At 42.6% G+C, this 70,954-nt stretch overlaps 1 protein-coding gene across 1 annotated transcript; it reads right to left on the reverse strand.

Moving 5' to 3' along the window:
• Positions 1-5,826: 5,826 nt before the first annotated feature.
• Positions 5,827-54,608, reverse strand: RTF1 (RTF1 homolog, Paf1/RNA polymerase II complex component). The gene is made up of 18 exons (XM_029238901.1): positions 54,411-54,608; positions 41,139-41,249; positions 30,892-31,039; positions 29,313-29,517; positions 21,820-21,934; positions 21,031-21,142; positions 15,406-15,541; positions 14,737-14,914; positions 13,122-13,204; positions 11,894-11,981; positions 11,679-11,786; positions 11,019-11,096; positions 10,369-10,490; positions 10,156-10,213; positions 9,621-9,698; positions 9,052-9,147; positions 8,208-8,319; positions 5,827-7,963 (listed from the first exon to the last, which is right to left on the reverse strand). Exons 1-18 carry the CDS (start codon positions 54,606-54,608, stop codon positions 7,857-7,859), a joined length of 2,133 nt encoding a protein of 710 aa, XP_029094734.1. The 3' UTR covers positions 5,827-7,856.
• Between the last annotated feature and the right edge of the window lie 16,346 nt (positions 54,609-70,954).

A 70,954-nucleotide genomic window follows, 5' to 3' on the forward strand; every position in this document is an offset into this window, starting at 1 on the left:
ATCCACAAGGTCAGCTGTGTGTCTGAGAAGAGAACTGATCTTTCTTCTTCTTGTGGCCTCTCAGTTCAGCGATCCTCCTGAACCCTAGAGGCCTGCATCCTGGGGTGTCTGAGTCTTCACCTCTCTCCATGTCCTTCAGGACTTATCAGGCATGAGGGTTACATCCCTCCTGGAGGTAACAACCCTGGGGCACAAAAGCTGGAGAAAGGGGCGCCTAAAGAATGGGGTGTGTGAGGTGAGGTGCTTCTGTTTTTTTTCCCTAGCCTGCCTCATTTAGGGCAGCACCAGTGGCCTCAGGGGCAGGAGCAAGGTCACCACTCACCATCTCTATGCCAGTTTCTGCTTCCCAAGACCCAGAGGCAGGGCCTCTCACCTGTGGGAGAGAGGATGAATGGGCCACCTGTTTTTTGTTGGGTTTTTTTTTTAAAAATATTTATTTATGTATTTATTTTGCCTGTGCCGGCTCTTAGTTGCGGCATGCAGTATCTAGTTCCCTGACCAGGGATTGAGCCCGGGGATTGAGCATTGGGAACGTGGAGTCTTACCCACTGGACCACCAGGGAAGTTCCCCACCTGCTGTTTTGAGGGGATTTGAAAGCCTCTCCAGAGAGAGCCTAGCTTCTATGTTGTGTGTGTGTGTGTGTGTGTGTGTGTGTGTATGTGTGTTGGGGAGGCAGAGGGGAGGCATATGCTCCTTTAGACCAGGTGGTACAGGGTCTCATTCTAGTCAACAACTCCCAGACATGCTCTGTGGTGCTTAGTTTAGTGTCCTCCAAGGGACTTTCTGACCCCAGGACTCCAATATTCTGTGACAATACCTATGACTCATTCATCATTTACAGAGCAAACAAACTTCCACTGAGCAGCTGCTATGAACCAGGCATTGTGCTAAGGTGAAAGGGATACAGGAATGAGTAGCTCCTTACCAGGAGTGGTGGTACATCATTTTACATTGTCTTCTGATGGAGGGAAGCGAGAAAGGACCCAACAGAAAACAGCTCCCAGGATGATAAATGGCTGTATTTACTGTTTCCAAGGGACTTTCAGTGAGACCTTGGTCTTTCAGCTGCTTCATGCAAACAATTCCCCAACCCTGGTCAGTCTGTTGCCCTTCTCTGCCCAGGGCACGGTAGAGAGAGTTCTGGAGGGCTTCCCAGAGCCAGGGCCCAATGAAAACTTGCAGACGGGGAAGAACTGGAGGTCTCTTTCCTCCTGGAAAGAAAAGTGAACAGGGCTTCCCTGGTGGCGCAGTGGTTGAGAGTGTGCCTGCCGATGCAGGGGACACAGGTTCGTGCCCCGGTCCGGGAAGATCCCACATGCCGTGGAGCAGCTGGGTCCGTGAGCCATGGCCTCTGAACCTGCGCGTCCGCAGCCTGTGCCTCACAACTGGAGAGGCCGCAGCAGTGAGAGGCCCGCGTACTGCAAAAAAAAAAAAAAAAAAAAAAAAGTGAACAGCTGTCTTCATTTGACAACCCAAGACCCTTTTCCTTGCCTCCGGGTTTCTGCTCCTCCCCACGCAGTCTCTGACCCCATAATTGATAGAATTTGTGGGGATATCTTCTGACAGTTTAGCAGGACTTGGGATCTAATAGTGTTCACTGACCTGCCACCATCTGAATCACTCTCCTCTAAAACGAACAAAATGTGTCACCACGCCTGTGTATGTTCAATAAGAACATTTTCTCTCCTGACACACTTCAGAAACAAGGTTTCCCATCCCTCCCAGGAGCCTGTGTTCCTGTGGTTCTCCCTCCTCCCTCTCTCCAAAACTCAGAACCCGCAGAATCTCTCCCAGTGGCCAAGCGGAGGCAGAGGGGATTGGTAGCGTCTGAGGTCAGGGACGCGAGACGCGGCCCCCAGTGTCGAGGCGATTGCTCTAAGAACGTTCAGGGTGCAGTCGTCCTCCGTCCCCCACGTCCCTACCAGGGCACCTCTGGAATCTTGTAACCGCGGGAGGTGGGCGCATCCCCTAATTCCATTTGTGATCTCCGCCTGCCAGAGTGACCTCCACCCCAGGTGCGCGGAGACCGAGCCCACAAAGCCTCCGGTGGCTGGGTGGAACCAGGAGGCACCGGGAAGCTACGCGCACGCCCCGGGTCCGTGGAGCAGATGCCCACTCCACCTCGGCGTTGGCTGCAGGGGCGCCCCACGCCACGCGCCAGGAGCGCGCCTGCGAGCTGAGGCCCCTACTCCCAACTGTGGGAAGCCGCTAGGACGCGCGCCCGGCAGGGGTCCCCACACCTAGAGCCGCGAGCGCGCGCACGTGCAGGCTGCGGGGTCGGCCCCGCGCGGCACTCGGACCCGGACTCCAAGGTCGCTGGGACTCCAGTGGGCGAACGGAGGCCGAGGCTGTTGGGTGGTCGGGGCCGTGACACACCGGCCCCGGGTGAGGGGATAGCTCCCATCTGCCACAGCTGCTTTTCTCGCGGTCTTGGGTCGAACCCATAGGACGGACAGTTTGGGCTTCTACTGCAAGCAGCGTCCGCACCGCCGGGTCTCCTTCCCGCTTGCGCTGCAGTCTGGGGACACGATGGAGGGGAGAGGTGGCATCGGAAGCCCCAGAAAGCAGGGGCTCGGGAAGGACGTCGGCTTGCCCCGCCCCCCTTCCCTCCACCACGTTTATTGGGCGTTAACTAAGTGCTAGGCGGAGGAGGACACTAGTAGCTTCCAGGATGGTGGGGGGCGGGGAGGCTCACAAATAACAACAGTACACCGTGGTGGGTGCCGCCCTAGGGGAAGCCTAGGTGCTCCCAAACCCGAGTGGGAAGGGGCAATCAGGGAAGGCTTCCTGGAAGAGGTGGCCTTTGAGCGCTGAAGGGTGAAGAGGAGTTCTCCAGGGAAAAATCGGTGGAGATAGACCAGTGCATTCCAGGAGAGGTGAATGTGTTTATGGCCGAGCAAGATGTGGTCTCCACATGAACTTAGTGAAGCAGGGTCATCAACAGCTAAAAGAGAGAGAGAGAGAGAAAAAAAGTGATATTCTGAAGACGGTTATCAAGGTAGTCATCATGAAACAGATCAGAACTTGGTTGGACTTCTTTACACTTATTTTCCGGTTTGGTACTGTTTTTAATGTTTTAATTACTCTCCGTGGTGGTGGGGAGATCAGGCCTCACAATCTGAGCCCGCTGGGGCAGTGGCGAGGTGGAGGCCTTCAGAGCCACTGAGGGCTGGGAGTGGGAGGATGCTTTCAGACTGACCATCAGTAAAGAGGGAGTGTGTTGGGGGCTGGAGAGAATAGCAGCAGCAAGTTTGGACCAAAAGGCAGCTGTCTTTCTCTGGACGGTTCTCCAGGCCAGCCCCAGCACCCACTGGAACCTCTATGTGGAGACTGAGTTTCTTGACCCCCAAGGTGGAGGCTGCCGGGAGTCTCTGGGCCAAGTCATGCCCTCTGTCAGCACTCGGGCTGTTCTCCTGTGACTTCCCACCCCTATTTCACCACACTGGCCCTTGCATCCCAACCCCTGCCACTCTGCCCCAACAGTCTCTCCTGCGAGGCCTAGTGGCCTCTACTCTCACTGACAACAGCATTTATCGAACCGTTATCGAGGAAAGGAACACTTTAACAGGCTCCTGACAGATCTTATAGTAAAGATGGGGAACTTGGGCTCAGAAGAGTTAACCAGCTCAGCCCTAGGTAGTTAAGTGGTGGAGCTGGGATATGAACCCTGCACTGAGCCCGCTTGCCTTGTGGCTTTTAGGTCCTCCCTCCGGTCCAGGGCACAGCCTGGAAGCCCTAGACGTGCCTGTGCTCCACTGGCTAAGCCCCTATTCAGGGCCAAGAAACTCTGGCACTGAGGCTGGCCTGGGGAAACTTATAGAGAAGGCAGGCTGCCCCTCTGCCCCCCACCCCACCGCCTTAGTGCTGCTGTTCCCTCCAAGCCTCTGACACTCTCCTCCCCAAGGCAGTTCAGCTGCCCCTTTGGTCAGGGAAGTCACGCAAAAAAAATCTGAGCTGGAGGTCCATGGCTTCCCCATTCCTGGACACCACTACCCAGGACACCCAAGGAAAGTCAGCTCCTTCGCTCCCTCAACTCCAGAAAAAGTCGATGGACCCTGCACCCCTCTCGCCTTTGCATCCCTCCACCTGAGGCCTTTGCATCCCTCCACCTGAGGCAGTCACAGCAAGTGGCTGCCTCACAGCAGGGAACCCTGGGAGATAACTGGACTAGGCTGTCCTCTGCTCAGAATCTCTGCTCTCTAGGCTCCCAGGGAGCCCACTGCTTCCAAAAATCAGGCAGCTGGGGACTTCCCTGGTGGTGCAGTGGTTAAGAATCTGCCTGCCAATGCAGGGGACATGGGTTCAACCCCTGGTCCGGGAAGATCCCACATGCTGCGGAGCAGCTAAGCCCATGGGCCACAACTACTGAGCCTGCACTCTAGAGCCCATGAGCCACAACCATTGAAGCCCTCACGCCTAAAGCCCGTGCTCTGCGACAAGAGAAGGCACCGCAATGAGAAGCCCACGCACAGCAATGAAGACCCAACGCAGCCAAAAATAAATAAATAAATAAGTAAAATAAATAAATAAACAAAAATCAGGCGGCTGGAGTGATAGGGAGCTTAAGAAAACCTCATGAGATGCAGTTGCTGGGTGAGCCCCAGGGACCCACCTCTCCCAACACCAAAGGCAGGCTTGGACTGGCCTTGTACCATTGTGATTGTCACCTCCACCTTCCCATCTCTAAAGGAGAGTTGATCCAGGATCTTGCTTCCTAGCTAACACATGGTCAGAAAGGTTTGAGACACAGCCTCATGCAGTGTTGGTGGTGAGCCTTACAGATCTCCCCAGCTTGGGCCGTGAGGGAAGGGTATCAGTATTTCCTCCATAGGCACACTCACAGCCCCTGGGCTCCCCCTTCACACTCGTGACAGGCTGAAAACAGGTTAACAAAGGAATTGTGGCTTAGCCAACTGAAAGCTGGAAGGACCAGACTCTCCCCAGTGTTAGGCAGTGTATCTGGGGCCCACCTAGTTCTGTTAAAGCTTGGTGATATATCTTCCAAAGTAGGAAGTAAACCAGGCCAGTTGGAGGTTGCCTTGGCTCTAGACAACTACTGTCTCAGAGAGGCTTCTGGGGAACCAGGTGGCTGAAGACTTGACAACAGCCACTTTCACTTTGGGGGTGCAGGGCTAAGAGCAGGGGAAGGAGAGAAACCAAGTGAAAGAGAGACTCTCTTGGACTTTTAAAGCATGACTTTGAGAGTTGCCACTCAGGATGCAGTCCTTGGACTAAATCTGATTCCCTTGTTAAAACAGGGCATAAAGTTTATTTACAAAGTATCTGTACAGTTTGAGTGACAGGTCAGGACTTCACAGAAACAGAAAACAAAAGCATTCTTTTTGAAGGGAAGTTGCAGGCAGTAGACTTTCCCTGCACCTGTCAGAAGCAAGACAAACAGACCTATACATCATGAGCCAGGCACATGGACATTGGCCTTTTTGCTTCTTGGAAGGAAGTGAAAAATGTAGAAAGCCACCTTAGGTGCCGCACCCTTCAATACTGAAACCACATGGTGGGGTCGGGGTGGAGCAGTGGGCTGCTGCTGTGATTCCCCAGCACAAGAAGCCTGAACCACCAAGAAGCCCAGCTGGTGGGATAAAGCCAATGCCTGGACCAGATCTCAGTTCAGAGGTCCTGCCTCAGCTGAGACTGCAGACAAGCCCTCGGTCTTGACTCCAATCACCATGTAGGCTACTCAGGTGACAAGTTAACATTCTGTCTTCTTTGGTTGGCTTTGCTCCCTGCTGTGTTTTGGTGTCTCAGAAGGAAAGTTTCATTAGCTGCATGTGGGGAGGTAGTGGCAAAATGGCTACAGTGTGATGTAGTTTTAATAAAAATTTTATTACACAGCCATAATGTAACCGACACTTCTCCAAATCCAAATGATACTAAATACAGATCTACATGGTGGATCAGAATGACTCCAGCAAATTATATGGATTCTATAATTTCATGTCTTTAAAACCAGAGAAAAAAAAAAGTCCAAGTTTGTCACTATAGAAGAGGTCCCAGCAGCTTCCAGGACTCTGCTGGAGTCCAGGCAATGTTTAACAGTCTGTGATTCCACATTTACACAATAGTCTATAAAGAGTTTCGGTCAATGGACTATTCAAGTATATATGATTTTAATGAGTCCATCACCACTCCTTTGCCCAACCAAACTGTGTCACAGCCACCACATAGCTGTGTTACAGTCATATTTATCAATTTTACAGACACAATTCTTTTTAAAAACCATCGATTGCTGCTTTTTTCTTTTTTTTTAAATAAAAAAAGTATAAACTAAGTTAAAGCAACACTGAGGCTCTACTAAACCCGGAAGAGTTACCAAGTTCATTTTTATGTTTAAAAACAACTTAACTCCATGATTTCCCATCATCCCACTTTCTTATAGAAAGTAGGGTGAAGAAATACAAAGCGGGGCTTTGAGATGCCTCTCCCTCTTGTGGGAATCAGCAGCTCTCAGCTGTTCCTTTATCTTAGTTCTTGTTTTATATAGTCAGCTGTACTTTGTTCTGAAAAGATCTGTTAAATGCCACTTTTATTTACACTTGGAGCTTTACACCTGAGAATGATTATCAAGCAGTCAGCTTATCTCTTTGCAAACATTTCATAAAGACATACATACTTCTTTGCTGGCTTCACCCTAGCTGCACAACAATGTATATGCTTACCATATATATATGTATACACACACACAGAACTGCACATGCTTGTAACATTTGCAACCTAAATCTTTGTGTTCGTTCTCTCCACATTCATGTTGAATACTTTCTCTTAAAAAACAGAACAAAATATTATTCTTGCTGAAATGGCAAAACAGAATCACTAAGAAGAGACAAGTACATGGGGTGGAGAACAGACACACTCTACATTCAGCCAGGAAGCTGTGGGCTATACACATGGGCTGAGCAAGACACCTGCACTGCCCTCCCTGGTACCTGGCTGTGGGCTTCCCTCCCACCTGCCAGGACACAGCCGACAGGGCAGGGGCCAAACTGGGGAGATTTCTCCAAGGTGGGGGAGGTGATGGGGAAGAGGAGGTGGGGGAGGGGAAGTTACACAGCTACAGCAGTCAGGCCTGTTTAGTAAGAAGAATCACATTTAATGAGTTTCTTTCTTGCAGTTTCAGATGCTCAAGTACAGCTGAAAAAAATCTGAAACAGCTATAGACCCATGACAGACTGATACAAAGAGTACTGCATTTTTAAAAAATGATAAAAAAACCCACACACTTACAGACACATACACACATACACACTCTCTCTCAAATAGACCCCCCACCCTCCCCACAAATGTACACTTTTTGGAAACTAAATGGTTTTGAAAATCCTTCTTCCACAGAGATGGGAAGAAGAGAAAGATGAGGAGAGAAGACGGAGGACTGCAGGTGCCCAGTCCCCACTCCCTCCAGAGGGTCAGGTGCCAAATGTTCAATGGTTGGGTCCAAGGCAGTCCATAGAGGAGGCTGCCCAGTGCTGCTGCTATCACCGCCAGGGGCTCCAGCAAGAATCCCAGCTCCACGGTAACACTGAATGCGTGCAGAGTGGCCAATGAATTGTGCTGGTTTTTTTTTTTTTTTTAAAAAAAAGGCAAACACAAATCTAAAGACATGGATAAAGCCCAAGAGAGCCCAGGTTCACACTGGGTGGGGCCTGGGGGGTTGGTGGGAGATGTTGCAGACAAGGGAAGTCTATACAGCAAATGGTTTATATTACAGATGACTGGCAGTTTAGAGTCTCTTCCCAGTTCTACTGCTGCTCCAGCCCAGTGAGGGCAAATCAAAGGAAAAGAGGAAAGGTGGGGCACCGTGATGGGGCATGCAGGGTCAGAAGCAGCAGGCTGGGTGTGCTCAAATAAGCCCTCGTCGTTTTTTGTAGTCTTCCAAGTTCAGAGATCTCCTTGGAGCTCCATCCTTGGCTGGCGGAGCCTTGGAGGTGATGGCCAAAGCCTTTGACTCTATGGGAAAGAAGAGGCAAATCAGCATCTGAGGTCCTTTGGTCTTGTGCTTCACCCCTTCAGGTAGCCTTCCTTACTGTCCCTGTTCCCTCTCAAAACAGACCTGCAGCCTGTCTTACTCTGGTCTCCATAAATACTGGTAAGCAGACACCCCCATTTCTTCCCTAAAATCAGGCCTCCTTGCTGGCTGAGAGCCATGGAGCCACGTGGTCCTTGCTCATCACCAATCTGCACCTTCACCTACCTGAGCTGGGAACTTGTAAATCAATCTTCACGTCGAAATCATGTACTTTGAACAAGTCTTCTGAGAGGTCACTGGCTGACTTAGAATTCAAATCTTTATCCTTTCCCTGACCCTGCAATGTGAAGAGAAAAAGTAATTACAAAGTATAAATGCAAGTGGACTTCAAGAAGCAGTGACCACTAACGGTAAAGGCTCCTGCTCGAGTTCATTAGATCTTCCTACTAAGGCCCTTTTCTGATTCCTTCTCTCAGAGGGAGGACAGGAGAGGCCACAAAGAAGTTTCTTTTCTGAGCCTAAAAGAGGAGAGGGAAGGGAAGGCTCACGTCTGTGGTGTGAGGGAGAAAGGGTGGGCTTAAGACAACAAGCCACCTCTGACCCAAGATTTTAGGAATTCCTGGAACAGTTTGGGCTCCTCAGGAAAAGGCAGAAAATGGCTTCTAAACGGGCAGTTTCTCTTGGTTTAATATTTTAGTTTTCAAAGAACTTTCACTTTTACAACTGCCTCATCCTTACACGTCAACTACTCCTTCTAATTGTCCTATGAGTTAAATAAGCAGGGTATATAATATTACCCCCACTTTACATATGAGAAAATGTGGATTAGAGGGCTAGAGGTCAGTTGCCTAAAGCCGTAGTCAAGGACTTCATTAAGTAGTGGTGTTGGGTTTAGAATTTAGGTCATCTGACCAGAATTCAGTAGTTGTTTATTACATTTGTAAATAATGAGGATGGAGAAAGGACTGCAAGTGGGACGCCATGTTCCTCCAGGTGGGGACAATCAAACCCGACCCAGGAAGTGCCTCTGGTGTCCGGACCAGCGGCCGAGCTCCAGTAGTATACTTGCCTTGCTCATTTCCTTTGGAGCATCTGGTAACACCCCAGAACCGTATTTTGCGTTCAGCTGGGCCAATATGGCAGCTTGAACAGCCGGGTCTCTGGACTGAGAGACAATGCAAGTTATTTTAGAGATTGTTCAACACTCACACAGTCCTACCACCAGCTTCTGTCCCACCTACCACCACTAACATCACAGGCACCACAGTGGGCCCATCAGCAGATCAGTGGGGTTTTCCTCCACGCTGCAAAAAGGGGCAATTAAAAGCTTTGAAGCCCAGCCCAGACGGGCCCTAGCTAGGCGCTTCAGCCTACACATTCCTCACCTCTGCTGCACTGGTAAACCTGCCCTGGCATAGGCGGTTAGTCCATAGGTTTCTACAAATCCATGCCAGGTTTTCACTACCTGTATGTCCTAGAGTAAGATAAAAAAAGGAAGTATCCAGACCCAAGAGTTTGAGGCAAGCAAATCCCACTAAGACAATATTATTTTTAACTTCTTTATTAATCTCCTAATGGAATTCATTTTATGTCCCAGAATCTAGGTCCTGACTAAAAACGTCCTCTCTAGGCACTCACGTTAGAAACGATGGTAGGTTTACACTGTCGCCTGGTAAAAGGATCCATCTGTTGGTTTTTCATGTTGTGACTTTCAGCCTGAAACAGAGAGCATGTATTACAGAACTGTATCTCCTGCCCCCCGCCTCTCATTCATCGTAAGCTTACATATAAATAACAGTCTGAAAGGTCCTAAAAAAAGTCAAAAGCTGTCTATCATCCTTTTCCCTTTAAGAACACCAGAGCAGATTATGGGGGCAACAACCAAAAGAAAAAGACTGGAAACTGATAAAAATGAATACGCATGGAGTAGAATCTAAAGATGGGGAGGGATAAGACAGGGTAGAAGGCTGCTGCTTTTTATTATAAATTAATAACTTATGTGCTTGTATGTGTGCCTACAGAGAAACTATGTGTGTGTTAAGTGTACACGTTACTTCAATAATTGAAAGATAAACTCAAGCAAGATACAGAAAAGATTACATATTGTTTTATTACATATTGTTTTATTAATTAAAATTATTTTCAGTGATCCAGATAAAGTTGTCTTACTCACCACAAGGGCCTTCTCAGACTCCACAATGTTCCACTCCCGGTTCCGCTGGTTGATGTAACTGTGGGGTGAGTAAGAGGCATGAGTCAGTGGGCTGTGAAAGGAGGGAGGGGACCACTGAGTCCTCACCCCGGAGATACGTGGAGCCACTGGGGCACAGTGCATACAAGGCCACAGGCTCGCCTGATAATTGTGGACCAAGGATCTGTAACACACCTGATCGCAGATATGTTCTTGGTCCGCTGGCGGTCCAGGGCCTCTGCTCGTTCCTCCAGCTCGTTCAGCTGGTCTTGGATTTGTTTGGCCTTGTCCTGATCCCCCAGGTCCTCGGCCATGGCCTGCACATAGAGAGACATGTGAGATTCTGGCTATGACTGGCTCTATATTAAGTGTCCCATTACTTCCAGCACAGGCAAGATACCTCACATGATGAACAAATGACAGGAGGTGTGAAAGAGTACTGAAAACAAACACCGTAGAACCCAGGCCCCACATGGCTAACTCAGCCTAACAAGGCTCACCCCACCCTGATGTGAAGAACGGAAAACCACCCACCGCAGCTGGGCTTGGCAATATCATTCGTCTGTTCAGACCCAGTGCTGATACTACCCTGGGGTCTATCTTATTACACACGAAACTGAAGTGACTAGAAAGTGAGGAAAATGGAACAAGCAAGATCAGTTTCAATTTATAGAAAGGAAAACAGCCAAAGGATGCTGCCCAGGTGCCAAGAAAGCACTGTTGCTTACCTTTGAGCCCAGCATTTTCTCCCAATCCTGACACTACTAACTTGAAAAACCGTGAACAAGTTTGATTTCCACATCGCCTTACAGGACAGGGAGAGAGGCTCAACCACAAGTCCTCACCTTTTCCTTTAGGAGCTGCGTTTTCTTCATAGCATAGTTGGGTGGAGCTTTCCTGAATCTTTCTTTCTCTTTTACAATCTGTACCAGAGAGGAGATACCAGCAGTGAGGTATTTCTAAATTAGTTTTGTAGGCAAGATAGTGAGCCCATTTTGGAGGTAAGCAGCTAGTTAAACAGGGGCTGCTCTTCCTACAGCAATGCCATGCCCCACAGAGAGAGCGAGTTCATTCCAAGGGATGCTATGCTGCTTCCGGGGTCACGGAGATTCTTCTGGGATAGTGGGAAGAAACATGCACCAATAAACAGCAGCAGCCCAAGGACCTTGTACTGTCAGGCTAGCCACTGTCCAAGCGAACAGAGATCAAGGAATTTTACCAAAATGTTTTGGAAAAAGAAAACTCTTAAAGGACCAAGCCTAGAAGAAGAATACAGATTCCTGAACCCTGAATACACTTCCTTAGTCTATGACTTCAAGTGAGAATGTATGGAGAAAATCTTGATGAACTATAAATAATAAGGTAGCGATAATAGTATTCCCTCTTTCTCATGCAACAGTAGCAGAGCCAAAAATGTCAAGATACAGGAAAGAAAAGAAAGGCATGATCTTCTCTAACACTGGTTCTTGATGAGCCTCCGGACTCTGGGGTACCAGGTTTCTTACCTCTTCAATGTCCTGGTCGTTGAATTTATAATTAAGAGCTTCTTTAATAGATAATTCCTTCTTATTGATTTCATCTAGAGTGGGCAACTGCATGCCAGCAGAGAACATCTGGACCAAAACATGATAAAAGGTTATTTATGATAAAGGGTTTTGGAAAGAGGCTCTCTCAGTGTTTTCATCAACAACTGCTAGGGAGGTGCTGTCTGTCCACTTACCGCTTCTTTCCACTTCATGAATTCGCTTTCAGTAAACTCCTGGTTTGAGACAAACTCTAGGCGGAACACTCGCTGGTCACTGCCGTGCCTACACAAAAAAGAGCAGCTTCAGGAATGGGTATGTTGACTGCAGCGCCAGAAGAGCAACCCCACCTAGCTTCCATCCTAGCTACCCTTTAGAATCATCTAGGAATATTTACAAAACTTCTAGTGCCAAAGCACCACTCTAGATCAACTGAATCAGAATCTCTGGGAGTAGGAACCAGGCACTGAAATTGTACACACAAAAAGCCCCTCCCAGGTTGTCCTAACGGGCAGCAGGGACTAAAAATCAAAGTGAGCCCCGGAAACAAGTGGATTTGGCCAGTGCTTCAAAAGTCCATTTACAATAAAATCCATCACAGTCAACTGGCATCAAGAATATGAAATATTACATAGATATCTGAATGACAAGGAAGCTCTATCCCTAGAAAGAACACTGCCGTTCTACTGACTCCTGTGCTGGCCACGTGAGTCAGTGTCATCCTCCCAGAGACAGTCACTTTCAGCACGTCATGGCTGCTGCCCACAGCAACTGGCTCTTTTCAAACAGTCCAGGAGAAATGATGGGAATGGGAGAAGGGAACAGAGAGACCAGAGAGGCCAAGTAAGGCCATGGCAGAGCCTTGTCTATGACCCACTATTTGCAGTCACCCGGCAAGTTACTTCTGTTCCTTCCCATATAGGGCCTTTAGAATTTTCAGGCTCCAAGAGGATAGGGATTTGTGTGTGTGTTTTGTTCTCGCTTCTATCCTGATGCCTAGAACTGTGGCATGTAGCCAGCATTCAGTCAATATCATGTTATTGAAGCAGAAACCAAGTCCAAAAAGGTAACCTGGCTTGTGAAAGATCAAGTTAGTTAGTGATGGAGCCAGGACCAGAAGCAAGCCTCCTGACCATGCTCACCGAGGAATGCCTGCAGGATTCTGGGAGGAGGGGGTCTCGCAATCTGACATTTTCCTTCTATGTGTCCCACTGCTCCATATCCCTGACTTCCCCTATGAGAGAGATATATCCTACTTTCCCTATAGGCAAAGGCAGAATACAAGTTTCCCTCCAAGTCCCCTGCGGGGATAACACAAACAGTATTACTGTAACAAGAAACATCACACTGGGAGTGAATAACAGCCGCAACAGGCAGTGCCTGTTTGCACGGGAGCAGAAGCTGCCACAGAAGCACCTCTCCTACCGTAGCTGTAGCCCTTTGTTTGTTCTGGTGCCACCAAGCTGGTAAACTTTGGCGGTTTCCACTACACCCGTGATTTCAGCAACCTAAGTGAGGACAGAGACACCAATCACAACAGACTCTTTCAGAGCTCTCCACCCCACCCTCTGGCTCCATCTGCATGAGTGCAGATGAGTGACCCCACGCTGAGAGAAGCCCACAGCTGCCAGGTGTTCTGGGCACCTTTCTCGGGCTTAGAACTCAGACGGCCAGGCACCTGTGCCCAGAATTAAGCAAGCGCCAGGCGAGGAGGCAGTTAGCCTGGTGGGGCGTTGGAAGCTTCCCCTCCAACTTAATTCTACCTTACTAAGGGGTGCACCTGGATTTCAGAGGTCAGTTTTATCAATCAAGTGTGAAGACCATGAGGTCTGTTTCTGTTGCCAAGGTTTCTGGGACATGACATGGCCCCTGGTCCTCACGGAAGGAGGCAAAACACGTTAAAACCAAACAACCCAGAACAAAACAAACAAAAACAAAAAGAAAAAAAAATCAAACAGCTATGTTCTAGTCATCTAGACCACAGAAGCAGAGCTGGAACTCACAAGATAATCTCTATTAGGTTGGAGGGTTTTTTTAAAAAATTAATTTATTTTTGGCTGCATCAGGTCTTTGTTGCTGCGTGTGGTCTTTTCCTAGTTGCAGCAAGTGGGGTCTACTCTTCGTTGAGGTGCGAGGGCTTCTCATTGCGATGGCTTCTCTTTGTGTGGAGCACAGGCTTCAGTAGTTGTGGTGGTGCACAGGCTTAGTTGCTCCACAGCATGTGGGATCTTCCCGGACTAGGGCTCAAACCCGTGTCCCCTCCATTGGCAGGCAGATTCTTTTTTTTAAAAAAAATAATTAATTTTTGGCTGCATTGGGTCTTCGTTGCTGCGCATGGGCTTTTCTCTAGTTGCGGAGAGCAGGGGCTACTCTTCGTTGTGGTGCGCAGGCTTCTCACTGCGGTGGCTTCTCTTGTAGTAGAGCACAGGCTCTAGGCGCACGGGCTCAGTAGTTGTGGCTCACAGGCTCAGTAGTTGTGGCTCGCAGGCTCTAGAGTGCAAGCTCAGTAGTTGCGGCGCACGGGCTTAGTTGCTCCATGGCATACGGAATCTTCCCGGACCAGGGCTCGAACCCGCGTCCCCCATGCTGGCAGGCGGATTCTTAACCACTGTGCCACCAGGGAAGTCCCTGTTCGTCATTTTTCAAACCTCAATATAACTCCCTGTTCCAGAAGTCACTTAGTATGTAACATGGAAATTTTTCATTTATTTATTTTTCAAATGAACAAATCTTCCAGATTACATAACTCTTGAAAAATACTTCATTAAGTGTCTGCCTTCTCACATCTACGTGAAAGGAGGATAGAGAAAATTGTTCTAAATCTAAACCCTTGGGCTCCAAGTACTCCTCCTGGCAGCAGGTCACAATAGATCTCTGGTTGGCTCAGACTGTCACTGCTCTAAGGGCATCTCAATTGGAGTCTATTTTCCCATCAAATGGGAAAAGTGACAGATTTGTTCAGTAGTTCCTACTCCTAGCTAAGAATCATTATATTTAAAACATAAAACATGGACAATTGTCCAAGGAAAGAAATACTAACCCGGTAAACTGGTTTGCTGTTGTGGTTTCCAATGCCAATCCGTACAAAACATCCTGTGACAGTTTTAGCAAAGAAGGGCATGTGACACCAACGTTCCAGCTTATGCCGTGATAATCGAACCCGATTCAGTTCCTCTGGTAAGGAGACTGGTTGTGATTTTGGAGGGATCTCTTCTTTCCTGTGAGGAACAAAGGACACTGGGAAAAATGTGCATCATAAAAACAGATCAAGGTAAATAAATAATACCAACTTCTTAAAACTTAACCGAAGTATGTGTGATTTCATACAGTAGGAGAAATAAATGAAGCAACAGGAAAGTGGGACTAGAATCCTATTCCTAACCAGTAGTGTGAACTGTCTCAAATGAGGCTGCCATCCCAGATAACCTATCAGACTAGGAAAACTAATGGAAGCTCCTGGCCAATCTGAGGGTGACATGAAGGCAGCTCCTACCCGCCTGGCCATGATAAAATGTGCAGGGGTACAGGCTAAGAGCCAACAGCAGAAGTATATGTTTGGGCTGGTGTGCTGGGGAGCCCAGCTTGGCAATTCGGGGTACGGAACCAGACCAAAGTTCGTCACCCGAACAGGGGAAATTTGGAACTACGCTAAGCCTCTCCACAAAGAACCACCTGTCTTGACTACCAGACCAAAGTGTACACAGCTTACTCCTCTTCTTCATCAGATGACGATGTTCGGGATGAGCGGTCTGACTTTTCACTGGACTTGTCATCTTCCTCCTCCTCCTCATCGTCAGAGTACACCTCACTGGTTTTTAATGGCTGTTTCTTGGCGAGGAGCTCAGCTTAAAAAAAGAGGAAATGTTTACCTAGATTCTCTCAATAAGAAGCTGAAACATCTTTCATCCCTGAAAAAGAACTGGAACATGGAAAAGGACCCAATAGACAGCTCCGTCCTCTCTGGCCTGGTTTGTGATTACTTGTGTTAACAAGTACGTTAACCAGAAAGTTTAAGTCACACCGAATGTCAAGCCGCGGTAGACAAAAAAAAAAGGGCTGGAAGACTGTCACTAAGTGGGCAAAAAGGGTCACCAACTCTACTGACAGCTGTCTTTTATATCTCTCAAGGCACTTGAAGATTGGCAGGAAAATTGGGGATAAACTTAAGATGTCTTCAGAGAGTCTTTCAGGAAAAACTTACTTTGAGTTTACAGTACTATTTGTAATAGCAGGAGACTGAAAACAACCCAAATGTCCACAAAGGGGAGTGGCTGAATCACCTCTAGCACATCCACCCAATGAACTACGCTGCAGCTGTAAAAAAAGGAAAGAGCCGAGCCTTACACTGCATCCTGAGTCAGAAAATGTTTTAAATGAACACATAAATATTTTTAGGATAGGCATTATATGGTCACTGTATCGACTACTCAACTTTGCTACTGTAGACAGAAAGTAGTCACAATTATGAAAAAATGGGCATAATTGTATTCCAATAAAATTATTTACAAAAACAGGTAATCTACTAACCATTGCTCAACATAAAAACTAAGGAGTTATCTTTAGAATATATGGTTAAGTGAGAAAAGCAAGGCAGAGAGAAGTGTGTATAATGCACTAACATTAATCTAAGATGGAGGGTGAATCTGTGTCCTTTTGTTTAAAAAATAAAAAGGAAGGATATAAAAAAAATTTTTTTAAGTGGTCATCTACTATGGGAGGGAGGCAAGGGGTGAAAGAGAAGGCTATAGATGCTAAATTTCTCTGAATATACCTTGCTTAGTAGATTTGACTTTGGAACCTTGCATCGTGTATAATCATAGAACAGAACAATAAGTCATCTCTACAGATCACAAGCAAAATAAAACAAAGTACTCATTTGATGGCACAACCACACAAAAAACAACTATAACAAGTGTTTTGTGTTGGTTTTTTTGACTGTGGGGCTTGTAAGATCTCATTCCCCTGGTCAGGGATTGAACCCAGGCCACGGCAGTTAAAGCGCTGAATCCTAACCACTAGACAACCAGGGAACTCCCAACAAGCGACTTTAAAACATAGTCATTCAAAAGACAGACATACAGACCAATGAAATAGAGAGCCCAGAAATAAACCCTTGCATATATGGTCAGATGATTCCCAACAAGGGTGTCAAGGCCAATCAATAGGGAAATGACAGTCATTTCAAAAACTTGTGCTGGGGTGGGGGGATTTCCCTTGTGGCGCAGTGGTTAAGAATCTGCCTGCCAATGCAGGGGACACGGATTCAATCCCTGGTCCGGGAAGATCCCACATACCATGGAGCAACTAAGCCCGTGCGCCACAACTACTGAGCCTGTGCTCTAGAGCCTGTGAGCCACAACTACTGAGCCTGCGTGCCACAACTACTAAAGCCCACGCACCTAGAGCCCGTGCTCCGCAACAAGAGAAGCCACCGCGATGAGAAGTCCACGCACTGCAATGAAGAGTAGCCCCCGCTCGCCACAACTAGAGAAAGCCCGCACACAGCAACAAAGACCCAGTGCAGCCAAAAATAAATAAATTTATAAAAAACAAAAGAAAAACAAAAAACAAACTTGTGCTGTGGTACTTCCCTGGTGGTCCAGTGCTATGACCCCGTGCTCCCAATGGAGGGGCCCCGGGTTTGATTCCTGGTCAGGGAACTATACCCCACATGCCTCAACTAAGAAGCCTGCATGCCGCAACTACAGATCTCTCATGCTGCAACGAAGATACTGCACATGGCAACGAAGATCCTGTGTGCCGCAACTAAGACCCAATGCAGCCAAATAAATAAATAAATATTAAAAAACAAAACAAAAAAACCGAAAACAAACTTGTGCTGGGAAAACTGGATATCCCACATGCCAAAAAAAAAAAAAAAAAAAAACGTGGACTCTAACCTTACACCGCATACAAAAATTAACTCAAATGGATCAAAGATCATTTTTTTTCTTTTCTTTTGGTTGCGCCGGGTCTTAGTTGTGGCACATGGGATCTTCGTTGCCACGTGCAGGATCTTCGTTGCGGCATACGGGATCTAGTTCCCTGACCAGGGATCAAATCCGGGTTCCCAACACTGGCAGCGTGTCTTAACTACTGAACCACCAGGGAAGTCCCTGGATCAAAGACCTAAATGTAAGAGCTAAAACTATCAAACTCTTCAAAGGAAACAGGGGAAAGCATTATGACACTGGATTTAGCAATGATTTATTGGATGTGACACCGAAAGTACAGGCAACAAAAGGAAAAAAAGTGAAGGCAAACAGTACTTCACCAAAATTAACTTATGCATCAAATGACACTATTAAAGAGTGAACGGACAACCTATGGGAGAATGGGAGAAAATATCTGTAAATCGTGTCTCTGATAAAGAATTAATATTCAAAATAATTTTAAAAGTCTTACAACTCAACAAGAACCAAAGAATGTGATTAAAACATGGGCAAAGGACTTGACTAGACATTTCATCAAAGAAGATATCCAAATGGCCAATAAGCATACAAAAAGATACTTAACATCACCAGTCATTAGGAAAACGCAAATCAAAACCACAACAAGATACCACTTCATGCTCACTGAAATGGTTATAATCATAAAGACAATGACAAGTGTTAGTGAGGATGTGGAAAGAGTGGAACCCTCATAAGTTGCTGCTGGGAATGCAAAATGGTTAAGCCTCTTGGAAAACAGCCTGGCAGTTTCTCAAAAGGTCAAACACAGGGCTTCCCTGGTGGCGCGGTGGTTGAGAGTCCGCCTGCTGATGCAGGGGACACAGGTTCGTGCCCCGGTCCTGGAAGATCCCACATGCCGCGGAGCGGCTAGGCTTGTGAGCCATGGCCGCTGAGCCTGCGCGTCCGGAGCCTGTGCTCCGCAACGGGAGAGGCCACAACAGTGAGAGGCCCACGTACCGCAAAAAAAAAAAAAGTCAAACACAGAGTTACCATATGCTTTAACAATTCCACTATAAATGCTCAGAGCAGCATTATTCATAATAGTCAAAAAGTGGAAACAACCCAGTGTCCCTCAAAAGGTGAACAGATAAATAAAATGTGTATATCCATACAATGGAATATTATTCAGACATAAAAGAAGTATTGTTACGTGCTACAACATGGATGAACCTAGAAAGCATGCTACGTGAAAGAAGCCAGACACAAGAGACCATATATTGTATGAGTCCATTTATATGAAATGCCCAGAATAGGCAAGTCTATAGTGACAGAAAGTAGACCAGCGGTTGCCTAGGGCTGGGAGATAACAGGTCCGTAGAGGGGGGTGACAGTTAAGGGATATAGGGTTTCTTTCTGGGGTAATGAAACATCTTAAAACTCATTGAGTTTTACCACACAGCTGTGAATATACTACAAGCCATTGCCTTATATACTTTAAATGAGTAAACAGTATGGTACCTTAATTATACCTTAAGAAAGTTGCTATAAATCAAAACAAAACAAAAAAACTTGGTATCCTGGTTTTGAAATGGACATACCAGTATGAGGCTCAAAATAAATTCTTAAAAAAAAAAAAAATCCTAGCTGTGGACACTGAAGACTTAGAAATAATAACCAACCCAGTCGCACTCCTGCGTCTAGACTATGGTGTCTAAATACAATTTCTCATGAGAAAAAAAACCCACCCAAAACAAAAAAAACCCAGGGCTCCTTAGAGAAATGTCTGATTCCAAATCCAGAAAGCAAGAAAGCTATTAAAGACTACTGGGGTTTCACATCAAAAGGACTCAGGCTACAAAAAAAAAAAAAAAGGACACAGGCTACAACTGCTTGAAGATAAGACAATTTGAGTCTCAACAATAATAATAATAATTGCAATGGAGTAAAAACATAAAGTATGGGGTCTTCCCTGGTGGCGCAGTGGTTAAGAATCCGCCTGCCAATGCAGAGGACACGGGTTCAAGCCCTGGCCTGGGAAGATCCCACATGCTGAGGAGCAACTAAGCCCGTGCACCACAACTACTGAGCCTGCAAGCCACAACTACTGAGCCCGTGCACCTAGAGCCCATGCTCCGCAACAGGAGAAGCCACCGCAATGAGAAGCCCGTGCACTGCAACGAAGAGTAGCTCCTGCTCACAACTAGAGAAAGCCCGCATGCAGCAAAGAAGACCCAATGCAGCCAAAAATAAAAATAAATAAATTTATAAAAATAAATAAATTTATATTAAAAAAACCCATAAAGTATGTTAAAATCCATGAGTTCACAGGGATATTCAAAATAAACAAATTTCACTGGTTATCTTTGGAGTTTGCCAAGGAACTATCTCATTCTTTTGAAAACTAGTAAATAAAAGGGGGAAAAAAAGGCAAGAATTTACTCTGCCTTTCCTATACAAAATGTCCCTGGTGGTAACGGAATAGCTGATGAGAAATTTCTCTTTCTATAAGCATACCAGATAATAAATGAAGAAAGAACGATACATTAGAATATCACTATTTTGTGGCTTAAAGACTTAAATATAAGACATGACACCATAAAACTCCTAGAAGAGAACACAGACAAAACATTCTCTGACATAAATCGTACCAATGTTTTCTTAGGTCAGTATCCCAAGGCAATAGAAATAAAAGCAGGGACTTCCCTGGTGGTCCAGTGGTTAAAAATCCACCTTCCAGTGCAGGGTATGTGGGTTTGATCCCTGGTCAGGGAACTAAGATCCCACATGCCACCAGGCAACTAAGTCCGCATGCTGCAACTACTGAGCCTACATGCCTCAGCTAGAGAGCCTGTGTGTTGCAACTACAGAGCCCATGCGCCACAACCAGAGAGAAGCCCATATGCCACAATGAAAGATCCTGCGTGCCACAACTAAGACCTGATGCAGCCAAAAATAAATAAACAAATAATTTTTTAAAAGGGAAGAAATAAAAGCAAAACTAAACACATGGGACCTAATCAGACTTATAAGCTTTTGCACAGCCAAGGAAACCATAAATAAAATGAAAAGACAACCTACAGACTGGGAGAAAATATTTGTTACTATTTTTTAGGTATAGTAATGGTACTGTAGTTACATTTAAAATAGGAGTCCTTATCTTTTAGAGACACATATTGAAATATTTATGGTTGAAATATGATGATGCTGGGATTTACTTCAAAATAACCCAAAGGAAGAGGGCAGTGTAGATTTAATAAGATTAGCTATGAGTTGACTGCTGAAGTTGGAGGATGGGTTCATGGAGTTTCATTACACTATTCTCTGTATGTGTTTGGAACTGCCTATACTAGAGAGCTAAAAAGGGGAAAAAATTAAAATTGGCATCAGGAAGTTAAATCATATGATCAAAGACACAAAGTAGCCATCACATTTTCCCCACCTACCTGTTCTGTTCTTCCGTTTTTCTCGCTCTGCTTTTAGCTCCTCCATGGCTTGAGATTTCTTATCTAGTTTCTCATCCCGTTTGGAACGTCGTTCCTTGTTATGGGATGTTACCTGGGAAGGGAAAAATATGTAGACTGGCTCTTTTTACCAACAGCTGATGATAACATTCTCTATACCTAAAAATCATTCGGTTCTCCAATGTGAATCTATATTGGTTGCAGAAATTGAAATTTGCTTAAGAGGAGAGAGCATCCTCTTGTGGACAAAGAGGATAGAGCAGTAAAGTCAGTCCTTGTCTTACCTGCCTAATAAACAGAAAGCCTAAGAAGTATAAGATAAACACTTTCTGGAAGGACTCCCTAGATCACAGCTAATATATGTTAATACTGTCAACAAAGCTTTTTGTGATAAATGCAGAGATGACTAATTTTCCCAGCTACATTTATTACCAAGTCCAGGATGACATACACCTGAGTAAACATCATAACCGATTCAGCTACCCGGGACAGGAAGTTTACAAGCTTTCCCTTAAGGAGTGCTCACACACCAATGAGCTGCTTTTTACATGCAGACTTGAGTAGAATTCCCATGGAGTTAAACAGCACAGCTAATGGTGAAATGATATGTCCAGAGATTAATGAAACCTATAAGATGAAGATAGTACATAAACAGTCTTGCACTAACTGACCTAGGCTGATTAATATAAACCCATCTTTTATATAAACACACATACACACTCAAAATAGAGGTTTTATTCTTTGAATAACGAGGACTATTGAATCTCCTACCTGAGATTCTTGAATCTGTGTCAGTTTCTTCTTTTCCTGCTCCTCTTCTTGCTTTTTCTTTTTTTCTTTCTTTTCTTTCTTTTTGGCTGTTTTCAGTTTTTTCCTGATTTCAAATCTGTTTAAAATATATTTATTTGGTTTTTAAGTGGCAATGAAATATTTGTAGACTGATTTCTATTACGTAGGAGAAAGGAATTAAGTGCGGGGAAGGAGTTAATAAATGTTTTGGTTTCCTGTAAGAAACTCCAATGTATCTTATAAGTACATTAGAAATATTGAATATAAATACACCAGAAGTACTTGAAAGCATTAAGGTGGAATAGACTTAAAATGAGAGAATACTGTTGTATCCTGTTGGTAACGCACTGCTCTTCCTCAACTTCACATAATGGAAGAAAATAGTTGATTCTTGGATCAACTCCAATGGTGTCCTATTAGAAACATGATGAAGCCACAGAGAGCCACTCTCCCGTTGCGGAGCACAGGCTCCAGACGCGCAGGCTCAGTGGCTACGGCTCACGGGCCTAGTCGCTCCGCGGCATGTAGGATCTTCCCGGACCAGGGCACGAACCCGTGTCCCCTGCATTGGCAGGCGGACTCTCAACCACTGTGCCACCTGGGAAGCCCCACTGTCACATTTTTAAGGTGGTCAAGACACAGGCTGTATTTTAAAAACACCACTCTCCATCTTTCTTCATTAGGAAAAATGCCTCCCTCAGCTCCACCCCAGCGAAGATGTGAATAAATATGCTATTCTCTTAAACAAATGCAATCTAGGCTCTCTCCCTGTAACAAAAAGCAGGCTTTTATGAAACAAAACTATTTTTTTGTGTGTGAATTTAAGGAACTTTATGGAAGGAATAAAATAAATATTAAACTCTTTTCATAACATTCTAAAATAAACCCAATATGAAATTTTTTACTTAATTCTTAATAGGGTCAATATACAAAAATTAACTGTATTTCTATATACTTGCAATGAATAATCCGAAAACGAAACAAAGAAAACAATTCCATTTACAGTAGCATCCAAAAGAATACAATATTTAGTAATAAATTTAACAAAACAAGTGCTAGTCTTTCACACCCAAAACTAAAGGACTGTTGAAAGAAATTAAATAATACCTAAGTAAGTAGAAAGATATCACATTCATGGATTAAAAGACTTAATATTAGATGGCAATACTTCCAAATTTGATAAACAGATTCAACACAATTCCTATAAAAATCCCAGCTGCTTCTTTTGCTGTTGCAGAAATTGATAAGCTGATACTAAAATTCCTATGGGAATGCAGAGGGCCCCATATAGCCAAAACAATTTTGAAGAACAAAGGTGGAGGACTTAACACTTCCCAAGTTAAAAATTGACTACATAGCTACAGTAATCAAAACAGTATGGTACTGGCATAACCATAAACATAATGATCAATGGAACAGAATACAGTCAACAAATAAATCCATATATCTATGAACAACTGATTTTCAACAATGGTGCCAAGACTGGGGAAAGAACAGTCTCTTCAACAAGTGGTACTGGGACAACTGGATAGCTACATGCCAAAGAATAAAGTTGGACTCTTACCTCACACCATATACAAAAAATGATCTCAAAATGGATCAACGAGGGGGAGAGGGATAAATTAGGAGGTTGGGATTAACATATACACACTACTATACATAAAACAGATAATCAACAAAGGCCTACTGTATAGTACAGGGAACTCTACTCAATACTCTGTAACAACCTGCATGGGAAAAGAACCTGAAAAAGAATAGATATATGTACATGTATAACTGAATCACTTTGCTATACACTTGAAACTAACACAACATTGTAAATCAACTGTACTCCAATATAAAATTTTTAAAAATGGATCAATGATCTAAACATAAGACCTACAACTATAAAACTCTTACAAGAAAACATCTGGGTAAATACTCATGAACGTGGATTTGGTAAGATTCTTAGATATCAAAAGCTGCAGCAAGAAAAGAAAAAATTTATTGTGCATAAAAATTTTTAAATTTTGTGCATTAAACAATACTTGACAGTGAAAAATACAACCTACAGAATGGGAGAAAATATTTGCAAATCATGTTATCTGATAAGGGTCTACTAACCAGAATATATAAAGAACTCTTATAACTCAACAACAAAAAGACAAATAACCCAATTAACAAATACGCAAAGCACTTGAACAGACATTTCTCCAACAAGGATTTGAAAAGATTCTAAACATCATTAGTCAACAGGAAAATGCAAATCAAAACCACAATAAGACACTTCACATTTACCAGGATAGCTATTATCAAAAAAAGAAAAAATAACAAGTGTTGGCAAGGATGTGGACAAACTGGAACTCTTATATATTGCTGGTGGGAATGTAAAATGGTACAGCTGTTATGGAAAACAGTTTGGTGGTTTCTCAAAAAGTTAAACATAAAATTACCATATGACTCAGCAATTCCACTCCTATGTATATACCCAAAAGAATTGAAAATAGATACTCAAATATTTGTACATGAATGTTCATAGTAGCACTATTCACAACAGCAAAGATATCAAAACAGATTAATAAATAAAATGTGGTATATACACATAATGGAATATTATTCAGCCATAAAAAGGAATGAAGTACTGATACATGCTACATGAATGAACTTCAAATATATGTTAAGTGAAAGAAGCCAGGCACAAAAGACTACATATTTCTGATTCCATTTATATAAAATGCCCAGAAATAGGGAAATCTATAGAGACAGAAAGTTAGTGGCTTCCTAAGGCTAGGAGCAATAGAGGGAACTGAGTACCAATAAGTACAGGGTTTTTTTCTGGGGTGATGATAATGTTCTGAAATTAATTGTGGTGATGGCTACACAACTTTATGAATGTATAAAAAACCACCGAACCACTTTCAACCACTTTCAATGGGTAGATTCTATGGTGTGTAAACTACATCTCAATAAAGTTATTTTTAAAAGTTAATACCTGAGGTGCTGAGAAAACTGGACAGCTACATGTAAAAGAATGAAATTAGAACATTTTCTAACACCATATCCAAAAATAAACTCAAAATAGATTAAAGACCTAAATGTAAGACCAGAAACCATAAAACTCTTAGAGGAAAACACAGGCAGAACACTCTTTGACATAAATCGCAGCAATATTTTTTTGGATGTCTCCTAAAGCAAAGGAAATAAAAGTAAAAATAAACAAATGGGACCTAATTAAACTTAAAAGCTTTTGCATAGCAAAGGAAACCATCAACAAAACAAAAAGACAACCTACTGAATGGGAGAAAATATTTGCAAATGATATGACCAATACACAGTTAATATCAAAAAAATATATATATAAACAGCTCATACAACCCAACATCAAAAAAACAAACAACCTGATTAAAAAATGGGCAGAAGACCTGAAGAGACATTTTTCCAAAGAGGAAATGCAGATGGCCCACAGGCACATGAAAAGATCTCAACATTGCTAATCATCAGGGAAATGCAAGTCAAAACCCCAATGAGATATTACCTCACACCTGTCAGAACGGCCATCATCAAAAAGAACACAAATAACAAATGTTAGTGAGGATGTGGAGAAAATTAACTGGCGCAGCCACTGTGGAAAAGAGTACAGAGGTTTCTCTAAAAATAGATACTTCCTTGGTGGTCCAGTGGTAAAGAATCCGCCTTACAATGCAGGGGACGCAGGTTCGATTCCTGGTCAGGGAACTAAGATCCTACATGCTGTGGGGCAACTAAGCCTGCATGCCACAACTACTGAGCCCACACGCCTCAACTAGACCCCGTGTGCCACAAACTACAGCGCCCACGCACCCTGGAGCCTGCACACCACAACTAGAGAGGAGTCCGCGCGCCATGATGAAAGATCCAGCGTGCCTCAACGAAGATCCCACGTGCCTCAACTAAGACCCGATGCAGCCAAAAATAAATAAAATAAAATAAATAATAATAATAATTTAAAAAACTAAGAATAGGGACTTCCCTGGTGGTCCAGTGGGTACGACTCTGAGCTCCCAACGCAGGGGGCCTGGGTTCAATTCCTGGTCAGGGAACTAGATCCCACATGCATGCCACAACTAACCCCCGTGTGCCGCAACTAAGGCCCGGTGCAGCCTAAATAAATAAATAATAAATAAATATTTGCAAATGAAGCAACTGACAAAGGATTAATCTCCAAAATTTACAACCAGCTCATGCAGCTCAATATCAAAAAAACAAACAACCCAATCCAAAAATGGGAAGAAGACCTAAATAGACATTTCTCCAAAGAAGATATACAGATTGCCAACAGACACATGAAAGGACGCTCAACATCATTAATCATTAGAGAAATGCAAATCAAAACTACAATGAGATATAATCTCATACCAGTCAGAATGGCCATGATCAAAAAATCTACAAACAATAAATGCTGGAGAGGGTGTGGAGAAAAGGGAACCCTCTTGCACTGTTGGTGGGAATGTAAATTGATACAGCCACTATGGAGAACAACACTGAGGTTCCTTAAAAAACTAAAAATAGAACTACCATACGACCCAGCAATCCCACTACTGGGCATATACCCTGAGAAAACCATAATTCAAAAAGAGTCATGTACCAAAATGTTCACTGCAGCTCTATTTACAATAGCCAGGACATGGAAGCAACCTAAGTGTCCATGAACAGATGAATGGATAAAGAAGATGTGGCACACATATACAATGGAATATTACACAGCCATAAAAAGGAACGAAACTGGGTTATTTGTAGTGAGGTGGATGGACCTAGAGACTGTCATACAGAGTGAAGTAATTCAGAAAGAGAAAAACAAATACCTTATGCTAACACACATATATGGAATCTAAAAAAAAAAAAAAATGGTCATGAAGAACCTAGGGGCAAGATGGGAATAAAGATGCAGACCTACTAGAGAATGGACTTGAGGATACGGGGAGGGGGAAGGGTAAGCTGGGACGAAGTAAGAAAGTGGCATGGACATATATACACTACTAAATGTAAAATAGATAGCTAGTGGGAAGCAGCCGCATAGCACAGGGAGATCAGCTCAGTGCTTTGTGACCACCTAGAGGGGTGGGATAGGGAGGGTGGGAGGGAGGGAGACGCAAGAGGGAAGAGATATGGGGACATATGTATATGTATAACTGATTCAATTTGTTATAAAGCAGAAACTAATACACCATTGTAAAGCAATTATACTCCAATAAAGATGTTAAAAAAAAGAAACCAAAAGGTAATAATAATAATAAATAAATATTTTTTAAAATATTAAAAAAAAAAGAAAAACCTAAAAATAGAACTACCATATGACCCAGTAATTCCACTCCTGGGTATATACCTGAAAAACAAAAATGCTAATTCCAAAAGACACATACACCACCATGTTCATAGCAGTATTATTTGCAATTGCCAAAATATGGAATGAATGGATAAAGAAGATGTGGTGTATATACATACAATAGAATACTACTCAGTCATAAAAAAGAATGAAACTTTGCCATTTACAAAAACATGGATGAACTCAGAGGAGACTATGCTACGTGAAATAAGTCAGACACAGAAAGACAAACACTGTATGCTATCAAGTATATGTGAAATCTAAAAAATACAACAAACTAGTGAATATAATAAAAAAGAAACAGATTCATAGATATAGAGAACAAACGAGTGCTTACCAGTGGGGAGAAGGAAGCAGGGAGAGGTAATATAGGGGTAGGGGATTAGGAGGTACAAACTATTATGTATAAAATAAGCTAAAGGATATATTGTACAACACAGGGAATATAGCCAATATTTTATAATAACTATAAGTGGAGTATAACCTTTAAAAACTGTGAATCACTAAATTATGCATCTGTACCTTATATAATATTGTACATCAACTATACTTCAATTTTAAAAAAGTTAACAGCTTATATTTACATTATGTTCTTATATGTATTATCTCACTGAAGACTTACAACAATCCCCAACGAGAAAGCTGAGGAATGAGGAGGGTAAGTGACTAATTCAGATAACCTGGACAGTGATTTTGACTTGAGCCTAGATTTTCTTTCTTCTTCTTCTTTTTTTAAAAAAAATATGTATTTATTTGGCTGCATTGGGTCTTAGTTGCAGCACACGGGGTCTTCGTTGTGGCATGTGGGATGTTTCCTCGTGGCGCACGGGCTCCAGAGCACACGGGCTCAGTAGCTGTGGTAGCGGGATCTCTAGCTGCAGCGTGCAGGCTCTAGAGCACGCAGACTTAGTTGCCCTGCGGCACGTGGGATCTTAGTTCTCTGACCAGGGATCGAATCCGCATCCCCTGCATTGGAAGGCAGATCCTTAACCGCTGGACCACCAGGGAAGTCCTGAGCCTAGACTTTCTGATGGAAATGTCAGTGCTCTTTGCACAACCAAGCTACCTTTATGCTGCCTGCACTTACCTTTAAAAAAAAAAATTTTTTTTTAATAAAAGAAGAGGAAGCTCTAGAATAGGTGAAGAATCTAACAACCAAAAATGATACCTCACTACTGGTGTTGCTGGCTATAAAACAGGATGCTAATGGTGTTTACATTAAAAACATGGAGAAAGTTTCTGAGTTACCATATTGTACTGCCTTGCAGCTAAACAAATGAGCTACAAAAACCTCCATTTTCTGTGAATGGCTCTGAACTTCTGTCTTAATTATCATCATTGTAAACATTCTTCCAATCACTAAAAAAGTCACAGAATCAGTCAGTCAACTGCTTCAGTCATATAAGGTGAAAAATAAAAAATCTAAGTTTGAGATCAGCCACCCACTACTCTTGAGCTACTTTGTGATTTTATCATAGGGCCCTATTGGCCTTATATGAGAACCTCTTGTTATGCTCTCCCCAATTCAGAAATACAAATTTCAGAAGTCATTCTTAACCATGTGGCAACTGTGGTAGTTTCTTAAGTCCTGTTTGTTCCAATACAGGTAACCGTGGAAGCATTCACACTCAAAACAAATGTCTATTACTTGCTGCTGACTGAAAGCCAAATATTCTTGTCTAGAATAACTCACCAGACTTAATATGGTCTCCAGAAGGGACAGACAGGCTCCCAGACGAAATGGGACTAACTGCTGCCAAGGAAAATGCTTCTGTTTATTTCGCAATATTAGGTAGGTAGGGAAGGATCCAAATTGTGAGGACTATTTTATCTCCTGAGACAAAGTCAAGTTTATTTCACCTTGAAATTCTGTTAGGAGATAAAGAAACACTTCTGCCATTTAAATATGGCAAAAGTAATCCAAAATACTTAAGCAGCTTTGTATGTCAAAATGCAATTTAACATTTGAGCTTAAAAAAAATACAAAAAGCATGCTGGGAGGATAGTCAGATTCCTAACTCATAAATAATGAGAAGAAATTTCAAGTCTTGACTCCTGTGAAGACAGGGCTCCAAATGTGAACTTTGGGAAATTACTTTATTATTTTATTTTATCATTAAGACTACCACTTTACCTTTTTTTTAACACCTCCCTCTTCTCTATGCGGTTGAACAGTTCTTGCTCTCTCTCCTTTTCTGTCATCTGTTCCAGACGGGCCCTGTCTTCCTCATCTCCCATGAGGTCTTCTCCATAGCCATCATGGAATTCCTCATCTTCTGAGGAAGAGTCTGAATCTGAACTGGAGGAGGAGCTGTTGCTGTCAGAATCTGACACTTCACCTGCAACAAAGGACCAAACACAAGATTAGGTGATGCTGCAGAAGACAGAGCCACAGGTGGCCCCACAGTGTTGATAATCATTACCCCTTGGCTCTTCTAGGTGAAGTGGAACATGGTCATCTCACCTCCCTTGGGAAAAGCCTTGGTCTGCCTTTGGCAAATGCAAACACAGGTTACAGAAACTTAGGCTGGATTAAGAAACCAACATGATCTTTTTAATTTGACTTTTGTATTTTGAAAAAATTACAGACCTACAGAAAAAAGTTGCAAGAATAATTCAACTCCCGTACATCTGTTACTTAGGTTCACCCATTGTTAACATCGCCAATTCACTTTCTGTCTACATACATAAAACAATTTACACATTTTTATCATTTATTTTGCTGAACTGAGAGTAAGCTGCAGAGATTGTGACCTTTCACCCCTAAATACTACTTGTAAAAAGGAGTCTCTTATATAACCAAGTATACAATGATCAAACTCAGGAAATTTAACATTTAAGAAATAGCATTATCTGACATACAGTCCATATTCAATTTTCATAATAAGTATACGGAGATGCTTTGAGACTGTGTAAACATCTTGTTCCTCAACAAACTATCATCCAGTGGTTTTAACACTCGTTGATAACACTTCAATTATTACTATGATGGCTGAAAATGGTGATTGTCTAACTATACTTTCTTCTACATTTATTAGTTGGCATTTAAAAAAATCAATGTTTTAATAAGTCATTAAATGGATTAGTGAATTCCTAATGATACTGGATCTTGGTAGGACAAAGGGTGATGGAAAAAAGCATTACATATTGTAACTGAGTATTATGTTAAACTAGCAATTTTGTGCTTGACTCAATTTGAGCTAACATTCACAGGCATGTGCTTAAAAAGCAGGTTAGGCCAATTCTGTACAAGCCACTTTGTATATAAACATTATTACTCAAAACAAATATAAAGTTTACCATTTTAGTCCTGGAACAAGTTCACTTTCAAACTAGTGTTAGCAAAAATTCTCATTTCAAAACAACATTTTTTACTGAGTTTTGTATCTGGTTCAAGGATTTTCCCCCTATGAATAACCAAGAAAAAGGAAAGAGAAGGCACTCAAGTTAAGGTAAATGGAGACTCTAACGCAGGGAATCCTCACGGGTTTCCTGGATGGGTTTCAAGGGCTTCACTAACGCTTTGGAATGCATGTATTTTTCTTGCTTCATTCAGATTCTAAACAGACCATGACCATTGAAAAGATTAGAGACCCCTGCAATAAAGGCAGAGGCCATGCTGTAATTGTAATGCAGGCACCTTTTCCCTCCATTTCTGACTGCAGCTTCTACTAAATAAGAGTTCACTCCCAAGTCTGCACCACTTGACTCACCTTCCTCAGGGGCTGAGCTCTCAGCTGAACTGTCTTTGTCCGAACTGCCTGAGGAAGCAGTTTTATTGGCCTGTTTCTTCATGGTTCCTTTCTTCTCTATTTTTCTGGCTTTTCCTTTCTTCTTATTTTTATTGCTCCCAAAAGTCCACTACAAGGAAAAAAGAAAAAGGAAAATTGAACCAGGGATTTTATCGAGAAAAGCTGTAAGTTTCAAGAATTAAGAGTCTCTGACATTCATCAAAATGATTCCAAGTCTCTACTGCTTTGGATCCGAAACAAATACACTTTATAAGATGAAAGATATTGATTCTTGAAACCTTTGTTAAAACTTCATAACCTCTGGTTTGTAATTTCTTAATGTCAGTAGATAATTGATATAATAAACATAAAATTTAATTAGTATACTTTTTATCAATAGAAAAGCAAATATATCAACTTAATGGCAAGTCAACTGAGTTAACTATAACTCAGTTGGTACAAGAAACAGCTTCTAATGTTTCCTGTGGCAGAGAGGTCAGCAATTGCTAGAGATTGGTATGTCTGGGTTTCAGTACACAGTGCATGGCTGAGTTCTGGAGTGGGTCCCAGGAAAGCAGGGAATAAAGCTTTTTAGCAAGAGAAAACTTCAGAAAACACAGGGAGAAAATGATGAAGGCCACTCTTTGGCATGGATGGTAGTATCACTGGTACCAACTCCAAGGAGTCAGAAAGTATAGTAGATCATTAAAATATATATATACATATACATATATATATATGTATATATATATATTTAAATCTGCATATATTACACTACAACATAATGTTTACATTGGATCTTCAATAGGAGATCCCATACATCTAAATATAAGGAACCTGCAACTTGTATTATCAAACTAACAGGCAGGCAATACACAGTTGATCACTCCAAGGCCAAAAAAATCATCTTCATCAAGCACTTTAATTATAAGTCTGAAAGACCATAAAATCATTTTTTAAATTCACAGAGACTATTTAGTTACATTAAACCACACCTCCTTTGATATTTTAACTTGTCAATTTAGGAGAATGATTTTAGGTGAAAAATACTTTACTTAGAAACTTTATTTTATGTACTCTAAAAATAATATTCATAACCAGCAAGGGCCTACTGTATAGCACAGGGAACTATACTCAATAATAACCTATAATGGAAAAGAACCTAAAAAAGAATATATATATAAAATAAAATAAAGTAAAATTCAAGACTTCCCTGGTGGCACAGTGGTTAAGAATCTGCCTGCCAATGCAGGGTACATGGGTTTGAGCCCTGGTCCGGGAAGATTCCCACATGCTGCGGAGCAACTAGGCTCATGCACCACAACTACTGAGCCTGTGCTCTAGAGCCCACGAGACACAACTACTAAGCCCACGTGCCACAACTACTGAAGCCCGCACGGCTAGAGCCCGTGCTCCACAACAAAGAGAAGCCACCGCAATGAGAAGCCCGCGCACCGCAACGAAGAGTAGCCCCCTCTCACTGCAACTAGAGAAAGCCCTCGCAGAAATGAAGACCCAATGCAGCCATAAATGAATAAATAAATTTATTTAAAAAAATTAAATTAAATTAAAAATTTTAAAAAGTATATATAAAAACACTGAATCACTTTGCTGTACTCCTGAAACTAACACAACATTGTAAATCAACTATATTTCAATAAATATTAAAAAAAAACCCGGAAATTGTAAAACAAACTGAGATAATACTAAATAAACAAACCAACCAACCAAGGAGGGGGAGGATAAAAAAATCAAAATAATATTCATCTTTCCATCATCACAGATTGAATTATAAATCTGGTATTAACATAAAAATTCTACGTCTAATATTTAACAAAAGCACCAAGTCTTTGCTCCTTCTATAATGTGATCATATTATAAGGTGATCATAAATCTACCTCCTACCTCACAATAGCCAAGATCAGAAGTAAATTTACTTTGGAGTTTTTTTGGGGGTGTGGGGTGAAGGGATAGTTCTGATGAGATTTCCACCTTAGAAATGTTCCAGATGAGCTAGTTTTAAGAACTACAGTCTGTTAATTTACCTTGATAAAATATTGTGAAAGGGCAGTATTTTAATCTTCTGATTTTTTATTTTAATTTACTCTTAGTTATTTTAATTGCCACTTTGTTTTTGTACTCAGGAGCTAGGAAGAAGGGACAAGTGAAAATAAAACAGCTCCATGTTCTAGAATGATATATTAAGTGAATAAATGATATATTAAGTAATATACCACTTATGTATTAAGTGATATACATTAACAGCGACTTCTCTTTATAAATGAATTTACTTCTCAAACTTTTAACAATTCAACACTTAGATCACTATTTAGAAAGAAATCCTAATGCTTCTCTTCTAAAAGCTATTTTTCAACCATTTGAAATCTTAATCATTCAAGGAAGATACTTTTTAGGTCAGTTTGAAAGAATCCAAAAGAGGCCAAAGTGTTCAGTTTCATAGTTAACTGAGCTAAAATATATCAACTTCCTATGCTGAGAATACAGATATTACTAGAGGCAATAATGTATAAAACATCTTTTGCACTGGCTTTGTTTACAGGAAATAGCACAACTATGCACATAGTAGTCAATATTTATTGGCTGGTTATGAAAATGAGCATGACCCATCTCTTCTAAACAGGGTATCTTTTTGTACTTCTTTGTACAGAAATCCCTTCTTTGTACAAAGAAGTCCCTTTGTACTTCTACCCAATGGGAATATGAAAAGGCTGACAGCATAAAGGGCGAGCTACCAGGGTCACATGTGTGTTAGAGTGGATAGATCTATTTTCACCTACAGATTTAGATTTCTCACGTGCAACAGAGTCAAATTCTGAACTTCCAGGGTGGGGGGAAAAGGGGGATTGTGTATGAGAGTAAAAAAAGACTTAAATGTGAACTCACACAGGTGAATCCAATTCAGGAGGTGCTAGAAAGCTATCTGGTTTCTTTATCCTTCCACTGTCTATCTGCTGCAATCTGCCATTGCCTAAGCTTAGCAACTGTCATCTATAGCCTATGATGCTTATTCCCTGGAGGGGAGAGATAAAAGATAAGAGCTAAAATAGAAGAAATAAAATGTTTCAATTTAACAAGGGCTTGCCTGGCTGAACCTGAGTGTGGGAAGGGAACCTTGGTCTTTTTCCTTCCAACACAATTTTCAAAAGAAATGACAGAAGTGCCTCATCTCCCATGAGGCTAACTCAATAGAGTCTGTCATGCCAATGGCAAACAACCAAACTCACTATATATGACAGGGTTTTAGGGAAATAAAATAATCACTTAAAATATGGGGACCAGTCACATTACTCCTATTTAATATAGAGAAAGAGACTCAAATGGGTACTGATAATTTCCCAAGATTTTTTTTCCTGCAGAATAGATCATATGTGTAATATTTTACATTTACTCCTTTAAACCAGAAGCTCCTGAGTGTTTTTTTGGTCTGAGCACATATTTTAAATATTTGCCCAGTACCTCTTCTCTCAAGATCACAGAATCTAATAAACCATAAAGGAGATGGTCAAGACTTGTGGTAGGCAAAACTGACATAGAAGTATCTTAACCCAGCCATTAGCCCAGAGATTGCTCACCTATTCCTGCAAAAGCCTTATTCTGTTGACTCCAAGACAGAAGGAAAACTAATTCTTTCATTGCCAGAGTGTGGTAGTAAATGGAGTCTAAAGAGTACAGTGCATGATTAAAGAGATGCTCTCAGGCTTTCCCCATCCATCAGAGAGTAGAAGAAATGACCTGGCTTTTCTTAATTTGTTTTGGGAACTATGGCTTCACTGAAAGGCAAGCTCTGTTGTGACCTTAAAAGTGCTCTAAAATGTACCACACAGAAGGCAAGAATAAGAAAATGAGTGCCTGCTGATCTGCATCTGAGTACAGAGGCCAGAGCATCCCCCAAGGAGAGCTGCTTAAAAACAATCTGGGAAAGGGAAAGGGTCCACTGTCAGTCAGGACCCTAATACACACTAGCACCCTGCTTTTCCCAAGCATTCTATATGCATGCAGGCTCACACAAAACACCAGGAAAGTATTACGTATAATGCAGTGATGAAAACCTAAAACAGTGACTAGAAGGAAGATGTCTTAACTAATAAATTAAAAGAGATTAGCACTTTGACTCTCACTGCTGTAACTGATACTCTAATGGACGGCAATTATCTAATGATACAAGGAGGGTTAGAAAGTACTACATAACCCTGTGCCAGACTGAGAGTGTAGGGGTTGTTATAAGCAGGTCCCTACTCTGGGAAGCAGCTGACCTTCCTGGCATTCAGCTGAAAGACAGGAAGGAACATGGGGTGGGGAGTGCTTGCCTTGGACTTGGGTGCCACTGACATGCTGAGTACTTTTATCCTGGAGGCAGAAAAGCAAAGAAACTTCAACATTTCAGAGAGGTTATCTCTAATGGCCAAGGAAGATCATATTCTAGGTCTCAGGACCCAGAGTAGAAACCATTGCAGCCCAGTTACTCCTGAAACGAATTTACAGTGAAATGAAATACTTTGAGGTAAGTAGGGTTCAAGAAGAACAGCTGGGCTAGTGATAAACTATGGGACTAGAGGTTAAAAGAACTGGAATAAAGGCCCAAGCCCTTAACCTGAGACTGTTTCCTTATCTGTAACGTAGGAATAATAATACCACCTTGACCACCTATCCGGGTAGTGTGAGACTCAAAGGAGACAGAATAAAAGATGCTAAGAGCACATCAGAAACCATGAAGTTCTATATAAATGGAGGGTACTATTTTATGATGGAAAAAGGAAACCAGAACTTCTGGGAGCCTGTTTTCTTATCTGAAATAAGGGAATCTAAATGATCTCTACGACCCCTTGGAGTTTTAAAGTTGTAGGATTCTATATGAACTGAGTGTTACACTAAATTGAAGTGTTTGTCAAAAGGATTCGGTACTCATTATTCTAGATCTTAACAGTGACCAACAAAGAGGGGTGCTGAGAGGGCATGGCTCCTGATGTAGGTATTTTTTCCCTGTGAAGATAGAAAAGGGTCAGCAAAGTTAAAGAGTATATGCAAATGTCAGCCTAAAGAACAATGAGGAATAGCTAAACTTTCTTTTCCCTTAAAAGAAATCAATTATTTGTAATTAATCAAACAAAGTACAAAGGGCACTACTGTATCTTATAATCAAGCAATCAGTTATATTTAACTGGAAAACACAAAGAATCCCTACACTCAATCACAAAAACTTATAATCTGGTTATGGAGATAAAAACAAAAGTGAAACAAATGATACCAAAAAAAAATGTAAAATATAATCAGTACTCCACTGCACTGTTTGGTAGGAAGTGTCAGAATTTGTTGTACACAGTTTAAGCAAGTGGTCCATGAAAATCACTTTATTTTTCTTGTGATGAGATTTTAGGTATCTAGATAAATGAGGTGCTACTGTATGGTAATCTACATAGCCAAGAACCCAGAAGCATGCTAAAAAAAAAAGGGGACTTCCCTGGTGGAGCAGTGGTTAAGAATCTGCCTGCCAGTGCAGGGGACACGGGTTCGAGCCCAGGTCCAGGAAGATCCCACATTCTGTAGAGCAACTAAGCCCGTGCTCCACAACTACTGAGCCTGTGCTCTAGAGCCTGCAAGCCACAACTACTGTGCCCGCGAGCCACAACTACTGTGCCCGCGAGCCACAACTACTGAAGCCCGTGTGCCACAACTACTGAAGCCCAGGCGCCTAGAGCCTGTGCTCATCAACAAGAGACGCCACTGCAATGAGAAGCCGCGCACTGCAACAAAGAGTAGCCCGTGTTCGCCACAACTAGATAAAGCCCGCGTGCAGCAACAAAGACCCAACACAGCCATAAATAAATAAATACATATATACATACATACATTTATTTTAAAAAAACGTTTATGAGAAATTCAAATAGCTATTGTTAAATTCAAGTACTAAAGCAGAATATTCCAACCTAAACTCTATGGGGCCCCCTGGTTTCCTGACCCCAGAGCAGATCAGAGACACAGGAAGATGGAAGTAGAGCAGATTACTAGGAGATGAGAACAATGGCCACTGCTTACCTTCGGTATTGGGGGAGAAAGGAAAAATAAAAACCAGCACCACAGAGCCTGGTATTTTGGAAGTCATTATTTCACAGTATAAGAACTGTCATTCATAATCATGACTAAATCAGTTAAAAAACTATATATAATAAGATCTATCAAAAAAATTTTCAAATATAGTGGTTTTATATTTTAAACTTTCAAAAGTTTAGTTTTAGTATTGGGATAATTCATCTATATGGAACATCTTTTTCCAGAGGTATTGTGTGTATGAAAACCTTACTAAATGAATATACACACAGGAAAATATTAGCTTAGCAGTGAAGGCCTTTATCAGTATGTGCTGATTATGTATTATCTGCATGGTAAAGCAACAACAAAATGCTCTTGGGTATCTAGGCTGACTTCCTGGAAAAATTATTACTAAATGAATTTTAAGTATAAGTTGTATCTTTTTCAAAATGTTCTATTAATAAAAATATTGGAGCCAACAAGCAATAACATAGTGGGAATAGGAGTGCAACTAGATCAAAGTGGGAGTGCTCAAAAGATTAAATGGGGTAAGAGAGAAAGAGAAGAAGCTTCAGAAAGAAAGAAAGTAGAAAAAAATGGAATGGGGGAAAAGCAAGAAGAGGCCAGAGACTCTGAAGAGGTAGTAAGCTGGAGCATAAAATGTATCCAGGAAGTTCTGGGGAAGAAAAAACAGGTGACAAGTGCTGAACTGCACGGCTGGGCCAAATGTTTTTATTTCTCAAAAATGTTGAAAACAGGACTGTACATGAAGCTTTTTAAAATAATCATTCTCGCTCAGGCACAGGGCAATAGAACATAATTCAGCTGTTTCCTTACTTTGTCTAATGTAGTTATATTCAATTTTGAACAACAAATAAAGGGTTTTCTTGGTATCTATTGATAACATGATTTTTACTGGTAACAAGGGAAAATCTAGGCTTTATTCCTATTTCTTATCTAGGTGCAGCTATCTGTTTCCACAAGATTCACCATGTTTCTAAAAAGGACTCTGAAGTACCCGATTTAGGACTCTTCCTCCTAACGAATGGACTTTTTTGTTTTGGCCATTTGTTTTTTAAAACTTTAAATCTCATGAATGAGCACTGCTAGCTCCCCTCCTCCTAACCCTGTTATTTTTCTTCCCGGCCACTCCTGTCTGCACCCTTGGTGGTGCTTCTCTTACCAAATGCTTTCAGGGACAGGAAGTGACAGCACCAAAATGCCACACCACAGCATTATAACCTACCACTGAGGTTGTGCTTTCCAATTTCCCAGGCTTGGTCAATGTAAACCTTACAGAAAGAGTTCTACTTCTCATGTGCCTAAGATACGACTGAGAATAATTCACAAGATATCTACTATTCTCTCCTTAATTGAACCTTTTTTTTTTGCCATGCGGCACAGCTTGTGGATGTTAGTTCCCTGACCAAGGATTAAACCCGGGCCCTGGGCAATGAAAGCGCAGAGTCCTAACCACTGGACCACCAAGGAATTCCCCCTAATTGAGCCTTACACTTAATAACCAATGCACCCACTTTTTTCCGGATAGGAAACTTTCATAACTTCTGTGTCCCCCTCCCCAACCCCAACAATTAGCTAGATATCTTCTTGTTCTAAAGTCAGTGCATGTCTCTCCTTAAAACAAACTACCCATTAACCTCCTAAATCAGTTGTTCCTGCCTAGTTTTCTGTCCTAGCAAATCTGAGGAGAACAACATACTTCTTTCTACCTGTATTCAGCATCATGAATGACAATAAATAAGAGTCACGTGGGAGGGGAAAAGGGTTGGGAGGTGTATTTGAAAAAACTCCAGAGTAGCTTCTAGCACAAGCAAGCTCCATCTGACTGAGAACTGACATTTTAACAACCAAATTTCTAAAAGGCTAGTTCGTAGGTAATAAGGATATTAAAGCCATAGCAGAAACTAGAAAACATAGCAAATTATTTCAGTATATGGGTTTCACCTACAAAGATGTATGAATATTCATTATGAGAGAGAAAAAAAACCAAGAGCCTCTGTCTCAAACACTGTATTCTAAGGATCTCTCAGAAGTCCCCTACCCACTCTAAAATATCTCTATGGCAGCCATAAATCTGAGTTTACAATACCACTGATCTCTCTAGTGGCTGGTAGGATTTTTTTTTTAAAGATTTTCTTAATTGTCCAAAATAATGAAGTATTTACCCTAACTTTGGGGTGCTCTGTGCTTAAGCTAGTAGCCTGGGCCAGAAAGTGATAATGCAGACCAAAAAACAGGCTCTTTTCAGAATGGCCATGATATAGAGACTGCAATTCCCAGTGCAGGGTGAGGAGGGACTAGAGTAGAACTGCCAGAAGCCAGTGGGCCAGGGGGCTGGCACTTGGAGGCAGTAGCAAGAACTAAGAACCTTGGGAGGAAAGTTACACAAACTCTCAATCCCCACTAGACAGGGTACAGCTTGCCTGTCAGCTTTTTCTCCAAAAAGTACATAAGTAGCTGGTAGCATTCTAAGGTGAAGATTCTCAGACTTGGTTAAGTAGCTGCGAGTGACAAAGGGAATCCTAAGCTGTAAACATTTTTATGGACGCTGCATCTACCCTAGCACAAGTTTTGGGCTTCTCTAATGCTGTGGAGTTGATACATACTTTGACCTTCTGGTAGAAGCAGCTCAAAAGGATGAAGGGAATCCCTACAGCAACTGCATACTTAGGAGTGATTTAATGACAGAAATATGGAAAACAAAATGCTTCAGAGGATAGTTATTGATTGTATCTCAAGGAAGTGCAAAGACAATAAACAGGTTACAGGGTATTCCAAACACAACACAGATTCAAACTTAATATCCCATAGCAGCTGACTTCTGAAACATGGAAAATGAAAGGAGTTGATGTAGGAATAGTGGGAAAGGGAATTATTTCAAGATTTTCCTGTATTATCTTTGCATTTTTTTAAAAATAGAAAAACAAAACAAATTATTTCATAAAATCCACTGTTTTTCTAAGCAGATTGGGTTACTTTATCAATTTTAGAGGAATTACAGTACCTCCATGAAAAATAAATGAAACAAAAGAATAAAACTCACACATTCACTACCTCTTGCTATCAAAGCAATTTTAGGTCTGTTGAATTATTTAAGATTAAGAGAATATCAGTACAGTCAATCAGAATGCAATCGTTCCTAATTTGCATATGCAGGGCACTGGTAAATACTCTTCTAGCTGTTAACTAAATTTCATTATAATAAAAAACATTTTTTACTTTAGAGGAACTTTAAAACAAAATACTGTTAGTGCACGGTTAAAAATATTTTCCTAGACTGCAGGGTAAGAGATTAAACAGAAAGATGATATCCAGCCTCCCCCCAGGAAATTACTAAGGGAAAAAAAGTATTTTAAATCAAATGAGGAACACGTAGGAGTGCTTCAAAGACCTTTCCCCTAATCTCTCTCTCTTCCATTAAAGTTCTGGATCTTTCAGGGCCTTGTTTGGTGGTGGGCAGCAGTTTGGGAAAGTCACCTTAGCTTAAACAATGAACAGCTGGACGTTTCTCATTAAAAGCTAATGCCACTACTCTGAGAGATGTTGATTCCATCTACCCAAAGAAAGCTTCTTACCTTGCTAAAATATTTCCCACTAATACTTTATCAGGCATTACTGATAGGCTTTCTTTTCTAACATAAAAGTGGGATTAAAAAGGTGACAAGGGCTTCCCTGGTGGCACAGTGGTTGAGAGTCCGCCTGCCGATGCAGGGGACACGGCTTCATGCCCTGGTCCGGGAAGATCCCACATGCCGCGGAGCGGCTGGGCCCGTGAGCCATGGCCGCTGAGCCTGCGCGCCCGGAGCCTGTGCTCCGCAACGGGAGAGGCCACAACAGTGAGAGGCCCGCATACCACCAAAAAAAAAAGGTGACAAAAAATAAAAGAGATGGTGACTAACAAGTTGTGCTCCCTCTGCAAAAGGGCTGAAAATAAAAGACTAAAAATGGCCACGAATGCACTGCAGAGGTACCCACTTGGTAACTAGCAGTACAAAGAACATCACAATGCGAGAGCTTCTCATACACAATTTTCTTTCCAAGAAGTTCACATAGATCTTAGGCAGGAAGGTCTCAGTTTAAGGAAAAGAGGCTGCCAGGAGTCACCAACTCAGGACCCTCAAACACTCATTAGTCCCAGAGGCCTAGCCCTCCACACCCACCTCATCATCACTGTTAGACGTCTCCGAGTCTGAGGAGGCTGCAGGCTGACTAACAGGCGGCTCCTTCTCTTCAGAGTCACTTCGTTTCCGCTTTGCCAGGGACAAGAGCTCCTGAGAGGGCAAAAGTAGCCATGTGAGTTTTGTTCACAGAGAAAATATATCCCAAAATAATAAAATGCCCACCTTCTCTAGATCTCTTCTACTTCTTTGTGGTTTCACTTGAAGGACATCATCATGGGAACTTTGGTCCCATGAACAGACCAACTGCCAGCACTCGTGCTAAAGAAATGCTTTCAAAGTCTGGAATTCCCTGGCTGTTCAGTGGTTAGGACTCTGATCTTTCACTGTAGGGGGCCCGGGTTCAATCCCTGGTCAGGGAACGAGGATCCCACAAGCTGCACGGCACAGCCAAAAAAAATCTGTTCCCTCACTCTTAATGGGAAATGTATGTCTGAAATGGAAAAGTGACTAGAAAACTAAACTGGAGGCTACCCCCGAATTTCCTCTGTAAGTTACAGAAGTACTGATTCTCATCAATTGATACAATACGAACCATGTCTACAAAGGTAATTTGCTCCCTGTTCTTATTGGTATAGCTAATACTCTGAGCACCCTCTTATTATATATAACTCATGGTATAATTGGCATTTGTGGGGCTGTTCTGAATAAGCTGACAAACTACAAATTTCTGAGGTCATTTTTAATTTTGGATGCCTAAACCAGGGGGGAAAAAAAAAGTATATTTCTGGTGCTGAACCCAGGGTCAAGCAGTAAGTATGCTGGCCTCTACATGGGAATCCCAATTTGACAACCCCAATATTCCCATTCACCTCTGCCTTGTCCTGGTGATTTAAGGGAGTTTAAAGGAGAAGAGATACGCTATTTAGTAAGACATGGCTACAACCAGGATTTGCTTTCTCACATGGTTTCCCTCTCCTGTTACTTCTCCCCAACTCAGTCCAGTCACTCAAAAACACAACAAAAGGATACTTACTCTGGTTCTTGCTTTCTGCTAATATCAATACCAGCCCCCAATTATATTGTACTTACTAGATGCCAGGTACTTTTCTAAGCATCTAACATTTAATCTTCACAACCGCCTTAAGGTAAGTATCATTATCTTCCCCATTTAAAGATACAGAAACTAAGGAGCAGGAGAGGTTAAGTAACTCACCCAAGGTAATACAGCTAGTACATGAGAGAACCAGGATTCAAACTAGGGCAGATAAAATCCTAGCTCCTATTTTAATCATGGTTTACATTTTCCCCTTGGGCCAAAAGAGAGAAAAATATAACTAATAAATACTAGTAGTATTATTCCTTGATGATGTTAGTGCTATACAATTATAGGTTAAGTGCCAAGACAAATTTTTTAAAAAGAGACTGCTATAAAATATGTTTTCTTCTTCCAGTCTTTCTATTTTAGGAGTATACCCTCCTTGGCCAGAATGAGAAAATGACCTTCTCAGATTAACAGCTGACACCATCTCTTCTTCATAAGCAGTAATGAAATGTTACTCTTCTCATTTCTTTAGATAGAGCTAGCATACTAACTTCCTGAAAAGACTTCAGATCATAAGAACACTCTACTTTTTCCACATCAAAATGGTAACTCCTATTGACCAAATGCAAATTACAGCAATGTTTGTGTGTTTACAGTCTTTTAAAAACTTGAGGGTGTAATTTACATACAGTACCTTTTATCCTTTCTTATGGATGGTTCTATGAGTTTGACAAATATATACAGTTGAACCACTCACACAATCAAGATATAGGACAGTTCCATCATCCCCCCAAATTTTGCTGTAATTTGCACTGGTCAATAGGAGTTACCATTTTGGTATGAAAAAGTAGAGTGTTTATGATCTGAAGTCTTTTCAGGAAGTAAGTGCTCTTCATATCTCTCCCTCCACCCCCTGGCAATCACATACTTGTTTTCTGTCCCTACAGATCTGCCTATTGTACAATATCACATAAATGGAATCATATAGTGTGTAGTCTTTTGAATTTGGTTTCCTTACTTAGCATAATGCATTTGAGATTGGACAGGTATCAACCGTTTGTTTCTTTTTTGTTCTTAAATGTGATATTGAGTTTTTGGGACAGATTTCTTTCTTTTTTTTTTTTTTTTTAAATGTTGAGCCTTCTTTTAATTTATTGATTTTTATTTTTGGCTGTGTTGGGTCTTCGTTTCTGTGCGAGGGCTTTCTCTAGTTGTGGCAAGCAGGGGCCACTCTTCATCGCGGTGCGCGGGCCTCTCACTGTCGCGGCCTCTCTTGTTGCGGAGCACAGGCTCCAGACGCGCAGGCTCAGTAGTTGTGGCTCACGGGCCTAGTTGCTCTGCGGCATGTGGGATCTTCCCAGACCAGGGCTCGAACCCGTGTCCCCTGCATTAGCAGGCAGATTCTCAACACTGCACCACAAGGGAAGCCCCAGTTTGTTACTTTTTATTGTAAAGTAGTATTCCATTGTGTGGATACACCACACTTTATCCATATGCCAGTTGAAAAACATTTGGGTTGTTTCCATCTTGGGGCAATTATTTGTTCATGTACAGGTTTTTGTGTAAACATTAGTTTTTATTTCACTTGGATAAATACCTAGGAGTGGTACTGCTGGGTTATATGGTAATTTGTGTATGGCTTTTACTATTATCTTTTTTCCACATTACCTTCATACAAATTTATAAAAATTAGAAAGACTTCTGGTAAGTAGTGTACTTCCTGACCCTTTGAGGTTCACAAATGCACTAGAAGTCTGTTTTAATACCAACTCATTATAACAGGGATTTGGATATGCTAGCAATCAAATCCTTTCCTGAAACAAGCAGTAGATATATTACAAACAGTAGATATCCATTAAAAGTTACTGTAACTAAAGTGTTAATGTGTTAGTATCGCCTTCCTGTTAAAGAGATTCCACTCTATACTAAAAACCTAACAAATGTCTCTCCATCAGCAAACAACTGCATCTGATAGGCACAGTCCTTCTTCTTCTACTACATTAAATACCATATTAACAATAGTATAGAGACAGCAAAGACCTTCCTCTTAAAAAGTGTGAAAGATACCCTTTCCACAAGCTGAGAATTGTATAGGAAGTTACTGGGGGAACTCATGGCAAGGCTACTCTTCACAGTTAAGTCCTTTATATTCTTTTTTTTAAAATAAATTTATTTATTTATTATTTTTGGCTGCGTTGGGTCTTCATTGTTGCGTGTGGGCTTTCTCTAGCTGCCGCGAGCAGGGGCTGCTCCTCCTTGTGGTGCACGGGCTTCTCATTGAAGTGGCTTCTCTTGTTGCGCAGCACGGACTCTAGGCACGCGGGCTTCAGTAGTTGCGGCTTGCGGGCTCTAGAGCGCAGCCTCAGTAGCTGTGACGCAAGGGCTTAGTTGCTCCGCGGCATGTGGGACCTTCCCGGACCAGGGCTCGAACCCGTGTCCCCTGCATTGGCAGGCAGATTCTTAACCACTGTGCCACCAAGGAAGCCCAAGTCCTTTATATTCTGAGGGCTCATAAATACAGCTGGACACACTAATGTGCAACAGAAAGGTCTTGGCAACACTCCACACATGAAGAGATCATCAGATTTGTTACCTGTAGGGGTTGATTTATCCAACACCAATACTGAAAAAAGCCAATCTAAAACTGATTCATGCACAGGGGGTAGGTCCTTCTGCAGCTCTCTCCTGCTACCCCACTCACTGTGCCACACTGGTTGAGATGACATTTCTGTGTGTCCAGTGGTTCTCTCTCACCATCCTCCTTGTATTTCATCACATCTAGTGAAAACCTCCCCTACTTATCTCAGCATTCCTCTAGGATGGAATGGCTGTGTGGGGTGCCCACATGGTTTATCAAACTTAAGCTGAACTAAAGATCTGCTGAGAGTAATGCCAATGCCCAACACACTATAGGTGACTGTGTAGGATGGCACATCTGGCTTCTAGAGCAGTTTCATTAACATTGCTTGAAAACCATATTTAACAATAAACTAGACAGCCAAATTGCAAGTCTAATTGCACTAAGGTAATATTTATTTAAATAGTATTATTCTGGTTAAAATTAGAATTCTAATCCATCAATATATGAAGACTCATAAACCTTAGGATTTAGTTCCTCCACCCCATCATTCACAAACAGTGTATTTTTGCAATGCCATGTTGGGATCGATCTGTAATAAAGAAACGTATTTAAAGGAAATTACTTACTTAAAGGAAATTAAATCTCATCTCTTTAATCAAACCTCCCATGATCACACAAAAGTGGGATACAGATTCTGCACCCCAGAAAAGGAGAATAAACGCCCAAATGGATAAACCTCAGAGGTTTTTTATAGCTAATTAGCATGCTGAGCTCTTTTTCACGTATTCATTCCACAAATACAACTAATGCAAGTGATTACTACCATCTAGGGTGACCAAACATCTTGGTTTGCTTAGGACTGTCCTGGTTTTAGCACTGAAAGTCCTGAATTCTGGGAAACTCAGTTCCTGGCAAGCGGGACAGATAGTTCCCCTGCTACCAGCACCTACTATATACCAAGCTGTGGGTAGAAAGTCAGGAATAAGAGATACATAGTCCTTGACCTCACAGAATTTAAAATCAAGTGAGGGTGTGTATGTATAACTGATTCACTTTGCTGTACTAACCTGAAACTAACACATTGTAAATCAATTATACTCCAAGAAAAATTTTAAAATAAATAAATAAAATCAAGAGAGGGAGACAGACAATAAACAGGTAAAGAAACAAGTATATCTAGTGATAAGTGCTAAGAAGGAAGTGAATCAAAGTGAGTGGGGAACCTATCTGCAATAGGGTGATTGTGGGAAGCCTTCTCTGAGGCAATGGTATTTAGGCTGAGACTAGAAACGGGGGGAAGACACAGGGGTGCAGTCTTCTGGATAGAAGTCTTCAGATAGAATAGATAAGGCACTGGACTTCTCTAGTGGTTAAGAGTCCGCCTGCCAATGCAGGAGACACGGGTTTGATCCCTGGTCCGGGAAGATCCCACATGCCGTGGAGCAACTAAGCCCGCGAGCCACAACTACTGAGCCTGCACTCTAGAGCCCGTGAGCCACAACTACTGATCCCGCATGCCGCTACTGAAGCCCGCGCGCCTAGAGCCCATGCTCCACAAAAGAAGCCACCACAATCAGAAGCCCACGCACCGCAAGGAAGAGTAGCCCTCACTTGCCACAACTAGAGAAAGCCCTCATGCAGCAACGAAGACCCAACACAGCCAAAAATAAATACATAAATAAATAAATTTATATATTAAAAAAAGGATACGGCCCTGAAATTGTCAATAGCTTGGCTTAACCAAAGAACTAAAAGGGAACCAGGGTGACTAGAGCTTCATAGGCAAGGGGACAGGGGGTGGGGGTGGGGGTGGGGGTGATGGAATGAGGCAGGTTAAAGGTAAGAAGAAACCACATCATTCCCAGGTTTATACAGCAGGATCAGGAAAATGAATTTTATTTGAAGGCAGTGGGGAGCCATCAAATGGTTTTAAGCAGGGAAGTAACCATCCCCTGAGGGTTTTTAAAATAGCACTCTGACTGACAGAGGAACAGATTACAGGGCCAGGGAGGAAGTGCAGAGAGGAGTCCACAGCAGGGTCATCAGAGTGGATGGTGACCTGGACAAGGTAAGAAGCCACAGGGACACAGAGAAGTGGGAGGACTTGAGAGAAGCTAAGAAAAGAGTAGTAATTCATAGAGGTTTAAATCTGAGACATTATTTTCTATTATTTCTTTCATATAAAAATTTTTGATTGAAGAACATCATTCCAACAGTGGACACTGGTTATTTTTCAGGAGTAAGGAACAGAGCCATTGCGCGCATATACGTTTGTGGAACAGGGAGGTATTTTTGTTTCACTGGAACTGTTTCAACAAGCATGTACTATTTTTATCATTAAAAAAAAACAAAAGAAAACAAACCAAAACAATGAACATACACACAAAAACCCTTCTGAAGTAGTAATTCCAAAGTGACAATGTAACATTCCTTTACATTTCACATGACTGGCATGAAATGTGGCAACTTCCCTTTCCAATTTCTAGCAAAGTGATTATAATTATAGATAAAATACTGAGTTTTATAAATGCCCACAATGTCATAGAATTGATAAAATAAAACCAGTTTTCAACACATTCAAAATAAAAGGTACATTAAAATTTTTTAAAAAATTCTACTACTGTTACTTGTTTCTACTTGGTTCCCTGTTCTAATACACTTTCTAACAAATGCACATTTCCATGCCTTATAGAAGAGGTTTCAGTATTACAGCAGAGGGGCTAAAGCAAGAACTCCCAATCTGACAGTGTCCCTTTACCTCTAAGTAATACTACTATAATCAGAAAAGTTAGAATCTAACTTTCTACTGTGGATATGCCAAGCAGCATTTGCTTATTCAACAAAGATTTATTGTCTACTCTGTGTCAGGCAGGCATTATTTTCAACTACGTACTTAAATGTCTCCACTTGAGTATTTCATAGACAACTTTAATCTCTACACATACAAGACTGAACACATGCTCTTCACCTTTAAACCTGATCTTCCTCCAGGGTTCCCCATCTCATGCCAGAATCTCCTCTTCCTCACCCTCAACATCCAACCAGTCATCAAATCCTCTCAGTTTTACAGCATGAATATTATGTCCAATTAACCCACCTTCTGTCGTCTCTATAACTACACCAGTCCAAGTCAGGCATTCATTCAACAAATACTGACAAGGTATATGCTGCAGGCCAGGCACTGTTCTAGATGCAGGGATACTACATTGAACAAACAGTCTTGCCCTCTTGGAGCTTCCATTCTAATGGAACTTATGCTCTCCACCATCTCTCACCTGGACTCCTCTATCTGCCATCTAACCAGTGTCCCTTCTCCAGATTACTCTCCACATAGCAGCCTGGGAAAACTTTTCAAAAGACAAGTTGGAACACCTCTTTCAGCTTAAAATCCTTCAGTGGTTTCTCATTACCCTCAGAATAAAGTCCACAGTCCTTACTATTGCCAACCTGGACCTGCCAGTGGCTTAAAACGTCTTTTTAACCCCAGCCCACAGAAAGATAAATTATACCTTATGACCCTGTATATACATACATACATATATGTGAAACACAAGTTTTATGAAACAATACTTATCTTTACTAGGTCTGACATATGATTTTTTTTCTATTTGATTCAATTTCGTTTTTATTTTTAACACTGGTTGTGATTCACTAAACTGGCTTTTCCATCCTCAAAGGGTCCAAACAGACTACTTCTGCAGCTTCATTTGTACCACTCTCCCTCCAACTAGTGATGTCCCAGTCACTCTGCTTCTTTCAGTTTCATGAGGGTGCTAGGTCCTTCCTGCCTCAATGCTTTTGTACATTTTGGTCCCTCAACCATGAACATTCACATGTCCCTGTACTCTTCAGTCTCCTATCTCCTTATCCCTAACCCATATTCCAGATCTCAGTTTAAATGTCACTCCCATCAGGCGAGCATAGAGTCCCTGGTCAAACTCTCACAGCATCCTTGCTCTTCCTTCATAGCCTGTAACGCAAGTGTAAGGAAATGACTCTCTGAGCAATGCCTGCCCCTGTCTCTCCCTTTGCCCCCATCCCCTAAGCTCCTTGAAGGTAGAAACTGCTTCGATTTTGTTCACCCAATAGCCCTATTGCCTCGTTCTAACACATTTGTTGAAAGAGTAAAAAAAACAAAAAAACAATCTTTGCCCTTGGGGAACTTACAGTCTAGGGAGCAAATAAGTACACCAAGAGAACCAGTGTTGAAAGATAGGTTTTGAATTTTTCCTGAAAGCCTCTCTGTTAAAGGTCCCATGGGACTCAATTTTCCCTGCACTATTTCTAAAAGAAAATCAAGTGAAATTGGCAGATGAGTTACATCAGGCTAGATGCAACATTATGACACAAATTTAAAACTTCACAAGTTAACCCAACACTTCTCACAAGTTCATCCTAGACTTCAAACTCTGCTCTAATGTAAAAAGACTTTATCAATGAGAAGCACAACTTTTATTTTTCATTTTTTTAACATCTTTATTGAAGTATAATTGCTTTATAATGGTGTGTTAGTTTCTGCTTTATAACAAAGTGAATCAGCTATACATATACATGTATCTCCATATCTCCTCCCTCTTGCGTCTCCCTCCCACCCTCCGTATCCCACCCCTCTAGGTGGTCACAAAACACAGAGCTGATCTCCCTGTGCTATGCGGCTGCTTCCCACTAGCTATCTATTTTACATTTGGTAGTGTATATATGTTCATGCCACTCTCTCACTTCGTCCCAACTTACCCTTCCCCCTCCCCGTGTCCTCAAGTCCATTCTCTACGTCTCCATCTTTATTCCTGTCCTGCCCCTAGGTTCTTCAGAACCTTTTTTTTTTTAGATTCCATATATATGTGTTAGCATACGGTATTTGTTTTTCTCTTTCTAACTTACTTCACTCTGTATGTCAGTCTCTAGGTCCATCCATCTCACTACAAATAACTCAATTTCATTTCTTTTTATGGCCAAGTAATATTCCATTGTATATATGTGCCACATCTTCTTTATCCATTCATCTGTCGATGGACACTTAGGTGAGAAGCACAACTTTTTAATTTCCCACCTTTTATGGGGAAGGTTTGTGGAAGGATACTTTATAACAATGCTATTTTAACACATAGTGTCTAAAAATAACTCCTAGAAAATACTTAGGGGCCTATTGTTTCAAAAAATTTTTAATTTATGGTTACTTCAATAGAATGAGCATAGAAAAAGAGGACAGGACAACACAATCCCCATTTTAAATAAGGATGGAAATTATGAAATAAAGCATCCCAGTATGCATGTAGCTCTTTTTCTCTTGAAAACGGCAGAGTAAACTTTTTATAAATACTGAGTTGTATTTATCTGAATAGACAACTCTGATTCCTTTATTATCTTGGATGCTTTTCATGTTATAGCACCCACTGCATAGATATTATTCCATAAAGAGTGCACATGTTATCTCCGTGGAGGTACGTGGTGGGGTAAAAAAGCCTAGGTTTGGCTCAAATTCTGTTTTTTTTTCCAAGAAGCACCAAAATCAAGTATCTCCATGATTTGCAATTCTGAAATGTTGAAGAAAGGGTGTGGCCAACATAAAAAAATAAGGTCACTATCAGGTCATATGTTAAAATAAATCCTTCAAATTCTCAAAGGTCTGAGTTTTTAAAACCCTTGAAAGTTAAAACAAATTTTAAAGGACTCCAATTCAGTTACTACATACCTCTTCCCACCAAGAAGAAGGAAGGGAAAAAAGAAACAGGCCTCAAAAAAAAAAATCATCCCAACAATTCAAACAGCTTCAGGGATTTAGAAAAACCAGCAGCTTTGCCACTTTGAACATCTCTGTTAAGTTCTTTTGCTTATATGTGCACACACTATGGCTGAGACAGGAAGCTATTTCTCTCCCAAACTACTTACAGTGTCTTACTAAAAGATTAACTTGCATACAGACAGTGGTCTCAGTGTTTAACACAAATAAGTACCTGGGCTGTACCTGGTAAAAATGCAGAGGAGAGAGTCCCCAGGGAGTCTGATTCAGTAGGTCTGGGATGGGAGCCCCTGCAAAGTACATCTTAAACAAGCAACCCAAGCAGTTTCTGACACACATGTTCCTCCTCTCACCACCAGGAAAAGCCAATGTAGAAGGCTAAGGACTAACTTGAAGGTAATATTTCTGACATAATGGCTTAGATTCCCACCTGGAAAACTCAGAGACAAAGGATCTCCTTATTAACTGTGCTCTACTCTCACACTTGACACTCAGAGATTTGTCATGGTCTGTTCTTTTCCACTAGACAGCAAATACAATGTTATACCCCCCAAAGAAGACCCAGAACTAGATGGAACAGTCCAAGGCATCTTGGTAAGGAAAGGTCCAGAATGCATTAATTTTGCTCAGAGGAGTCCTAAAGACCCCAAAACTAGGCTGACTTCGAACTTCTGCTAAAGATCTCTGGGAGATCTTCTAGAGAGCATAGATCTTTTTGATTCCTCAGAGAGCCTCGCACAGTGCTGAACATATAGAGAAGGCACTAGTGCCTGTTAGGATGTGCAGGAAAAGGGAATTCTGATCTGGTTCCCATCTGATAAAAGAACGCCAACGAGTAGTTTGAAAAGGAGGAAGTTGAAATTGCTGTTAAAATGCATTAGGTATTACTTACAAATTTTATGCTAATTTCTTTTTACAAATAGATAAAGTTGGGTTTAAAGTTGCAATCCCTCCAGTTCCCACTTTGGAAAAGCTTTCTGTGGATCAGAAAAATCTCTCTACTACAAAAGGAAGCTCTCAACTCATTTCATATGTCAGACTTCTGTGGAAAATCACCAAAGACAGAATAATTTACAGCTTAGTTCATGCATCATCAGAACAGGTGACTTAAGAGTGCTTCACCAAGGAAGTCCCCCAAATAATTTTTTAAACTGATGTATCAATTTTTTCTAAACTATTCAATATACTTTACAAACATGAATTCTAGCAACACAGAAAATGGCTGTGAAACATCATTTTCATTTTGCAATATTAAAAACAGATTAAGTTAATATAGTGGAAAGAGTATAGGCCTTGTAGTTGTACAGATTTGGGTTGAAATGCCACTAACAAGTTGTGTGAATTTAGATAAGTTACATCTTCAACCTCCATTTTCCTCATATCTAAAATGGGGAAGGGGCTTCCCTGGTGGCGCAGTGGTTAAGAATCTACCTGCGGATGCAGGGAACATGGGTTTGATCCCTGGCCCGGGAAGATCCCACATGCTGCGGAGCAACTAAGCCCATGTGCCACAACTACTGAGCCTGCACTCTAGAGCCCGCAAGCCACAACTACTGAGCCCACGTGCCACAACTACTGAAGCCCGCGTGCCTAGAGCCCGGAGTCCCCAACAAAGGGAAGCCACCGTGATGAGAAACCCACGCACCACAACAAAGAGTAACTCCCGCTCGCCACAACTAGAGAAAAGCCCGCGCACAGCAACGAAGACCCAGTGCAGGCAAAAATAAATAAATAATAAATTAATTAATTTAAAAATATTTTTATAAATTTCAGGAGTCTTCCGGGTGAGAACATTTTCAATTTACCTTTTACTTCCTATCCCATAACAAGGTGTCTAACCCTTTTATACTTCTCCACAGGCCCCACTACTCCCCACCTCCCACCTCCATACCACCATTTTCAAAACAGCCCTCTTTTCTTCAACACATCTTCAGTCCCTCTTTCTTAAAGTCCTCCTCCTTCACGTCCTAATATTTAATTTCTGAGACCTCTGACCTAATACAAAGGACTCCCAAGAAGTCATTTATAGAAATGCTTTAGTTTCTAAGTGCTTGTACCAACATTAATTCTTTTTTTTTTTTTTTGCAGTATGCGGGCCTCTCACTGTTGCGGCCTCTCCCGTTGTGGAGCACGGGCTCCGGACGCGCAAGACCCAGCGGCCACGGCCCACAGGGCCAGCCGCTCCGCAGCATGCGGGATCCTCCCGGACCGGGGCACGAACCCGTGTCCCCTCTATCGGCAGGCAGACTCTCAACCACTGCGCCACCAGGGAAGCCCTAATTCTCTTTTTAAAAAATAAATTTATTTTAGCTATTGATTTTTGGCTGTGTTGGGTCTTCGTTGCTGTGAGCGGGCTTTCTCTAGTTGCGGCGAACGGCGGCTACTCTGCAGTTATGGTGCACGGGCTTCTCATTGTGGTGGCATCTCTTGTTGCGGAGCACGGGCTCTAGGCGCGCGGGCTTCAGTAGTTGTGGTTCGCAGGCTCTAGAGCGCAGCCTCAGTAGCTGTGGCTCACGGGCTTAGTTTTCCGGTGGCATGCGGGATCTTCCCAGACCAGGGATCGAACCCCTGTCCCCTGCATTGGCAGGCGGATTCTTAACCACTGTGCCATCAGGGAAGCCCCCAACATTAATTCTTACAAATACTTAATCCTTTATAATAACTCAATCAGATACACAAGGCTGATGTTTTGGGTTTTTTTGCGGTACGCGGGCCTCTTAATGTTATGGCCTCTCCCGTTGCCGAGCAACAGGCTCCGGACGCGCAGGCTCAGCGGCCATGGCTCAAGGGCGCAGCCGCTCCGCGGCATGTGGGATCTTCCCGGACCGGGGCACGAACCCGTGTCCCCTGCATCGGCAGGCGGACTCTCAACCACTGCGCCACCAGGGAAGCCCAAGGCTGATGTTTTATCTAGACTTTACTGTTATGGCCCAAGATACATAGCTAGAAAACAACATAGCCCAGCCTAGAACTCAAAAATTTCAGATTCTAAGTTCAGTACTCTCTCTACTCAACTTATAGAACTATTATCTCTTGCATATCCTTTCTTTATATCATTTGTTCACAAAATGTGGGGGAAAACTCTCTTTGTATCTTCTGGTATCACTGGAGCACTGCTACAAAGGACAGCTTCCTCCCCACAGTATTTTCTAGAGTATATAACAGTTCAAGCAACCCCAAGACAGTGAGACCAAAAGTTAGTTTCAATGTCTCCTGTACATCTTTCAAGTAGAAAGAATTCTGGGATGCTGCATGAAAAGGGCCAAGAGGCCCCGCCACACTCTCTCCATGACGCCCTAGATATTTCTCCACTTATGCCCTCTTTCCTCCTCCCATGAGCCGTCTTGGGTCTGACATCTCAACAGAGACCCTTCTCAAACACAAACGACCCTAGCTGCCAAACAGATTCGTGCCCACAGCTACGTATTCCTCGCCAAGCACGACAGAGGTTCCCCTCCTCTCTGTTCACACCCTTGTCTGAAAAACTTCATCTTCCAGAGCTTGCACCTTCTCGGCCTCCCTCCCCCACACCGCCCCACGATCACCCTTGCACCTCCTCCAAAACCTCCCAGTCTCCCGGGTTGGCGGGCGATACTTCCTATCTCTCCGTGCCCGGATCGCCTGGCCTGCAGCCTGCCGCCCCGATCTGGCCCTGGCAGACCAAGGACCCCTCGAGTCCCCCGAGCCCGAGGCCCACTAGCCTGGCCCCTGCCCCGCCTCCCCGCCCAAGGCGCCAAGTCCTCGGGGCTCTGTCTCCAGGCCCCGGCCAGACTCCGAGAGCCGCGGGCACTGTGGGGAGAGCAGAAAGGGGCGGCAGCGGGCGTTCAGGACACGAGGCAGGCCGGGCGCTCCGGCCAGAAGGCCCGGGGCCCGACCGGCTCCCGACTACCGTGGCCAGGACTCAGCTCTCCCGCTCCGCTGGCCCGCGCCTCCGCGGCCTGCCCTCACCTGATCCAGGTTCTCGTCGCTGCCGCTGTCTTCCGTGTCTGAGTCGATCACAACGCGGCCTTTCCGCTTCTTTACCATCGTGGTCCCCCGGCTCCCACGCCGGACGCCGCCCGGACTCCCCTCTTGCCCGCCTGCCAGTGGGACCGCCACTGCCGCCGCCGCCGCTGCTGCTCGACCCACACAAAGGCGACCGCGCATGCGCGCTCCGCTCCGCCCCTGGCCCCGCCCCTTGCTCGTCGCACGCCGTTCGCCGGCGCCCAGAGCCCCGCCCACCCCGCCCCCGACGCAGCGTGGGAGGCGGGGGCATCGGGTTGGGTTCCGGGCTCTGAGCCGCCGTTCCGTAACCAGCGCTGCCCGTTGGAAGGCTTGGGTGTGTCACTGCTGCGGGGCTGAAGCTTCACGTGCTGCCTACCTGTCGTGGACTGCAGCGGCAAGCATCTGGGTCCGCTCTAAGGAGCCTTTCAACTGTCCGACACTGATGGAGTGTCGAGGGCACCGTCAGGGCCGTCCGCCTGGGAGACACAAATCGGCTGGACCACGCTGAGGGCACCTGTCGTGGGATGAAGCCTTCCTACCTGGGCTGTGCGAGTGACAACTGAGCTGGGACGTGGAGGATGCATCTGATTTACCCAAAAAAAGAGTAGCGGGAAGGGTGTTCCAAGCAAAGGATCTCTTGGTCAGAGACCTAGCGATGATAGAAAAAGTTGGGCTCAGGGAACTGAAAGTTCATTATGGCCGAACAGAGGGTACGGTGTGTGGGGATGAGGCTGCGGAGGAACCCAGCAGCTGAATCATTCAGACCTAATAAACTCTTAGGAAGTTTGAACTTTGGTATTGAAAGATTCTAAACTGAAGAACGGCATTATCAGATTCGTGTTTTTAAAAAATTACTCTGGCTGCAGTGTGGCGAATGGATTACAAAGGAGGGAGACTAAGGCAGGGAAACCACAGAGGCTATTGATTGCATTTTGGCAAAAGATGATGATGCCCTCAAGTAAGGAAGAAGCAGTGGAATTGGAGAGAAGTGGATGGATTCTGGATAATTTGGAAGGTAGCATTACCAGGACTTGAAGATTAGTTGGGAGAGGGAAAATGTGACGTTCCAAATACAAATGGTGCTCAGGTTCTGGCTTAGGAAGCTGGTGGGTCCTTCGTGGAGATAAGGAACACAAGTGGAGAGGAGGTTGGGGAGACTGGAAGGTGCAGGAAATCAGTTCAGTTTTATGCCTGTTGAGGTCAGCTGATAAAAACAAATTCAGAAGTGATTTCTTTGTGGGATTTGGAATATAAGGTAGGGAGCATCAGCAATAATAATTTGAAACTGTTCTCAAAAGTTTTTGGAGTCCATTAATTCTTTCTTCTGGTAGTGAACTTGAGAGCTAGACTTCAGTCTTCCCTGAGCTGTTATTGGACAGAGGCAGGCTGATGAGTTCTTGCTGTCTGGTTTCCCTTTTCCTTTCCCCTTTACTGTCTATATTTTATTTTCTCCAGCAAGTTTGTATCACAAATGTGCATGCTTTAAAATAATAATAAAAGAAGATATAACATACACAGAGAAATCCCTGGAACTAAACACATACCTACATGTCAAGTTTGCTGCCAGTTAGCTTGAAAAGTGTTCAGGATTAAGGTAGAGAAGACAACCCAAATAAGGCTCAACTATCTCTTTACTCCAAAAGATTTTTTCCTAAGAGAAGTCCCCTAGACTTCTCTCCCCCATCATACCCTTGGAACTGAGCCCATGGCCAAGATGACCCAAAATGACCAGGTCATCTCCCTTGCTTCTGGCTACCCCAAAGGCTGGTGCCCTTCTCTGAGGACCCTCTCTAAATGTGTGAATAAAAGAAAGTCATAATATAATCAGTGACCCCTGACTGCAATGAAGAAAGATAGGTTCTTTATTTGAGTGAAATCTATTGATATTGATCTTTCTGCAAGGGGTCTTCTAATGCATCATGGACTGGAGTTAGTCCATACTGAGACTAAACTGAAATGAATGAATTAACATTCTGTACTCTAAATTTCCTCTTGAGTTGGCTTCCCAAGGAACCCAACCTGTGAAAGTTTCCCCTTGTAAAATGAGGATAATGATAATATCTGCCTCTTTGGGTTATAATAAGGTATAAATTAGTTAACACAGGTAAAAAAAAGTGCTTAGAATACTTCCTGGTAAAGAGTAAGCACTCAGTAAATGTCAGGTATCATTGTTATAATTGGAGAGGCAGATTACAGTAGAGTGGGAAGGGGCTGGAGGAAGAGTGTTGGAGATGGGAGATTTTTATTTTTTAATTTGTACACGTTGGTGTTCTGTGAACTTATTACACTGAGTATGAATTTTTCATAATTTTAAAATGTTTTTTGAGGAAATAGAATAATTTTTAAATTATAAAAACGATTCCTACTTATTATAAATAAATTTAAGGGCAGAACATAAAGGAATAAAAAAACTCTGTAAAATTCTCCCATCCCAAGATATCCATCCACTCTTTATCAAAACAAACAAAATTGTTTGCATGTGTATATATTTGTTCAACATGTATTTATCAAGCACCTACTATATGCCTGAGCTCAGGCACTGAGCTAGATGCTGAATAAGACGAAAAAGTCACCAAGACAAGATCTCTGCTCTCAAGAGACTACATTTATTCACACATACACATTGCAAAAGGCATGCACGTTTAAAGTGCTGTGAGGATCCCTTTTCACGCAGAGACCACCCCAAAGGACAAAAGAGATTTTTTTTTTAAAGCTTGTTTTATTTTTGTTTTTTTTTAATGTATTTATTTATTTATTTATGGCTGTGTTGGGTCTTCATTTCTGTGCATGGGCTTTCTCTAGTTGTGGCAAGCGGGGGCCACTCTTCATCGCGGTGCGCAGGCCTCTCACTATCGCGGCCTCTGTTGTTGCGGAGCACAGGCTTCAGACGCGCAGGCTCAGTAATTGTGGCTCACGGGCCCAGTTGCTCCGCGGCATGTGGGATCTTCCCAGACCAGGGCTCGAACCCGTGTCCCCTGCATTGGCAGGCAGATTCTGAACCACTGCGCCACCAGGGAAGCCCAAAAGAGATATTTTTAACATCTGTTGTTTTTGAGAAAATGCAAAATGACAAAAATTACTATGCATTCTTAAATCCCCAATGTGATGGTGTTAAGAGGTGGGGCCTTTGGGAAGTGATTAGGTTATAAGGGTGGAATCCTCATTAATGAGATTAGTGCCCTATCAAAGAGACCCCAGAGAGCTTTCCCACCACTTATGCCATGTGGGGACACTGCAAAAAGATAGCAGTCTGCACCCAAAGAGGGTCTTCACCAGAACCCAAACATGCTGGCAACCTGATCTTAGACTTCAGCTTCCAAAACTATGAAAAATAAATTTCTGTTGTTTATATGCCAAAAAAATTACTATGTATTCATTAACCATTTTAAATGAACTTGTATTCTGTTCCTTACAACTATATCTAAAAATATATTTGAAAATAGTAATACATGTATGTATGTGAACTTTGAGAGAAGGACGCAGAAATCATTACTGTGTGTATTTGCCGTGGTGTTGCAGGGTCCTCCTTTTGGGGACCAGACCATCTCTTAATGAATTCAGGGTCTGAAAATTGACCCAGATCTGAAAGTGGGCAAAGGATGATCATTTTCCATTGGGGCAACTGCCCTCAGCCCCCTGATCACCCAACCTTAATTTCTTCTGATTGAAAATTGAGGAGTACCCTCATTGTCTGCCTATCTGTTTTGCCCTTGGGGATGTTATATTCTGTTAAACATCTCCATAAGTCTCTGAGGCTCAGACTTCTGTGGCTGTCATTCTGACCTTTCCACTCATTATAATAATTGCATCTACCTGGCTTCTGGCAGTTAAGTGTTGCCACCTGGCCTCTTGTTTCAAGACCCTATTGCCCCCTTGCTGTTAGTTAGCCCAGTTTTCTAACAGCCTCTCATACTGTCAGTCCTGGCCCAAATAGGAAAACCACCGCTGAACTTTTAGTGATGCTGGTGCACCTCTTACCGTCATATTCCTTATGGCCTTGGTGAATGCAGTAACCTCTTTGGTCTTCCCACAGAAAATAATCAGTCTGTGGGATTTCTGACCTTGTATAGTACATCCACCTCATGCTGACTTCTCTGAGTTTTTAAAATCTCCTCCTACACCATCTGTCTTAGCAACTCTGGCATTTTTTACCTCATGTGGGCTGTAAAGTTTTCTGTGCTTCTAAGAGCCATTCTAGTAACAAATTTGTACCATTTCCTGGGGTCCTTGGCAGAATGATAAATTCTGTATCTTAGGAGAGTGCTCCCAAATCAATAAACTCTCCCTAACCCAATTTTACAACCTGGTCCCCTGATCAAGCACCTTCAGAATCCAGTCCCTTGCTTCTCTCCCAGTTCCTGCCCTTACACGCTTGGCTAGTTCTTGCAGCTGCTTTGGGTAGTCCCTTTCCTCCTTTATCAGTCCCAATATGTCCTCTGCTAGGTTATATGGTGCTTTAACCCCGGTTATCAGCCGAGTATCCAGGAGGGAGACACAGGCAGATTTCGAGGAGGGTACATGCAGTCTTACAGGGTATAGGCTTCTGTACTGTCTACAAGAAAGAGGGAAGTGTGAAATGGTGGGTCATTTCTTTAGGTTCAGAGGATTCAGGAGAATCTGGAAATTCAAGATCTTCAGGAACATCAATCAGATATCCCCATTCCATGTGTCATGATCTCATTATTTCCTAACTAGGGCCCTTAGCTGACCTGCATTGCTTGGGAGTTTAACCTTATTGGAGCTTAAACTATTCTGATGATTATCTGGGACCTCAGCTTTCCCTGCCATCCCACTGCAGGTGTTGAAGACCTCTTCATATGCTGTTAAGGAGGCCCTCTGGCTTTCACACTTGGCTTTCAGTAACAGAACCCAATTTCACTATCCTTATAATTATTATGCCTCCCATATATATTTTTTGAAATATAGTTGACTTATAATGTTGTGTTAGTTTCTGGTATATAGCAAATTGAGTTTTAAATATATATATATTTTTCATATTCTTTTCCATTATAGTTTATTAAGGATATTGAATATAGTTCCCTGTGCTATACAGTAGGACCTTGTTTATCTAATTGATATATAGTAGTTTGTGTCTGCTACTCCCAAACTCCTAATTTATCCCTCCCCCACCCCCTTTCCTCTTTGGTAACCATAAGTTTGTTTTCTATGTCTGTGAGTCTATTTCTGTTTCGTAAATAAGTTCAATTGTATCATATTTTAGATTCCACATATAAGTGATATCCTGTGGTATTTGTCTTTCTCTTTCAGACTTACTTCACTTAGTATGATAACCTCTAGGTCCATGTTGCTGCAAATGGCATTATTTCATTCTTTTTTATGGCTGAGTAATATTCCATCATATTCATATACCACATCTTCTTTATCCCTACATCTGTCGATGGACATTTAGGTTGTTTCCATGTCTTGGCTATTGTGAATAGTGCTGCTGTGAACATAGGGGTGCATGTATCTTTTCAAATTAGAGTTTTGTCCAGATATATGCCTGGGATTGGGATTGCTGGATCATATGGCAATATTTTTAATTTGTTGAGGAACCTCCAGACTGTTCTTCATAGTGGTTGCACCAAGTTACATTCTCACCAACAGTGTAGGAGGGTTCCCTTTTCTCTACCCCTCTCCAGCATTTATTTGTTATTTTTTAAAATATATATTTATTTTTGGCTGTGTTGGGTCTTTGTTACTGTGTGCAGGCTTTCTCTAGTTGCAGTGAGTGGGGGCTACTCTTCATTGAGCTACGGGCTGTAGGCGCGCGGGCTTCAGTAGTTGTGGCACACGGGCTCAGTAGTTGTGGCTCATGGGCTCTAGAGCGCCAGCTCAGTAGTTGTGGTGCATGGGCTTAGTTGCTCCGCGGCATGTGGGGTCTTCCCGGATCAGGACTCGAACCCATGTCTCCTGCATTGGCAGGCGGATTCTTAACCACTGTGCCACCGGGGAAGCCCCAGAGTAGCACTCTTAACCATCGTCAGCAATTTGGTGCCTCTCCCTGGTCTGGTAGACAAGCACCTTCAGCTTGTTCACTTAAAGCAGTAAGGGACCAGCACACTGGAAATAATTTTAGTGTAAAACATATGGAGGGGCAAGATAGTAAAGGTAGTCAAGACGGGGCAAGAAAGGAGAAACACAGTAGCCAAAGAAGGGATAGGGAAGGGAGAGTCTTCTAATACGTCTCCAGTGCTGTAGGCTGGAGGGGCCTTGAGCAGCTAGCATGCCCCATCCATCAGCCTGGTCATACTCTCCTGGGAGCCCAAGAGTGGGTGACATTCCAGATTTCCCCAGTTTGGAGAAAATATCACTTAACACCCTCCATATCCATCTGCTCTGAAGGCCCTGAACTCTAAGCAGCCCCTTAATCTAAAAAGGCTTTTCCTTTTTAGACACAAATATTCTTGACACATATACTTTTCATAATAAACTGTTGATCAATCTTATAAATCATTCTCTCTGTCTTTGGTTAGCAGGGACTGGTTCACCAGAGCCTGAGCACTTTTCAGTGATGAACTGAGCAGCCAGACTTCAAGGAGAGAGAAGAGATGACAGCCTGGGGACTCTGAGCTCTGTGTTCCCTCAGCATAACACCATGCTTTTCATGCATGGCCCTTCCTCTTTCTCCCTGTTTTTCTTACTTTGCCTTAGACTGGATGACTTTCTCTTTCAGCCCCAAATCATGCCCTAATGCCCCAATGTGTGAATAGAATCATATTTTCCTACTGACTGCTCTCATGCAGGTGCTATTTTTTTTTTTGGAAGAGGAAGAAGAAGGAGAAGAAGGGAGAAAGGGAGAAGGGGAAAAAAAGAGGAATAGATGAAATCAAAAGGAAAGGAAGGCAAACCCCTGGTGTGTTGAGGACAGAGCTTAAAGCCACGGTTTCTTTCAGTGTCTCTTCAAGGCTCTTTATTCATTCAAAAAATGTTTTTGCAACACCGAGTGACACACATTTCTAAGTTAATCCTTTGAGTAAAGTGTAATTTAATTAGTTGGGGGGAATGTGGGGTGTGTTTAAATCACTCTCAGATATTTTGAATTTATTTTTCAAGTGAAAAATTAATATATGCCCGTTGTGAATAAGAAATCCAAATACCGAAGTGTATAAAGTAAAAAGGTAGCCCTCATCCTCATTCTCCTTCTCTCCTTAACTCTTTTTTTTTTTAATATTGATTGATTGATTTGCCTGTGTTCCGTCTTAGTTGTGGTGTGTGGGCTTCTCTCTAGTTGTGGTGAATGGGCTCCAGAGCACATGGGCTCAGTAGTTGTGATGTGAGGCTTAGTTGCCCCACGGCATGTGGGATCTTAGTTCCCTGACCGGGGATCGAACCTGCATCCCCTGCATTGGAAGGCAGATTCTTAACCACTGGACCACCAAGGAAGTCCCTCTCCTTAACTCTTTTTTTAAAAAAAATATTTATTTATTCATTTATGGCTGTGTTGGGTCTTTGTTGCTGCTCACAGGCTTTACTCTAGTTGCAGTGAGCGGGGGCCACTCTTCATTGCAGTGCGCAGGCTTCTCACTGTGGTGGCTTCTCCTGTTGCAGAGCACAGGCTCTAGGAGCGCGGGCTTCAGTAGTTGTGGCTCGCGGGCGCTAGAGCACAGGCTCAGTAGTTGTGGCGCACGGGCTTAGTTTCACGGCAGTATGTGGGGTCTTCCCGGACCAGGGCTCGAACCCCTGTCCCCTGCATTAGCAGGTGGATGCTTAACCACTGCGCCACCAGGGAAGCCCCCTCTCCTTAACTCTTAAGACCAGTTTGGTGTGTATTGTTCCAGACCTTTGGGGGAGCACATGTAAACACACCCCAAAAACAGGATTGGGCAACATGTATTATCTTGTAATGTGACCTCTCCCAGTAGTGTTAGACTGGCTTGATTGCCAGGCCAAGGTGGCGCAAAGGAGTCTGAGAAAATGCTGCGTGTAACTACAAGGTAATGTCTATCCCCATAGGCCTGAGCTCTATGACTAAGTTGTATATGCTGTACATGTTGAACACTTATTAAATGGGAAACCTGCGGGTTTTTTTGTATTTAATTGTTCCCTCCTGGTGAGTGAGAATTGATTTTAAGATGTTGAAAGTCAGCTCTCTCTCAGTATAGCTGCATGGTTCATAACCTTTTCCTACCTCAGCACACATAACAGATGCTGTGTGCACTTGATACACACATAACCTGAAGTGTCCTCTGTACTCAAAAAAGCACTCAGGAAAAGCATGTCAGAGTGCCAGGAAGTGAAAGGGATGCTGCCACAGGGATAACCTTATATCTTTAAAATTACTTTTATAAGGGACTTCACTGGCAGTCCAGTGTTCGGGACTCTGCACTTCCACTGCAGGGGGTGTGGGTTAAATTTCTGGTCAGGGAACTAAGATCCCGAAGCTGCTCGGTTAAAAACAGAAACAGAAACAAAAACAACAACAAAAAACATTCAATTGAGCACCTGCTCTGTGCCAGGCACTGAACCAGGTGCTGAGGAAACAAAGGTGAACAAGACAATCTAGTACAGCATTCTTGAACTTTACTGAGAAGCAACTAGGAGCTTATTAAAATGCAGAGTCTGTTTCAGTAGGTGAGACCAAGGAATCTGCATTTTTAACAGATACCCATGGTGATTTCCTCAAGAGTATGGGATGGTCTCATTTTATTTATTTATTTGTTTATTTATTTATTTGGCTGCACCGGGTCTTAGTTGCCACATGCGGGACCTTCGTTGAGGCACACGGGATCTTTAGTTGCAGCATGTGCGAGCTAGTTCCCTGACCAGGGATCGAACCTGGGCCCCCTGCATTGGGAGCACGGAGTCTTAGTCACTGGACCACCAGGAAAGTCCCGGGATGGTCTCATCTTGAAAAACACTGGTCTCGACACAGAGAAGCCCAAAAATTACATTAGGGGTTCAAGATCAGGGACTATTTTTATCCCTGATATTTCCTGAAATAAGCAGCACATGCATATTATCACGTGCTGAAGTTAGAGTGACCCTCTGACAATGACTCAGGAAGATTTAAATGCAGAAGAATGCAGACTTATATAAACGAGTTGTCTGTCAATATGTAGGAGTTTTCGGAAGATTCCAAATAATTAACATCCTCACTTGACAAATATTGAGTGCCTAGTTTGTCCCAGGTACTGGTGGGCATTCCCTTCTGTCTAAATCTCCTCCTATGCCTTATATTCTGCTACTTCTATTTCTCTGAACCATTATTCTATTTATTATTGCCCTTTCCTGTGTCTTCAAGCTCTCTTTTTCTGCTGGATCCTTCCTTTTAACACATCTCTTTTGTCTGAAAAGTAAAAATTCTTTGACCTTGTGTCTCCTCTAGTTATAATTATGTTCTATTTTCTTCCTCACAACCCCATCACTTAGGATGCTTTTGGCTGCAAGTGACAGAAAACTCAATACACATTGGCTTAAACCAAAGCATCTATTGGCTTATGTGACTGAAAAGACCAGAAGCATGTCTGGCTTTAAGCAACACTTGATGCAGTAGCTCAAATGATGTCTGAAGGAGCCTAGTCCCTTTGTGTTCTTCGCTCTACTTTAATCCTTGGTGTCCCATCCCATTCACCCCTGGCAGTTTTAAGTTCTTTCCTCATGGTTGCAAAATAGCTCAAATCCTCCCACCACCTTACCCAGGGAAAGATAGAGGATCTCACTGAGGAACCTCCAGGGAAGAAAGAGGAAGCTGTTTCTTCCTAGAAGGCCACAGTACTCCTTGGCACTGACTGAATTAGTTGTCAATTTCTGAACCAATCCCTGGGACCAAGGGTTGGGCTGTGCTGATTGGATTGAGCCAGTTAGGGCAACCCTTGGAGCTGGATTTGGAGTTAATCCCACCCAAATCATGTGGCTGAGAATGGAGGAGGAGTGGTTTTCCAAACAATATTTGGGGACACAGTACTGGAAGGAGAGGAAATGCTGCTTAGCAATCAATAACAGAGACTCACTATAAGAGCCATGCTTCTGAAAATATAGGCCATGGTCATAGTCGAATGCTCTCATCTTCCATCTATTCTTTTTTTAAAAAATAAATTTACAGGGATGACTATTTATTTATTTATTTATATAGGCTGCACCGTGTGGCATGCAGGATCTTAGTTCCCCGACCAGGGATCAAACCCCTGCCCCCTTTGTTGGAAGCTCAGAGTCTTAACCACTGGACCACCAGGGAAGTCCCCTCTGTCTATTCTTTAGTCCTGATCCTGGGAAAAAAATTGCCCCTCATGCCCACATCATTAAATACTACCAAATCCATTGTTCCTTCTAGGTTCTTACCTTGTTTGACTTCTCTGTATCATTTGACACTATTGATGACTCCTCTCTTGACTCCCTTGGCTTATGTGATGCCTCTTTGTCTAGGTTCTACTCTTGCTTCTCTGACCACTCTTTCTCAGCCTTCGTCCCTTAAGTGTTGGTTTTCCATTTTAGGCCCTTTTCGCTTGTCGATCTGCAAACTCTGTTGTATCTGGCCCATTGCCCAGCATGATGTCTGGCACATATTAACACTCAAACAATATACTAAACAAATGAACAAATGAATGAATGGGTATTCACTTAGGCTTGAACTCCACTCTGCTAATATAATTCCCAACACTATATAATCAGCTGATTCTGCTCTCCAGGTCTCCATATATGTCCACAGGCTTACTGCACACCCCCCACCAGATGACCCACAAGTGCCTCGGATTAACATGTGTAAACTACCCTCCTTATCCTTATGTTTAAACCTGTTCCTCCTCTTTTACTCACTCTACTAATTGATGGGGTCACCGTCCACCCAGTTATCCAAAACTGCTTCCTTGTATCTTTCCTCATACCTCCCTCAAACACTTCCTAAGCCTTCTGACTCTACCTCCTTAGTACATCTCACTATCTTCTTCATCCATGCCCACTGCTACCACCCTGACTTACGTTACGTTAGTCTCCTTACCTTTTCCACAGCCTCTACACCATCATCCATCTCTTAAAGCCATTATGACTTGTTCTTAGAGAACATTTTTAAAAGTCATACCTTATTTGTATTTCTCCTTTCAATGAGCACCCCTTTGTCTACAGGATAGAGTTCAAACTCTTGGGCTTGGTGTGAAATATGATTTGTGATGCTGTCTGGCCCAGACCGCTCTTCAAAAATGTTTTTCATACTATGAGTGGTGACCTGTTTGCAAGTCATGAAATCAATTTAGTGGGTCACATGTAACATTTAAAAAAGTGTAATATATAGAAATGAAACTATGAGAGTGTATTACTTAGATTATTCAAGTATTATGTTTTGTTTATATATTACATAAGTGAGGATAGGATAGCTTTTGCTGCAGTAACAAATAACACCCAAATCTCTGTGGCTTAACACAGCAAAGCTTATTTTTCACTCATGCAAAGTCTACTGTGAATCTCAGAAATGCTGTAGGGCAGCTGTCCTCTTCTTGTTGGATTAGCAATTAAGGGTGGGGAATCCCCTGGCGGTCCAGTGGTTAGGACTCCGTGCTTCCACTGCAGGGGTCACAGGTTCGATCCCTGGTTGGGGAACTAAGATCCCACATGCTGCGCGGTGCAGTCAAAAAAACAAAACAAAAAAAGAGCAATGCAGGGTGTTTCAATTCTGTGGTACATCCAGCTCAGTACATGCTTTCACAATCACTGTGGTGGGGAAGAGAACATTGGATGGTCTTGAACATGAAATGAAATGTTTTGGCCAGAAATTGGTAAGTGTCACTTCTGCTCATAATTCACTAGCCAGAAGTAGTCATATGACTGCCTAATTGCCAGGAGGCAGAGAAATATAATCCTCCAATATGCCCAGAGGGATAGAAGAACTGGATGTTTGTGGGCCCTGGAAAATTCCACCATATTAATATGTATGTATGTATTGGGTCATAATAAATTACATTTCTTACTGTGGGTCACAGTAAAAAAAATAATTGAGAAACTGCTCTATTGCTTCCTTTTCCCTCTGCCCTCACTATACCCTATGATCCAAAGGAGTGCATAGAGATATAGGACCTACATTCAGAGGCCAGTTCTACCACTTCCCTGCTTCTGTGAACTTGTTCAAGTCACCTAACCTCTCTGAGCTTCATTCTCTTAAGAGGTATCAGAGGGAAATAACATTTGTCTTGTAAGATTGTGGTAAGATGTAAGAGACATGATATGGTAAATGTCTGGCCCTAGGCTTGACTCTGTGTGTGAATTTAGTCCCTGGAGATTGTCAGCATTCTGCCAAACAGAACTCCTTTTTTCAGATACATGATCTCTTTCATAACCCCGTGCATTTGGACATGCATGCTGCCTCACCTGGATTGCCTTTTCCCTTCTCATCTGTCTGTTAAGTGCTTTATCCTTTAGTACTCAGCTCAGTTTCCTCTAGGAACTACTCCATGACTCAGATGAGCAGATATGATACAGAGTAGTGGACAATGGGCATGTATCCTGGAGAGAACCAACAAACATAGTTTGAATCCCAGTTCCACCACTTCACCAGCTATGACAAGCCAGTGACTAGCAAGTTATTTAACATCTGTTAGATTCAGTTTTCTCACCTGTGAAATAGGCATAATATTAGTACCTACTTCATAGGATGTTGTGAGAATTAAAAGAGAAATTGCCTCAAAAGTGTTAGGTTCGGTGCCTGGCCCATCACACCCTTCTTTGGGCCACCCTGTACCTAGTAACTCCCTCTACTATAATTCCTCTCACTCTGTGCTGCCATTTTTTATTTGACACCATGCCATGCACTAGACTGTGGACTTGTTGAGCACTGTCCCAGAGTTCAACAATAATAGATAGCTTTTGGGGCTTCCCTGGTGGCACAGTGGTTGAGAACTCGCCTGCCAATGCAGGGGACATGGTTTCGAGCCCTGGTCCGGGGGGATCCCACATGCCACGGAGCAACTAAGCCCGTGCGCCACAACTACTGAAGCCCGCGTGCCACAACTACTGAAACCCGTGCGCCTAGAGCCCGTGCTTTGCAACAAGAGAAGCCACCACAATGAGAAGCCTGCGCACCTCAACGAAGAGTAGCCCCCGGTCGCCGCAACTAGAGAAAGCCCGCGCGCAGCAATGAGGACCCAACACAGCCAAAAATAAATAAATTTATTTAAAAAAGAAAAGCTTAAGTACTAAATCTTGAGGAAGCCCACATTTAGGGGATGGGGGAGAGAAGATGCAGAATAATGCCCTACTGGTTGAAACCACCCAAGCCAGTATTACCTGACTCTTCTGATGGTTTAATCTGTGACAAAATTTATACTTGAGTTATATATTTCCCATATGATGTTTAGTAATCTCTGGCTTTCACATGCTGACCCATTCAGGAGTAATTCAGGGTTCTTGCACCATTATTTAGGACCACACTGTCCCATATCGCAGCCACTAGCCACATGCGGCTATTTAAACTTAATTAAAATAAATAAAACTAAAAGTTCAATTCCTCATTTCAAGTGTTTAACAGCCACATGTAGTTGAGGTCTACCATATTGGACAGCGTTGATAGGGGACATTTCCATCATCACAGAAAGTTCAGTGAGTTTAGGAAGTCCCTGCCTATTTGTCTGTCTTTCCTGTTGGGTCTACCTGGATGTGTTGTCATCGTTGTTTGCTGTTGGCCACACTCTTGTGCGAGATCTTAGTTTCCTGACGAAGGATGGAACCCGCGCCCCCTGCAATGGAAGCGTGGAGTCCTAACCACTGGATGGCCAGGGAAGTCCCTGGGGGTATGTGTGTGTGTTGGTTTTTTAAAAATCTTTATTGGGGTATAACTGATTTACAATGTTGTGTTAGTTTCAGGTGTACAGCAAAGTGAATCTGTTATACAGATACATATATCCACTCTTTTTAAGATTCTTTTCCTATATAGGCCATTCCAGAGTAATGAGTAGAGTTCCCTGTGCTACACAGTAGGTCCTTATTAGTTATCTGGATGTGTTATTTTTACTAAAAAAGAAACATGACCCAAAATTGGTCAAGCTGTACACTTACAGATAGTGGTACAAAGTGGGATACATTATTTAGGATTAGAGTCACCTGTGGATGATAAACTCTAATTAGCAGTGTTAATAGGAAAAAAAAAAAAGCTTACTTCTCATGTTAGAGTCCAGATATAGGCGGTCCAGGGCTGTTTTGGCTGCTCTGATTCACAAAGTCCTCAAGGTCCCAGGCTCCTTCTAGCTTTCTACTACTTCTGTAGGAGCTTGCCCTCATCCTTCTGGTCCAGGATGGGGTTCTGTCATGACAGGTTCTAAGCAGTAATATGAAAGCAAAGGGGAAGGATGGAGAGGACACCTGTCAACTTTTTTTTTTTTTTTTTTTTTTTTTGCGGTACGCGGGCCTCTCACTGTTGTGGCCTCTCCCGTAGCGGAGCACAGGCTCTGGACGCGCAGGCCCAGCGGCCATGGCTCACGGGCCTAGCCGCTCTGTGGCATGTGGGATCTTCCCGGACCGGGCCACGAACCTGCGTCCCCTGTATCGGCAGGCGGACTCTCAACCACTGCGCCACCAGGGAAGCCCCCACCTGTCAACTTTTTTAAGGAAAGCTCTTAGCCACTATCACATAACATTCCCACTTTCATTGGTAGCTGCAAATGGGAAATGTAAACTTTATTTATGGGCCCAGCTAAATATTCTATTACAATGAAACAAAGGAAGAACAAATATCAGGAAACAATGAGTAGTTTCCCTCTTAGGGCTCAACTCCAGAAAACAACTACCAGTTAGGAAATGTCAATCAGAAACTGAAGCTATTAAGTTTGTCCAAATCTTGCACCCTGGCAAGTGAAAAATAAATTTTCTCCTAGGTTTAAGCAAAAGCAATTCAGGTTGAGGAGATATGTAATGCTGTGGCAGACACAGTGGATCTTTCCCAAATCTAAGTCAGGAAGGGGCAGTGATAGAGCCACCTGGATTGTGATTGTAATTGTAAAGGAGGATAAAATCACCTCGGTCTGAAGGGATTGTCGCTGCTCATATATTGGTGGGGGGTGGATTGGGGTTTACCTACCTGGAGTCAACTAAGACAAGAGCCACAGGAAAAGAACATGTCTGTGTTTATATACTGATTAAAGTGGCGTCATAAAACGTCTGGTCTCAGAACAGCAGATAGAAATATCCCCAAAGGAAGAATAGACAATACCTGTTGTTTAAAGGACAGTTTGCTTGAGCACTGCCAGCTGTTTATAATTATGTGACCCTCCTCACCCACTGGTCTGTGTCTGGCCTGGAGGGTGGGTTTCCCCACCAGGAGGGACTGTCCTGGGTAGGTGGTCTTGGGTCTCAAATCAGACCCATTTTCTGTTGTCAATTAATAAATGGACATTCTGGTTTGTCATTTCTCCTCCTATGAAGTTGCTTGTCATAAAGTAATCCTCTGAGTAAACAGATAAAATCGAGTTCCTGGATTAGCACAGCAGGGAACTAACCCTGGATCTGTAGGGTTACAGATGACCTCAAACTCCCACCAGGTAATCTTTTTTTCTGAAATCATTTATTTCCTTTGCCTCAAACTCTGAAAGGACTCCATCAAGAGGTGAAATTGCTGAATCATATTTGCCTCTTGCCCTATTACAATATTCTTTGCTTGACTGTGTCACTACAGCCCTTCTAAAATGTTTTCATGAAATTTGTCTTCTGTTTGGCCTCTTGAGGCAGTGCCCATTCTGTCTAAATTTGTGCAGGTTACTGTCATATATATTTTAACGTATATGACAAAAATCACTACCTTCAAGGGTGTTACTCTGTTGAAAAGCCTTGTATACGTAAAACAATGAGAAAGCAGTTTAGTCATGTTTGTAATCTAGTTTTCACTTGAACACAAGTAATTGCCAGTGTTACAGCATAAAGAATAAATATTATAGGATGTCAGAAGGAGAGCAATCATTTTGAGATGGAGGCATTTGGGCAAGTTTTTAAGGAGAACATGGAATTTAAGGTGTGTTCTTAATAGGTGGATTCTATGTATCAATTAAGACCTATTGGTTGCAAGTGATAGAAACCCAACTCAGATAAATTTAGGTAAAAAAATGTATTGGTGCTTAGAAGTCAAGGAAAAGACTAAACAACCATGCAGCTGGGCCTCTAGAACTAGCAATATACATGCTGACTGGATCTTCTTTTATCCTTTCATTTCTGTCTCTGTTAGCACCTTGATTTTATTTTCTCTTTCCACAAACCAATTTTCTTCACAATATCCCCAGGCTGCTCAGGAGCTCCACCGGAACCACCACGGGTTAAAAGCTCTTTTTTCCAGTTTTAGTTCAGAAAGTCCCTGGTAATAACCGATTGGCCCAGTACTGACCAGGTTTCTACCACTGGACCAGTCAGCTGAAGTCAGGGCGTGGGGATGGGGAAGTCATGTAGACACTTGAGACCAAACGTGTGGGATGTGGAAAAGAGGAATACTGAGCAGAGAAAACATTAACTCCATTATGAGGAGGAATGAGTGTGGTTTAGGCAGGTAACACCTGGGATGATGTTGGGCTGCACCCCACAGGCCCAGCTCCAAAGAGAAGAAA

This window comes from Monodon monoceros, unplaced genomic scaffold (assembly GCF_005190385.1).
Source record: "Monodon monoceros isolate NGI ecotype Baffin Bay Population unplaced genomic scaffold, NGI_Narwhal_1 Super_Scaffold_21, whole genome shotgun sequence".
In the NCBI taxonomy this organism is placed as follows: Eukaryota; Metazoa; Chordata; class Mammalia; order Artiodactyla; family Monodontidae; genus Monodon; species Monodon monoceros.

What these genes read in the sequence shown, in the direction of transcription:
- RTF1 (XM_029238901.1), bottom strand. Translation starts at nt 54,608, where the DNA reads ATGCGCGGTCGCCTTTGTGTGGGTCGAGCAGCAGCGGCGGCGGCGGCA. An exon ending in CGCAGCTCCTAAAGGAAAAG is followed by an intron (nt 10,491 to 11,018) that starts GTGAGGACTTGT and finishes CTCTATGTGCAG; the next exon opens with GCCATGGCCGAGGACCTGGG. An exon ending in AGTCTGAGAAGGCCCTTGTG is followed by an intron (nt 9,699 to 10,155) that starts GTGAGTAAGACA and finishes TCTCTGTTTCAG; the next exon opens with GCTGAAAGTCACAACATGAA.